General features: G+C 43.2%; 1 protein-coding gene across 1 annotated transcript; it reads right to left on the bottom strand.

The window, feature by feature from the left end:
* Nucleotides 1–27,301: 27,301 nt before the first annotated feature.
* POMGNT2 (protein O-linked mannose N-acetylglucosaminyltransferase 2 (beta 1,4-)) lies at nt 27,302–58,137 on the bottom strand. The gene is made up of 3 exons (XM_060248848.1): nt 57,767–58,137; nt 35,530–35,627; nt 27,302–29,622 (listed from the first exon to the last, which is right to left on the bottom strand). Exon 3 carries the CDS (start codon nt 29,527–29,529, stop codon nt 27,793–27,795), a length of 1,737 nt encoding a protein of 578 aa, XP_060104831.1. The 5' UTR covers nt 29,530–29,622; nt 35,530–35,627; nt 57,767–58,137; the 3' UTR covers nt 27,302–27,792.
* Nucleotides 58,138–72,089: the final 13,952 nt, after the last annotated feature.

The raw sequence follows: 72,089 nt of genomic DNA, 5'->3' as shown, positions 1-72,089 counted from the left end.
ATCACATTTTTTTTTTAAAAAAAAAAATTAAAAATCAGTAAATTAAAAATGTGAAAAGTTTCAAGTCTGGCGCTCTTCATTTTCCCTACATTTTTAATAAGGGGGGGGCACTAGTGGGTGATTCGCCTACGGCGCCAGAAAGCCTAGCACCGGCCCTGCCTACAAGGCAGGCAGGCAGGGTGCTTCTCAGAGAGGGTCAGCTGCAATAGCCATATCTGAGCCTCTGCAAAACATGTAAGCACCTAAGTGGGGAACTGGGGAGGGGTGTGAGATTCTAACCCCACCCCCACCCCCAATCTATTTTTCATGTCACCAGTGTAGGCAAAGGCTTTGCCCCTGTCTAGCAGGCACATTCCCAAAGAAAGCAATAGCAAATGCAAACTCAGAAACCATTCTTATATATAACTAGAAAGACCTTCCAGAGCCACTGATAGCACATGGTTGGAAGAATATAGATGCGTTATTCTCAGAAATACCAATCAGGATATTACTATTTGGGCATAGGAGCAGCTAACTATTCTGATTGGATGATGATTCTTAGAGAGGCATAATTTCTGGAATTTTCCAGAAGTGACATCACGCCATGCCTGATTGTTGCATCTCCAAGTCTCCTCCCCCTCTGGTCTCGTGCTAGTTGCCAGACCAGGCTTGGCAACCCTAGTTTGGTTCAAAGTTCAGACTGTACAGCCATATTGCTTATCTGGCTACTAATTTCATCTCTAGTTTTATGCCTTTGATAGTAACCTGAAATTAAGCAGATGAAACTTTTTGAAGGCATGAAGGTAAATGGTGGGGAAACCTTCAACTGCTGAATTCCTCTATAGCAGGCTGCCATTAGTGGCACAAAAGTAAAGCCAGTAAAAAAGTGTACTTGATGCTTATACACATTATTAATAGAGTTTGCCAATGTTGATAAGAAAGGAAAACCAATTGTTCTAATAAAGGGACATCAGAGTTCCTTGAGAAACCAATAAACTGTAATGTTTTCTGTGTGGCCTATCCAAGCAAGGTAGATGTGACCGTCAAAGCAGACACAAAAAGGCAATTGGTCCCTTGGGTTGCTGTAGTGTAAGGTATTTTCTTTGAATGTGTCTCATTCAGCATCCAAAGCTCAGTTCATAGTTTACCACCACTATGAACTGAAGTATACAAAATGTGTTTGTAGGCACAAATCAGAGATAGTAGACAGGCAACTAGCCTGTCTATAGAAGCTTGAAATTCAAAGCTATTTTTCAACTGCAGCAGTCCTTTTCCTTCCATCACATGGTCTACAAGATAATATTGCTTCACTACTGGCAGTGAATCTTATTTTGCTGTTCCAACAGTTGATTATATTTTTGCTGTTGTTGATGATGCTATTGATGATGATAACGTTATATATATTATAATGATGATAACGTTATAATAATATGAAGCCTGTTTATAACGCAGCATACAATATGTGTGTGTGTGGAGTGCCATCAAGTCACAACCAACTTATGGCAGCCCAAAAAGGGACTATCAAGACAAATAAGAACCAGAAGTGGTTTGCCATTGCATTCCTCTGTAGAGTCTTCCTTGGTTGGTCTACCTTCCAAATATCAACCCCGCTTAACTTCCACATTATAATATACAGCTCCTAAAAATGCAATCCAAAATAAAGTCAGACCCATCTGACTCCAATGAAATTTTAGAAGACTATGATTCTGTTCAGGATTGCCTTATGCATTCTTGCTAGATGATCACACCCAAGAAATTATACCACCATCACAAACATTTGGAGTGAGGAAAAAATATTTCCCCTTTTATTAAGGAATAAATCACATAGCCCAGTCCTATGCATTTTTCATTTAGAATCCCACTCTCAGTACCAAAAGAAAATGTATATGCGGGAAAAGATGCTTATGATTGCGGCTTTACTATCCCAAGTAAATGTTAAATTGGAGGTGCACAAAGGATGTCTCATTACAGCTTCTTAGAAGGGCAAATGTTGCATTTCGACCGTCTTTTCCTTGGCTTAGAAAAGGATGGGGTGGGGAAGAGATCATCATTAATTTTGCATGAAATCTCTATTCCCACACCTCAGCAATGCAGTAACAACTGTAGCCTGGCCAGATTTTAATTAACTACATGGGTAGAGAGCACAAAGGGAATGTGGTTGGAAACAGAGCTCATTTTAGTAACCTCCCCTGCAGTCCCTCCCCAAAGTTTTCACACTTCTGCTCCCAATTATTCATATCCGCAGAAGAAAAAAGGTGCTGCTGAAGGACAGAATTGTCAAGTTAAGTTTGAGATAAAACTCAGTGAGAGCTTTAAAAAAAAAAGCTGAAAGACTAATAAAGGCTTTGATGCAGAAATCTTGGGCATGTATCAAAGGGCATATATCTGAAGCGAAAATGTACTATATCAAACAGTCTCAGGCTCGACAGAAGCCAGAGAAAGAACACCCTTTTTTGCCCCCCAAGTCGGAATGAAGAGTTGGACACAAGGTATTGGTATAACTAAGGGCCACTTTATTAGGTATAACAATAAAACGGCAAGGGCAACTGCAGCCTGGTCAGGGCCAGGGGTCTCAACAGACAGCTCCCCTGCCATTAGCGGGCGAGACACCCAGCTCCCAGCTGGAGCTGTGTGGCACAGCTCCCACCAGGCCGGCCCAGCAAGGAGGCATGCCCCAGAGGGCCCAACCACCAGACATACATCTCAATGGAAGGCACCCTCTAGTCGAGCCTCCAGGACGGTCTGCATTCTCCTACCCTGGGTCATCAAAACCCAAAGGTTGATCCTGCCAGACCCCTAAATCCCTAAAAGGGGGATGCTTTCCGATCCTCCTCTAGCTGCAAAGTACCATAAACCCAGTAAAAACCTGCCAAACTAAAGTGACCAACCTATTTAACAGCACCTCCCTATAGCCAAATCCACAATCCTCTGACCTGCTATGTAGGGTAAATAGCCCCTACTTTAGAACTGGAAAAGAAAAAAGCATCCTTTCACAGGATTCAATAACTCAATATCCTTGATTCATTATATTAATATCATTTCTGTCTGTGGACCCAACTTTTGTGTTACATTAATTGTATCACTGAATGGCTGGCGAATGCTCTGCCCTAAAAAGGACTTCTCTGGGTAAGGAAAACCAGTAGACAGAAAGAAGAATTCTAGTCCAGTCTTCTGTGGGATACACTTTTTGGTGTGTAGAGATGTTTCTTTCTTACTTTAATTATTATGGAAGAGCATTCAACCAATGGAGGCCTGCAGTTGAAGTGTTACAATCCATACACATGGGTAGAGTTGTCTACCTTTAAGCGGTGGCTGGTGATTTCCTTGGATTTCAGCTGTTGTCCAGGCAACAAGAGATCACTCTTGAAGAAAATAGCTGCTCTGGAAAGTGAACTGTATGATATTATACCCCAAGTCCCTTCTTTCCACAAACCTCTCCTTCCTCTGATTTCAAACTCCCCTCCCCGCTTAAGAAAATCTCCAGGTTTTTTTTCCAACCAGGAGCTGGCAACCTAGGATTGCCAAGTCCAATTCAAGAAATATCTGGGGACTTTGGGAGTGGAGCCAGCGGCAAGGGTCTGACAAGCATAATTGAACTCCAAAGGGAATTTTGGCCATCTCATTTAAAGGGACTGCACGCCTTTTAAAATGCCTTCCTTCCATATGAAATAATGAAGGATAGGGGCACCTTTTTGGGGGCTCACAGAATTGGAATCCCTGGTCCAATCTTTTTGAAACTTGGGGAGTATTGTGGTGAGAGGCACTGGATGCTATATTGAAAATGTGGTGCCTCTACCTAAAAAAAAACAGCCCACCCCCAGAGCCCAAGATACCCGCAGATCAATTCTCCATTATTTTCAATGGGAATAAATCTCCATAGAAAATAATAGAGTTCCCACAGACATCCCCCCCCTTTCTGATGACCCCGAAGCGCGGGGAGGACCTCCAAACCAGGGGATCCCATGCCCCCACCTGGGGATTGGCAACCCTAAGGATCAGCTGGCAAAAACTAGTCCTAAGACAAAAAGTCTCTGTCATTAGAAACAGGACATTATCTGTGGTAACACCTACAGGGTGCAACTGTTCCCTAATGCCCATTTCCTGAGCCCACTTGTGGGAAGGGCAGGACATAAGTAGGAAGGAAGGTAAGAAGGTAGGTAGCTCAGTCACCAGGCTTACTACATCAAATCTGATTACTAAAAGCTCCTATGATTTGTCTTTCGAGTTACTCAGTTGACACTGCATGTCCCAATGTTGTTTTTTAAGGGGGGGAAACCCATCTTGACAGAGAACCCAAAAGCACCAGATTGATAGTATCTTTGCCCTTTCCTCATCTGTCTCTTCTCTACCCCAAACTCATCTTACTCATTATGAGGTTCCAAGCACATGTTTGTCCTCATATTAGCTCATGTGAAACTATTGCTGGGTTGTTGTTGTTTTTTTTTGGGGGGGGGGAGGTGCTGTGGAGGGGAGAAGCTGCAAGTTGGGAAAGGATTATATGTCATCTCCATTCTGCTACTTCTCTGCTGATAATTGTCCCTTTCTATAGCTTCTGATTTCTAAAGAAACTGACTACTATGTTATATCGATTCACTTTGGTCTTCTGTTTTGGGGAGCAGAACTTCCTAAGAGCTGGAAATGCAGCGGGGATTGTGGCTAAGTTTTAAAACATTAAGTGAATGATTGTTACCTTTTACATTTTATTGTAAGCCAATGTGAAAACCCTGTGATGGAAAAACAAGTTGTACATTTAAATACAAATCAATATAAACAAATCCTATCCGCATGTGTACAGCCAGTTCTTTTCAGTAACCGGGAGCCATCCAGGGGTTTAACTGGACCGCTGCTTCCTATGTCGTTCATTTTGCCCTAGCTCTGCATTCTTCCTTCAGTCTACTAGCCACAACCACCCCTTTGCTAAATGAGTTAGGATATTGCTTACATAAGCAATCTTTACTTAAGAGCACATCCATCCAGAATGAAACTGCTTCAAGAAGGTCAATAATCTAGGACAGACTGACTTAATTTTCTGCACAGAGCAATCTCTGCTTTGTGACTTAAACAACGGACCCCTCCTATACCCTCTTCTCTGTGTAGTGAAGCTGCATCAACAACACCTTTTTAAAATTTATGAGCTAATACTGGTTTGTGACTCTGCAAGAACAGATTTCTTCAGCAGTATTTCAATATCCTTAAGTTATGTAGATTTGGTTGCCCTTCTCCTTCACGCTCAAACTGTAGCTGTACGAAAACTAAATAATTAAATTCTGTTAATAAACAAATTTGATCGTCCCTGGAGATAAAAATTACCACCACTCTGACTGAATGTGAGAAATGTAGAAACATGAAGCAGGAGGTTTGACAGGTGGGAAAATATTTCTGGCATCTATTTTCCTGCCTGGCTGAAGTGGAGATGAATTGCCAAGCGGCAGTCCTCAGTGTGCCAATGAAATTGAATAAAAAAATCAATCAGGCAGAAGGAAAGAAGAGGAGGGCTTTTAAGAAATGCCTCTTTGGGGCCTTCTCCTTAATTCCCAATTATTTCTACCCGCTCAAGTTTTCTCCTCTGAACAGCACAGATGCTTTTTCATACTTGTGTATAAGTCTACTAAATATGCATAGAGAATATTCCTTTCATGTAATAGATTCAAATCAATGGTAAAATCTATCTATATTTGTTCATTAAATAAACCAGAGCCACAAGAGAAGACCTCAGATCATTGTTTCTGGTGAGCGTTAGATTGCCACATGGGCTCAATGATGTCACTTCTAGGTTTGGCCTACAAGTGACATCACAACCTACTAGGGTTGCCAAGTCCAATTTAAGAAATACCTGGGGAATTTGGGGGTGGAGCCAGGAGATTTTGGGGGTGAAGCCAGGAGACATTAGGGGTGGAGCCAGGAACAAGGGAGTTCTGGCCCTCACATTTAAAGGAACGGCACACCTTTTAAAATGCCTTCCTTCCATAGGAAATAATGGATAGGGGTACCTTTTTGGGGGGCTCATAGAATTGGACCTCCTGGTCCAATCGTTTTGAAATTTGGAGGGTATTTTGGGGAGAGGTACTAGATGCTGTACTGAAAATTTGGTGCCTCTACTTAAAAAAAACAGCCTTCCCCCGCCAGCCCCAGATACTTTCCGATCAATTCTCCATTCCCTATGGGAATTGGTCACCATAGGGAATAATGGAGTTCCCAGCAGACATTTCCCTCCCCCCGCTTTCTGACAACCCTGAAGCGGGGGGAGGGCCTCCAAACCGGGGGATCCCCTGCCCCACCTGGGGATTGGCAACCCTACAATCTACAGAGCAGCAGCAGGGGCTGCTGACAGGTGATCTGCTATGGGGAAAGATATGGCAGCTCTATGTAATAGGGTTGCCAAGTCCAATTCAAGAAATATCTGGGGACTTTGGGGGTGGAGTCAGGAGGCATTGGGGGCGGAGCCAGGAGCAAGGGTGTGACAAGCATAATTGAACTCCAAGGGAGTTCTGGCCATCACATTTAAAGGGACAGCACACCTTTTAGAATGCCTTCCTTCCATAGAAAATAATGAGGGATAGGGGCACCTTCTTTTGGGGCTCATAGAATTGGAACCCCTGGTCCAATCCTTTTGAAACTTGGGAGGTATTTTGGGGAGAGGCACTAGATGCTATACGGAAAATTTGGCATCTCTACCTCAAAACACAGTCCCCCCAGAGCCCCTGACACCCGCAGATCAATTCTCCATCATTCCCTATGGGAATCGTTCCTGGAGGTGCATAATGGCTGTGGGGGTGGAGCTTCCCCCACTGGCCAGCTGGCTGGGGGAGGGGGGAAGCCTGTAAAACCAGGGGATCCCCTGCTGGGACCTGGGGATTGGGAAGCCTACTATGTAATGATCCCCACCTTTGACTTTTGTCCAGGGCCCCACTGTAACTAAGACTGTCTCAGGCCAGACCCTCAAACAATGGGAACAGGAAGCAAATCTAAGTAGTTGGGAACAAAGAGCACAAATGACAACAGTAGTTCTGTAGGAAACTGGCTACAACAAACAATGACCCTGAAGTGCCTCTGGAGGTCCTAGGTATAGTTGGAAGGCTCGTTTCTGCAACCTTGGAGAAGCTAAGCAGATCTGGATCTAGTCAGTGCCTGGACAGCAGACCTGTTTAGGCTACCTTAAGTTCCATGTTGGAAGAAAGGTGAACTACAAATGTAATAAGCAGGGCTTTTTTGTAGAAAAAGCCCAGCAGGAACTCACTTGCATATTAGGCCACACCCCCTGACACCAAGTCAGCCGGAGCTGCGTTCCTGTGCATTTCTGCTAAAAGAAAATACCTGGTAATAAGTATTTATTCAAGGGAAAATTGGACCTGTATCTTTTACATTAATTTTGTGCATGGTATATTCAGTTGTGTGGGCATGCAATAGAAAACTGAAATCGTTTCTTCTACTTACATGACTTGGGGTTTTTTTATTCCCCTCCCTCTGGGGAATTGCCATTTAGTGCAGTTTTTACAGTGCCTAACTCTGTGCTCTATGCACATAAGAATCTATACTGCAACTTTTAAAATGCAGACATGTTTCCCTCATCTAGACAATTCAAGAATAAATTGGGGGAGGGGGCAGCACAACAGGAAGAACCTGTCCTTCCCAACAGATAGATGAAGAAACTGCCGAGCCCAACTGGAGGGCAAAAAATGAAGATTTCTATCTATGGGGAAATACACCGTTCCTATTCAGTAACAGTGAAATGAACAGCAGTCTGGGGAGGGGAGAGAGTGTGTGGTTTTGCTGTCATTTTTCAAACAATTATGTAGTAGCCTGGTGCACTGGTGTGGATCAGAAATCAAATATCCATTTCTGACAGTTGCATCTGCTCTGGTGTCATTAAAAGTAGTTGATTTTTAAAGTTGATGCCTCAACTGTTAATGGGCCTTTATATGAGCCATGAATGCAAAAGGCACCAGTACCTTCAAAACAAAAGAGTTTTGGGGAAAGGGAGTTGCCCTAAACTCGGGACATTACCAAGTATCACATTTATTAAAGAAAAAAATATAATCATAGCAAAATTTTTGAAGAGTCTCTCTCTCTCTGGCAATTTAGTCTCCAAGGAAGGCTTTGGGATTTTGCTGAATCCCCCAAGCACTTTTGGAAGCACAATTTCAGTGTCAGATATGTCAAGGGTGTCTGCAGGGGAAGTCAAGAAAGAGCATTTGACCTCCTCAGAATGCGAAATTTACTAGAATGTTTTTACTTGATGTATTAGGCACCCATTGTGCCATAATAAAAATTGGAAACTATTCAATTCCTAAAATCTCCATTTCGGAAGATCATGTTGCTTGTTTTGTTCCACTACTTCTTCTCATTGACCGTAGCCAGTTTCTCAATAACTCACTGGATTATCTGGTCACACCATTGATCCATATATGTCCAAAGATACTGAGAACTTCAATGCAAATGAGATCATTGGTCAAACTGATTATCATATACATGTGAGTCGAATCCCCTCACTGGATGGTCTGGTACTGGTGTCTGAACTTGAACAGTGTCAGCATGCCAAGCAACTTTGCACTTTCACAGTGGTTGCTTGTACTATGGGGCCATGGATGGGTTATGCTTCAGTAAATAAGTTACCACTAGGCTTTTTTTAAGCAGGAACAAACAGGAAAGCAGTTCTGGCTGGCTTGGTGTCAGGGGGTATGGCCTAATATGCAAATAGTTCCCGCTGAGCTTTTTCTACAAAAATGCCATGTGTGAAACAATGGTGATGTCAGGGGGTGTGGCCTAATATGCAAATAAGTTCCTGCTGGGTTTTGGCTATAAAAAAACCCCCTGTAAGTTAGGTTTGTAAATTATGTGCTGTGGCTCTCAGCTATTTTTCCACCTGTACTGCACAGTCAGCAAATTAAATCTTTGTGCAGAGAAGAAAGCACATATCCGTCCCCCCCCTTCATGATCAGGTCATTGAAGTGACCTACCTGTCATGCTCAGAATCATTCGCAGTTCACTGCCTGTGCAAGCAGATGCATCATTCAGCGGACCTAAAGCACACACATCAATAGCCAGAATTTGCACATATGAATTTATCCTGATCAGGACTTTGCCGGTCTTTTCTCTCTTTCCCCCTCAATATATGTGTTGTGGGCCAGCAATAACATGCCGGGAAAAAGCCCTGAAACACTTTTTAAAAAAAATTAGCCAGAAGCCTGAAAAACAAGATTTTTGCAGACACATAGTGGTGGGAGGAAATTGCCATTTTCTTGAGAGACAGCATGGGAAAGTGCGTGTATGAATTTATTTGGATCGGGACTATTAATTAGTCTATTAACTATTAATTAACTATTAATTAACATAGACTGAAGCTGCCATAAAGGACACACATCACCCTACTCTCTGCCACGAGAGCTTTGCTCATTGGAACAGGGTCTTCTGCAGGTGCCAACTTGCAAATATGCAAAAATCAACAAGTGCCCATACACATGCCTTCTCTGCTGTGGCCCCTACCATATGGAACACCCTGCTTGAGGTCAGGAAAGCTCCCACTTTCCTGGCTTTCTCCAAACTATGCAAAACTGCATTACTCGAGGGCTTTTCTATGCAAGCAATAGAGTTGCACTGTACTATACTAAATGATTCACAAAGTTACTTGGAAAATTATTAGGGGCTGTGATCTATACTGCTGTGTATGGCTTGCTGAAAATAGGCTCCTACTATGGAATTTTGCATCATTTAATGTGTTACGTTAATACTTATGCTATGTTTTTAGACTTCTAGTTGGGTCTACAATCTTAATTCCTATTGCATTGTTCACTGAATGTCCCATCCTGTCAATTGTATTGACTCACTCTGTGTAAGAAAGTCAGACTACTAATAATGTAAATAAAGAAATAAACCAGTAAATTAAGGCTGGTCTCAAATAACAATTTATTTATTTTTGCTTTCACCAATGGTGTCAGTGGACACAGTAACTGGGGAAGGAAGGAAATATATTTAATAAAACAGAATACGTAATAAACAGTCTTTTTAAATATGTGCGCATGTTTGTGTGTATGTGTATGTAACCAATTTCAGACACTGATGAATGAAATGCCAAGTCCAGCTCCAGTAGCTGCAACTCCTAGCAGGTATTCAACCATCCCGCCTTGGTATGTGTTGTGGGCAAGAAAGCACAGCACAAAAGCACGTTGTGTAACATATGCACGTTGTGTAACATATGCAACAACTGGTTGATTGGGCCAGTGCATTTCCTACCTGCTGCCCAGTCCATTGCAACAGGAGCTGGGATGGGAGATCCCTTGTCAGATCTCTGTAGTTAAGCAGGGCTGGCCCTGGGAAGCCCTTGGATAGGATATCACCCAAGAAGTCCAGGATCTCTGTGCAGGGGCAGGCAATGGCAAACCACCTCTGAATATCACCATATTAAGTCTCCACAGCTGCGTCTTCAATAGCAGTGCCTCGATGCTGGTAACGAGAGAGAGAGAGAAGTCTCCACAAGTCAGCTGAGACTTGATGGCATTTTCCACCACCACCACTATACATGTACAGTCCAGACATCTGTAGCCCTATGTATGTTGATGAGCAAGTATATTGCTTTCTTTCCCTACAGTATCGTAGAGTGATGCAGGGATTTAAAAACAGAGGTAGAAACACTGCAGAGAGAGACTACAATTAGAGCTAATACAACTAGCCTTTTTCAACAAAGACTCTTCCAGGACACAAATTATTCCTTTTTTGATGGAGGGGCTGTATTTTTTATATGTATGTGTGTTTGTCTGCACCTGGAAGCCATGGTGACTTCTGATGACTGACCCCTACTGGAGGCCCGGAGGATATTCAGAGAGGTGGTTGAATAAAGCCTGTTCCTGTCCACCCAGCTTCTGTTATTTCAAGGAGGTCTCCCATTCAAGTATTTGCCATAGTCAACCCTGCTTAACTTCTGAGATCTTATGAGATCGGGCTAACCAGGTCAGGGCCAGGATGCAAATTCCAAACAGGTCTGGACTTCCCACTTCTTTGTCTGGAAAAGAAGCCTTGATTTCCTCATTTCTGACAGACATCCCAAATCAACAAGCCAGTGAAAGCTGGTGTAAGACAGAATGTGAGTTTCTAAAACAGAGTTGTATTAAAAGTGACATTCATAATTGAGGCTTAGCTTCAGCTGGAACTCTAAATTGGATTGCCTCAAAGTTAAATCAAGCTTAAAGTAATTGGTGGTCCAAGATGGAGGCACGCTGGGGACTGAACAAAGCAGTACAAAGGAACTTGACAAAAAATCTCTCTTTAGCCCTCCTTCTGCTTTCCGTGTATCCCCATATCTCTAACTGGGCCAGAAACCATAAACAGCATTGGGCTACGATGTAATGCTAGAGATCAAGAATATGAGGTGAAAAGGAATAATTTAGGATAGAATGACAGTTTTTTCAGATGATTAAAAATAATCCTTGAGTACACATTTACATTGTCCCCAGTGTTAATTAAAATATTTCTGAATTAGATCTGCAGTGGATCCTTGTTTGGAGCCAGTTTGGTGTAGTAGTTAAGTGCGTGGACTCTTATCTGGGAGAACCGGGTTTGATTCCCCACTCCTCCACATACACCTGCTAATGTGACTTTGGGTCAGCCACAAGTTCTCTCAAGGCTGTTCTGCTCAAGAGCAGTTCTGGGAGAGCTCTCTCAGCCCCACCTACCTCACAGGCAATGTTCCCTCTAAAATGCAGGGTCTTGTGAGCAAAAATTCTACTTTGTGAGCTACTGGCATTAAAATTGTGAGCTGCTGCATAAATTAGTGTGCTCTAGAGTCATCCTTTCTGAGCTAAGACAAAAATGTGTGAGCTGAAGGCTAAAAATCTGTGAGCTAGCTCACGCTAACTCGGCTTAGAGGGAACACTGCTCACGGGGTGTCTGTTGTGGGGAGGAGGGAGAAAGGAGATTTGTAAGTGGCAAGTGAAGGACAGGGTATAAATCCAATCTCTTCTCTCTTCTTTTTCTTCTCGTTGAGTCCCCACAATGGGGAGGTATCAGAACAGCAGTGCTCTTCAGATCAGCCCCCACCCCCATCCTCTCCCCCAGTTCTCCAATATCTTATCAGTGAAAAATCCCATCTAAACATAGTCATTTCATTAAGCTCCTTCTGGAAGGCCGCCAGCCTCCAAATCCTACAAGGCTCTTTGAACGCCAGTCTCTCCTTTCCAGTCAGGATTTACCACAGATTTGTCACTAATAAGACATGCAAAGTACTGTGATATTCTTCAAGGAACTTGGGATGTAATCATAAAATTGTTCAAAACCTGCCTTAAAAAAAAAAAAAAGTTAATATTAAAGAGCTTTATTGAGCAAGGAGTGATAAAGACCGTAATTAGAAGACGATGTAAGAGCACCCTCAGAATAAACCACTGGCACCAATTTACTCAGCATAGTCGACTGCTTCTTACAAAATCTGACATGCTTCATTAAGGGGATAAGAAGCCAATGTGTTGTTTGCAGTGATAAACTGGTCAGAAATAGCAGGAGATTTCTGCCATTAAGAAAAACATCAATTGTGCAGTCGGGTTGCCTGCTCTGGGTTGGGAAGTACCTAGAGATTTGGGGTGTGGGGCCTGGAAAGGGCGGGGTTTGGGAAGGGGAGGGACCTCAGTCAGGTATAATGCCAAAGAATCCACCTCCTAAATATCCACTTTCTCCATGGGAACTGATCTCTGTCATCTGGAGATCAATTGTAATTCTGGGAGATCTCCAGCCAGCACCTGGAAATTGGCAGCCCTAAAATAAGAGCAACCATGCTGGATGAGAACAATAGCCAATCTGGTCCAGCATCTTGTTTCTGACACTGTCCAGGCAGGTGCCAGAGGGAAGCCCACAGGCAAGGCCTGCTAGCTACAGGCTTCATCTGATGACTATTCCTCTGCAGCTGCCAATCAGGGGCATTCTGCTTCTGAACCCAGAAGTCCCATTCAGCCACTGACAGACTCCTCTAGACTCCTTCACATATTTGCCCAGTCCTCTCCATCTTTAATTCTACCTACACCAGTGGCTGCCACGTCTCAGAGCCATGAATTCCACAAGCTGTTTGCAACAGGGCTTCCTTAGGCCCCTCTTTACTCTACTGCCAGTTACAGGGTTATAGCATTAGGGTTCCCAACCTCCGGGCGTGGGCTGGAGATCCCCTAGAATAACAACTTGTAGCCAGATGACATGTGTAGTTTATTTATTATTTATTTAAAACATTTATTCCACTTCTGGAGAAAATGGCTGCTTTGGAAGGTGGCCTATATGGCACTACACCAGGGGTGGAGAACATTTTTTCTGCCAAGGGCCATATGGATATTTATAACATCATTCGCAGGCCATAAAAAATTATCAACTTAAAAAACAGTGCTCCACCAAGGGAGAATGATTCAGGCCAGCAAAATTAATGCAAATAATTGTTTTTTCTATTTGAAGTCATGTGGAGAGAGCCTAATCTGGCACACACACACCCAGCCTGCTGCCCTAGGCAAATGCATACGTCCAGGACTTTTTTGTTGAAAAAACCCAGCAGGAACTCAGTAGCATATTAGACCACATCTCCTAATATTAGCATATTAGGCCACATGATCTAGGATAATCAAGTGCAAACTGAAATGTGACAGTAACTTTTCCAGGCCCCGTAGCAATTCTGGCTGGCCAGCAAGGCCCCAGGGAGGCTGCTGCACAATACATCTGGGCCCTGTGATCCCTGCCTGGCCTTGGGGAGGCTGCTGCATAGTGCGGCTGGGCCCCACAATCCTCGCTGGCCAGCCAGGCCCCAGGGAGGCTGCCTTGGTTCGGCCCAGCAATCCCCAAGGGCCACACCAAGTGACCTCGAGGGCCGTATATGGCCCTCGGGATGGAGGTTCCCCACCCCTGCACTACACCCTACTGAGGACCCTCCCCTCCCTAAATCTCACCTTCCCAGGTTCCACTCTCAAATTTCCAGGTACTTCTGAAGCCAGAGTTGGTATCCCTATGGGAAAGGAAGCAAAGATTCTTTCTGCCCCATCTCCCCACCACCACCCACCACATAGTAATTGGGCTTATAAAACCATGTTTTCCATGGTTTTCATAGTAATTAGGCTTATAAAACTATGTGGTGAATTTTTTTTTATGGTAACCTGCCATCTAAAAGTTTTTGTGCAGATGTGACTCCCAGATGTCTTGGGAGCTTTCTGCTATCACATATTTGCCAGTCCTTGACCACTTAACTCTTCTCTATTTTATCTGTAAATCACAAAAAGCAGCTGCCCATGTGTGATTGCAAAGCATGATTTACCAAGAAGAACAGATAATACTTTTCCTCATCTGGAAGCTGTGCAGTGTTACTCAAGGCTTTCATGTGAATCCTTGGCACAAAGCTTAAAAGCAACAATTCAACAAAGAGGACAGGAGGCTCCTAATTTGGAAGAAGCCTACCATCTTCTCCCAAATTCATATTCACTGAAGTATCCTATGCAAATGACCTGGAAAAATAACCGATTCCTCACTAGCAGTTGCTCCCCCCACCCCCGAGCTTCTGCTTTCCTCAGAACCACTGATTGGTCCAAGGACACCTGGGGGAGCAACTTGGAAGAGAGGGATTTGAATCCAGGTCTTCCTGGGCCTACGTCACATAATAGGCAGTCATTGCCTTTAAACTAAATGAGCAAAATTCAGGTTGTACAGACGGTAGTTAGAGAGCTTAGTTAAATTAGATCTAAGCAAATAACAGATATTTATATTTAACACTCCAAACTTACCTGACAACCATCTGACAGTTGCAAATTCTTGTTAATGAATCAAGGACATACAGCTCCCTATTGGTTAAAAAGTGCTTAGGGAACTTACAAGTAAATATCAAACAAGATGACTCGGGACGATTAAAAGATCGAAGGGCCATGTGGAATGGCTTCCCTTGTCGACAAGCATGGGCTTTTGATCATTTGCAATTAAAACAGTGCAGTTGAAAAGCCATTCTACAATCCTTTGAAGTATCCTTTTATCATTCAATATACCTTCACAGAGTTGATGGATTCTGGATTTTCTTCATGGTTACTTGTTTGTGAAAGCAGAACTGGAATGGTGTCCCCGCTCCAATACTGCAGAGAACAAATGAAAGACCTGTTGTTTCCCAAAGGACCACTCCTCACTTGGACCATGAGCTAATGCTGAATTTGTCAGTGATTTTTGTATCATGCTATGGTGCCCAAGGCTTTTTTTGTAGCAAGAACTCCTTTGCATATTAGGCCACATACTCCTGATGTAGCCAATCTTCCAAGAGCTTACAGGACTCTTAGTACAGGGCCTACCGTAAGCTCCAGGAGGACTGACTAAATCAGGGGTGTGTGGCCTAATATGCAAAGGAGTTCCTGCTACAAAAAAAGCTCTGTTGGTGCCTAGCAATACATCACAAGCATTGGTAATATTATAAACCAAGGCACTGGCCAAAAGAGGGCAGGGGAAACCCTGGGTTTCAGTCCAAAGAGAAATCAGTTTGAAAAGAAGTCTGTATGAAGAAATGCAATGCACATTTGCATCTTTCATTTTGAGGAGCAAAACATTTATATATTTGCAGTTGTGCATAAGTATCTCAAACATAGCAGCAGATTTCAGAATAATTACCAAAAATCCCAAGGGGGGGGGGAAGTTGTTGATTCAGTACACTAGATACTGTACCAGCAGCTCAGTTACACAAAATCAGGAAGGATGCAAACTATCCCATGCTCAATTAAGAGGCTGACAACAAGCAATCTGAATGCATATGTCAATGACAAACAACTCAGTGCCGAGCACAATAGGAGGCTGGTCAGCCCATTCACATTAGGTAGGAGCCATAACATGCCTCCTTAGTCTTTATCAATGGAGGCCCAGATCACGAATGTCACCAGACTGGCATTTCTCTAACTACTCCAGGTAGGCTTGCCAGTCCCCAGGTCTGGGCGGGGGATCCCTTGGTTTTGCAGGGTCCTCCCCAGTGATAGTCATTTGGCCAGCGGGGGGGGGGGGTGAGAATGTCATTATAATCAAAGCCAAGCAGTTTCTATGCACATGCTGGGAGAAGTGAAAGTAATAGAACTGCCAGGTAGATCATCTAAGTGACAGAAGGTGGCTGGTTGCCAGATTGCATCAGCCTGGACAATGTCAGCATGACTCAGCAGCAAGCTGATTGGTTACCTGGGTGGATGGTGTGTATAAATGTACAAAGACACTTTACTGTGTGTGGGATATGTATGGTGGCGTTGCAGCGGAGCATTCTGTTGGTTTGAAGAGTGGAGGTGTAAATAAATTGTATATAGTGGTTTTATCACTGCTGTGTGCAAGCCTTCATTCTTTGCATCACTAAAGACCACCCTCACTAAGCACAGGCGCATCAACAGGGTTATGGGCCCAGCATGCTTCCGCTGCGCCTGTAAGCTCTGAGAGAGGTGGTGAAGAAGGACGCTGAGGTGCTCCAGAAGCTGTCTTGGAGGAGAAGACCAGCAGTGGCTGAACGTCGGATGCTGAGCAGGATGGCTACAGAAGCAGCTACTGTGCTGGTGGATAAACTGACTACCACCAACTATAATACCTGATCGTTGAGGCTCGAGCATTTCCTGAAGCAAGAGGGGCTATGGGACTGTGTGTCTGCTCCTCCCGAGGATCCCACGCCGGCAGAGACCGTTCAGGACCAGAAGGCTCTTGCCACAATCATCTTGAGTGTGTCTGACGACCAGCTGGTGCATGTTCGAGGGCACCAGAAAGCGAAGGAGGCTTGGGAAGCCCTAAAGGCCATGTATGTCCAGAAATCAGCAGGCTCGCTGATATCTCTGAAGCTGTACAGGAAACGAATGCTGGCCGGGGAGTCGATGAGGGACCACCTCAACGGTATGTCTGTGTGTTTCCAGGAGTTAGAGCAGCGGGGGAAAGCTGTGCCTGATGAAGACAAGGTCTACTTAATCCTCAGCTCTCTTCATGAGAAATTTGACATGCTTTTAATGGCGTTGGAGGGCCAGGATTCAGATAAGCTGACTTTGCCATACATAACGGGAAAGCTCCCGGCTGAAGACCAGAGGCAGCTGGAATGCAAAGAGCAGGCTGACCGCGACCACAGGGAGAAGCAGAAGCCTGGGGGAGTCGTTTCCAGCTGGCAGGCAGAGCTGGAGGAGAGAGCTTTACAAGTGAAAAAGAAAAATGTTATATCTGCAACCAAGCCAGGCACCTGTGGAGGAGTTGTCCCCAGCAGAGGAGAGGCCGTCTTCAAGGACACAGCAAGCAACTCTAGTGAGAACTGGCTCAGGGCTACAGAGTGTGCCATGGATTATAGACTCTGGAGCAACGCAGATGTTTTGCTGCAAGGAAGAGCTGTTGCAGGACACCAAGCCGGCCAGTCAAAAAACTGTAAGCCTAGCTGACGGCCGGGAGGCTGACGTGCTTTGCCAAGGCACTGTGCATTTTCCGGGACTAAACTATACCTTTGATAATGTACTTTGTGTGCCAGCTTTGGAGACGAGCCTGCTAAGCGTCTCAATATTAGCAACAGCTGGTTTCACGGTATCTTTTGATGTTAATGGCTGTAAGATACTGAAAAAAGGTAAACTGCTGGCAAAGGGTGTGTTAAAGGAAAATGTTTATGTGTTAGAACAGACGGTGGGAAAGGCACAGGCAGTGTGGAATAGGCAACCCCACAGTAGGTGCATTCATCTATTGCACAGACCTCTGGGACACGCAAGCTACAATACCATTAATAAAACACTGGCTATATTGCAAGGGAATAAGGTTGATAAATGTGATGTGTTCCTAGATTGCAATATATGCAAAGAGGCAAAGTCTAAAGCGTTTCCAGTAGCTAAAAAGAGTGACCGGGTGTCAGTAAGACCACTCCAATTAGTGCATGCAGATGTAGTGGGGCCATATGCACCCAGTGTATCAAAGAATAGATATGGTTTAATCATAGTAGATGACTACAGCTGCTTTGCATGGGTGTATGCAATTAAGCAAAAATGTGATGTATTTCCAACTTTTCAGTACTGGGCAAAAAGGGTTCAAAGGCAATTAAACTGCAAAATAGCAGCTCTTCAAAGAGGTATGGGAGGTGAATTTATAAGTAAGAACTTTGAGACCTATTTAAAGGAGGAAGGCATTAATGCACGTGTTGGAAGAAGTGAAAGTAACAGAACTGCCAGGTAGATCATCTAAGTGACAGAAGGTGGCTGGTTGCCAGACTGCATCAGCCTGGACAATGTCAGCATGACTCAGCAGCAAGCTGATTGGTTACCTGGGTGGATGGTGTGTATAAATGTACAAAGACACTTTACTGTGTGTGGGATATGTATGGTGAAGTTGCAGCAGAGCATTCTGTCGGTTTGGAGAGTGGAGGTGTAAATAAATTGTATATGGTGGTTTTATCACTGTGTGCAAGCCTTCATTCTTTGCGTCACTAAAGACCACCCTCACTAAGCACAGGCGCATCAACAGAGAAACCCCCACAACAGCCTCCATGTGTCTTTATCTTGGCAGCATTAGGAGATGCTTGCAACTCTTTGTGTTTCCAAATGTGTATGTGCCTTTAAATCAGCTGAGAAGAGTTGCAGGGGGGCAGGGTGAGCAGGCAGTCATGTGGCTGTGAATGAACGGCAGAGAAACCAGTGCACTGCAGTCCCTCTGTTTTGGATTTGCTTCAGAAGTCATTTCTACAGTAAAATGGATAATAAAGGTTTTATAAGTCTAGAGGTTGGCAACCCTCTTTTTTCTGTTAAGAGCAAATGATCCTTGGGGCAGAGTTTGAGGAGGGGAAGGAGCTCATCCAGCCCATCCTTGCAAGGTCCCCTTTCCAAAAACTTATTTTTAATGAAACAAGCCAATTACCAGCATTTCTAGCTGACCTTTTTTGTAACTTCTGGATCATGTCATTGAACAGGATAGGGGACAGGGTGAAAACAGATAGGGGAGGGCTACCTGCCTGTCACCATGTGGCAAGAGGAACACTCAACAGACAATGACTCTTTGATGTTACCCCCCCCTCCAATTGTCAACAAAGATTTTGATCAGAGGGAAGGATATACAATTAAACATATAGGACTCTGTAGACATCAAGCTGCAGTGAAAGTGTTTTGTGAATTGTTCCTCAGCTATGAAGAAGACTGCAAATTTATACCTCACCCTTCTCTCTGAATCAGAGACTCAGAGCAGCTTACAATCTCCTATATCTTCTCCCCCCACATCAGACACCCTGTGAGGTGGATGGGGCTGAGAGGGCTCTCACAGCAGCTGCCCTTTCAAGGAGAACTCCTGTGATAGCTATGGCTGACCCAAGGCCATTCCAGCAGCTGTAAGTGGAGGAGTGGGGAATCAAACCTGCTTCTCCCAGATAAGAGTCCACATACTTAACCACTACACCAAACTGGCTCAGATTGGGGGCCCTTGACATAAAAGTCTTGTGTGTCTTCAAATGCTGAGTTCTGCCTTTAGGCTCCTGGTAAATGAGTCAAAGACCCTGTATCAGTTTATTTTAGCTAAGGATCTAGTCCCAGGTCTGTTCCAGGATGTGTTTTGAAAATGGGACTTCTACAAAGCTGTTCAGGTTCAGTACACAGATGGGGCTGCCTTCCACACTTCCATAGCCGCAGATGGGTTTTCAGTCAAAATGTTGGATGTATTTCAAAACACACACTTCTAATCCAAATCCACTGGGGGGAAAATAATTCATGTTCTTTAACGCCTTAATCCTACCATCTTTTACAACACACAGGAACCAAAATATTTTAGAAATAAATCTGCTGCATTTATAGCGGCCAGCTACCATACTCTACCATCCATTTTAAAAGACCATTGTTGTTGTGGCTTATGCCAAGTAATTGTTTGGTCCTTGCATAAAACTGTAATGCCTAACAGTGTCTATCAAAAACTGAATTAGTATAATCGCCACATCACAGGGAGGAAAAAGAGGGAGATTGCTGAGGCATTAAGATGAGACAGGTATGAACCCTGACTTGGCATTCTCAACCTACCTGGCATAAATCTACATTTTTAAAAGGTTGAGATCTGGACTATGAGGGACTTTAGATCTTCTTCAGAAGTCTTGTGCTATATGTCTCCATCTTCAGAAACAAAATGGATGGCTTCCAACAACAGGGCCTTTTTATTTGTGGCACCTTGGTCGTGGAAGTCCTTTTCTCCTTCCATTTCTGAAAATGTTCTCTTCTGAATCAGATGCAGACATTTTAATTTCCCCAGGTCTTTTCTGTCACTTAGTTTTTTATGTCCTTCCTTTCTGCCATTGCTGCATTTATTGTGCTTACATTCCTAGGACTTTTTTTGGTACAGGTATTCAGTCTTCTCTGCTGCAATTTTATGCTGTGGGTTTGCACTTTAGTTATGTATTGTAAAACATTTGTATGGGGTCTACTGCATTGTTAATACTGTACCTCAAAAATGCAGGTTATGAGAGCAGGCTATAAATATTTAAAAGAAACACATAAACAGGCAAACTACTAGACTCATGGTGAAGCTGTGCAATCATTGCAGGCGAGAAAATATCATAAACACTGCAATCCTAAACAGAGTCATATTGTTCTAAATCAATAGATGTTGTATTGTGTAGTTCTGCTTAAGATAGCACTATGAAGTGACTTTTCATAGATGTACTAGCTTCCTGTGCAAACACCAGCATTCTGATGGAGGGTGGATCTATCAGTGGATATTAGCCATGGTGACTAAAGGGAACCTCCATATTCAGGCAGTAAGCCTCTGAACACCAGAGCCAAGAGGCAATATCAGAGGAAGGCCTTGGTCTCCATGTCCAGTTGTTGGCCTCCAGAGAAACTAGTTAGCTACTATGTGAGACAGGATGCTGGACCAGATGGGCCACGGGTCTGATCCAGCAGGGTTCTCCTTATGTTCTTTAAACGTAGGGAAGCATTCTTCCACTTGCAGCCATGCTATCTTCCACTTGCATTCTGAAATAGTACAGCCCTTCCTACATAGGTCTATTATAGCATTGGAAAAAGTCCAGAAAAGGGCAACTAGAATGATTAAAGGGTTGGAACACTTTCCCTATGAAGAAAGGTTGAAACGCTTGGGGCTCTTTAGCTTGGAGAAACGTCGACTGCGGGGTGACATGATAGAGGTTTACAAGATAATGCATGGGATGGAGAAAGTAGAGAAAGAAGTACTTTTCTCCCTTTCTCACAATACAAGAACTCGTGGGCATTCGATGAAATTGCTGAGCAGTCAGGTTAAAACGGATAAAAGGAAGTACTTCTTCACCCAAAGGGTGATTAACATGTGGAATTCACTGCCATAGGAGGTGGTGGCGGCTACAAGCATAGCCAGCTTTAAGAGGACTCACTACATCATCTTTTGGTTTTGTTGAACATGATGCCTGCAATTTTGTCTAGCAAAAGGCAACCTCAAGGCTTTAGCAAAGGGCTTTGACTTCATTTTACTCCCTGCCATGGCGTTAGCCATTTCAAGGTCCTGCTACTAACCAAAAGCGAGAGTTTTTCATCTTTTGAGTCACATTCCATTAAGTCATCCCAATAAGAGACTCTCTAGTATAGAAATGCTGGGCACAAGCCCTTCAAAAGACGTTAGTTCTTCCTCCTCTCTAGGTACAACTGAACTCAAATTCTTAGATCATGTAAAATGATGGGTATCCTGACTCTAAAGCATTTGAGCTGGTACAGCTGTCTGCAGCAATGCAAATTTGCAAGTATAGGCACTTTGGACCCTAGTTCTGGCATAGCTGGTGACACACCCATTCCATGACATCGCACCAGCTTTCCAGCTCAGGTTGTTGTCTTCAAATACTTCTGCAGACCACAGCTGTTTATGCCAGTCAAAGATCAGTTCTGTAACTACTTTTTAATGAAAAGGCACGTACAATGCATCTTTGTACAGTCATCCCATTAGCCCATCTGGCTCAATATTGCTTTCCCTGGCTATAAGAGACTGTCCAGGATCATAGGCAAAGAAGGCTCTTTCCCAAGACCTGCTGCTTCACACCCTTTAGCTTCCATGTCCTTCAGGCCATGGCTCAGAACCCTCAGGTGATATGCAAATGCTCACTGGCTTGGCCATGCCGTTTCTTTTGCTATGTTTCAGAAGGACCTATTGTACAGAGATCAAAGGCCATGCCTCCTGCTTCTCTTTATACATGCTCAGAGAACAGCAGAAGGATCACACAGTGCAGAAGAGGATTCCTCCCCAGCTCTGACCTCTGGCTTGTGGCATACCTCCAGTTGTATGGATTGCATTTCCAGCTCCCAGCTCTTTTCAGATGGTGCTCATGGTCCTGGCTATGAAACCAGGTCTTAACTGATGCTTCCTCCTCCTCTTCATGTCACATGACACTAATGGGTCTGGCTTCCTTTCATGTGAATGCAGATAACTGGGTTAGTTTCAGTAGGGCCTGGAAAGGTGTTGAAGGTCACAGCTTTAACTGGATCTACCACAGATACAAAAGACTGGGACAAAATTTAGAAACTCATTTTGATATCCTTCTGATATCATAGAGAAGACAGAAACCTCTTGATAGTCAATATACGTGTGGAAAAAAAAATCCCTGAAGTCATCATAAACTAAACCAAAGGTAAGTTATATCCTAATAGTAGTTTGGAATATGAATTACAAAAGTATTACCAAAGTTATTGAAATAAGTTTGTATTTGGGATCTCATCCTATTATCCTGTATATTTCATGTACATTTGATTTAAAAAATTTGGATCCATGTTTCTCTGCTGTAAAGAGATCTAGTAAAATTACACTTCAGTTTTGGTTCATACTTCAATATATCCTTCCATCTAGAATTATATATTCCAGATAATTTTCATTTGATAATCCCTACCTTTTGGACTTTCTGGATGGTCCTGGCTCTGTCCTCGTATTTTGCTTTCTAGATCTTTTCCTTCTCGGTTGTTCTTTACCAAAGATACAGTGTGGAACCATACAAAGCTTGGGGTCTACCACTGAACCACAGCCCGAGTGCTATACAACTGCATATCACTAGTAAATATCTGAAGAGGGACCCCTGAATAATTAATGAATACCCCTATAATAATGAATAAAAGCATGCTTCTGCCTTCAAAAAAGGGTGTCTGGTGCAATGTTCGTTAGAAGCACAGACAGCCTTCAGTGGGTGTGAATTCAAGGTTTTATATTAGATAAGAGACAGTGACCTCATTGAGACCTCTGGATGTGTATTAGATAACAAAGGGGCCTCAGAGAAGCTTCTTGCTGGAGCTGATAAAGCATGGAGACAGGAGGAACGGAAAAGTACTAGAAGGAGAGCAAGGGGGTGGGGAATGTTGAATCAGATAAGCCTAGGGGTCTGCCTGCTTGTTTTGGGTGTGAATAAAACTGGCTGTATGTAGAATGATTTTAACTTAGTCATTTTGGGGGCCCATGGCCGACTAAGTTCTGCTCTTGGTACCGAAAGTAAACCTCGTTTCATACCAGTAACGTGTGCGGACCTCATTATTTCTCTTCTTCATATACCTAGGGTGCAGTTTGAAATGCCTTAAGATACACACCTAGTTGATGATGATGCTATTGGATTTATACCCCACCATTCACCCTGAATCTCAGAGCGGCTTACAATCTCCTTTACCTTCCTCCCCCACAACCCCCTGTGAGGTAGGTTGGGCTAAGAGAGCTCTTACAGCAGCTGCCCTTTCAAGGACAACTCCTACAAAAGTGATGATTGACCCAAGGCTATTCCAGCAGCTGCAAGTGGAGGAGTGGGAAATCAAATAAGATTAAACTAGCCTTTTATACATGCAAGAAAATCTGTTGTATGGAGGAACAAATAATCCTGATCTCTCCCTTGCAGCACGAAGTGGTGCACCAGAGACACAGTCTTACCTCTGCAGGAAGCAGGAAACAATCTAGTGAGTTTTCCTCGTGAAACTGACAAGAGAAAGAAGAGACAGCCACAGGGGTCTCTTCTGATCTCATTAATCCTAATATAAATATAGAACTTGATAGAGTTGACAGATGCTAATGGATAAATGAAAGCCCAAAGGGCTTCAGCAAACTCTCTCTTCCCTCTTCTCAGTGCAGCACACTTGAGCAATGGCAATGGAAATCCACACCAGTTCTCTCGGCTATGCTCCAGAAGTTAAGCACCTACCCATTACAATGGTCAGGGGCAGGGATAAATTGCTCTACAAGCGTTCAGTATCACAAATGAAAAATAAGCAGTAACATTTGTACAATGCAACAATTGATACTATGTGAGCAGTCTTAAGAGGCCTTCAGTTTTTACCGGTAGAAAAGTTGGTTGGATTCAACCTGTAATTATAAATAAGGGTTTGAAGAAGATAAATAAAATTATTTGCCATGTGGATGGGCTTTGATTAATAGTCCTTTTCAAACTAATTTAGTGTACCTGCAGTTGCTGCTTTTGTCATCCTCATATGCATAATTTTATAATCCCTTTCTGTCCACTACCTTTAAAATCATGTTGCTACCAATTTGCCCAAATGCCTCATTTTGATATTAGTATGATTAAAGACTCAATCAAAAATCGTGCAAACCTGAAAGTGTTACTGTGAGAGGCAGGTTCAACCCCTCCACCTTTCATTATTTTCAATGGCTGGCTAGTGGAGGTTAACATACAACAAACGTGCGTTGGTCAATAAATTAAAATGCAGAGATTAAGAAGAAGGCTGCATAACTTGCTAAAGTTACTGCATGGACCAGTGGCAGCCCAGATTTCAAGGGATGTTTTATACTTCCCCCTCTCTTCTTTCTTGACGCACATACATCCCTTATATTAACAATACCATAATGGGTTTATTGTCTTTTCTGTATTAAATAGCTTATTTTAGTTAACAACTACAATGTTTTCACAATTAGACTGGGCCAAAGCTCAATAAAGGATCATTACAATGTCACACCTATGCCTAGGATTACTCGTCCTGATGACAAATATGGAATGATTTTTATCTCAGGCAGGCTCACTAAATATTGGGATCTCTGATCCTTTTAGTACATGCTAATAGACATACTTGAAAAAAGGACCTTATTCTTTTAATCTCTACACCAGTCTAGTCACTCCTTGACTCAAACCCTGAAGATAAGGTCAACGTGTCTCAGGATTTTCCCTTGATCCCTTCACTCACTCCTATCCTACTTCCCACTCATCACTAATCTACTGCCATTCTAAAGTAGACTAACACATGATACGCAATCCTAATCTTATCTGATCCCTACTTCTCTGTATGTCTGATGGAGTCCTAACCAACAACCTGATTTAGTTCTTTATCATCTGAACCCACACTCAACTTCAGAGGATCCATAGCCTCTCACTGGCTAGGAATTTACATATACTTCAGAGGGTCAGGAATAAGAACATAAACAAGTAATAGAAGCCATGTTGGATCAGGCCAATGACCCATCTGGTCCAACCCTCTGTGTCACACAGTGGCCAAAACCTAGGTGTCATCAGGAGGTCTATGACTTACAGTCACTGTTCTTAGTTATACTTTTATTGGATTGACATTCTTTTCATATATGTATACTGCAAAACTGTAATAGCATACGTTTTTCTTTCTTTTATCCCTTTACCCCTTTCCTCTATTTTCATTAAAAATAAAGTATCTAGAACACACAAAAAATGGAGGCCCACCAGCAGGGCCAGAATACCAGAAGCCCTCCCACTGATGCACCAAGATTATATAATATCATTGACCCAAGATATTGGCCCTTTTCACACTTACCAGTGGAAGCCGGAAGGGAGTCGGTATTGTGCCGCCTTGCAGTAATCCGAGACAGGGATGGGAATTTTCAGACACATGTTCTTTTTTCCGATAGGGTTCCGTGATTGAAGCGAGCCATTTCACACTGTTCCTCTCTTATCTCGCTTCCACCAGCGCCAGCCATTTTTGCTTGCCGGCTTGCGATCTCCAGCTTATTTTTTTTTTTTGGAACGTCGGGCAAAGATCGCTATAGCGCTATAGCGGCATATCACAACAGCAACACCATAGAGATGGCTAGGCTCTATTGAGATAAGTTACCAGGTTTCAGCAACGGCGATATCTGGCATCTTAATGGAGCCCAGGCATCCCTATGGTGATGCTGTTGTGATACGTCACTATAGCGCTATAGCGATCTTAGCCGGACGTTCCAAAAAAAAGCCGGAGATTGCGCACGCCGGCGGGCGAAAAAGGGCGCGAAAACTGCTCCCGGGTTAGATACTGGACATTTCACATAGCACCCCATAACGATTTCAACCTGGAAGAAGGGGTTGAAAAGTGGAAGAAGCTGCTCTTTGTTAGTAACGACTCAAGCATGCCTCACTACCGGGACAGCCGCGGGACTGTGTGAAAAGGTGAGAGTATTCCGGTAGCAGCCAGTTACTGAATCGGGTCTGTCTGAAATGCCAGCAAAAACCCGTTACTGTTCAGTAACTGACCAGCTGGCATACCGGAATACTTAGGCTATGTGAAAAAGATCATAGTGTTCCATCTATATCTTGTGGCTTATAGCCACTGATGGACCTCTGCTCCATTTGTTTATCCAATCACCTCTTGAAGATGCCTATGCTTGTAACCGCCACAACTTCTTACAGCAGTGAATTCCATTCCCTTTGGGTGAAGTACTTCCTTTTATCTGTTCTAAGCTTATTGCTCATTAATTTTATCAAGTGCCCATGAGTTCTAATGTGAGAAAGGGAGAAAAGTACTTATCTTCTTCATCGGCACATAATTTTGTAAACCTCTTATATCACCCCTCAGTTATCATTTCTCCAAGCTAAAGAGTGCTAATCTCTTTACCTTTCTTCATATGAAAGGTGCTCCATCCCCATAATAATTTTAGTTGCCCTTTTCTACACTTTTTCCAATCAATATTATCAGAGGCGAGGCTATGACATCTGGAGGGCAGAACAGGAAAACAACCATCAGAGCTACGCACTGTTGTTTCATAAAGATTAGCAATTATATTTCTCTTTTCCCCTGCTTTCATGATCAAAATCCTGCATAGCTTCCAGAAGTTCAGGCCTTTACTTTGTCTTTTTATCACCTGACCACAATCACAGATTGGGTAGGATCTGCTGGAAGAATTCACAGGAAGTGGCAAAGGAATCAAGCAAAATAATCTCTTTTCTCAGCAGCTCCACCTTCCCACAGCAGCCAAAAATACCCCTTTCCCAATCCTACCCTTGTGGGGAGCCATGAAAGCTTTGTGCCTACAGAAGCACTGTTGGGCCCAACACATTTACCTTGTGTTCATAGTTATTTCTGCAGTAGGTGTAAAACAAACCAATAATGCTAAAACGAAAATGTACAGATGCTTCACTGTTCACTGAGCTACAGCCACTCTTATTTTTAAAATACTCACTTTAGGCCTATTAAAGAAAAAGAGAGTGGCTAAATTGGTTTCCAACAATTTAATGAAGATTCAAGTACCAAATACTTTGTTCTGGGATACAGATAGAGTTTCTTTTTTTTTGGGGGGGGGGGGGGAGTTTGAGCGAAATTAAATACTGGACAACACACAGAAATTGCTCATCCAGTGACATAACCAAATTCTGGCTTAAAATTGGGCTTAAGATATTTTATCACGCAAATAAGAGGGATTCAAACTATTACCAAGGTACATCAACAATTACGTTCCATCCTGATTGCCAGTGTATAGATTCATGCCTGTAGGCTATTGTCAAAGACCAAAAAAAAGGTTACAGACAAACAGGAAATAATTCCATATGGGGAAGAGAAGACACATTGAATGCAATCAAATGGACACTTAGGCACTGACATGGTCTGTAGTCCCTTTCAGTTATCTACAGACTACAGAATGATTGGACCAGCTTGTTTCTCTTAAATCCACTTGCCAGGGCAGCATCTCCCAAATGGGGCGGCCATTTTACGTACTACATAACAGCACATCTGCAAAGGGTCCCAGGAGATTCTTGTTGAAAATGCAGCGAATCCACACCAGATAGTTCGTGAAGGGCTTGATGTTGTCTGAAAACGTATGATTCTGATGAGACAAGATGTAAGGCATGTATGTGTTCTCTCCTTGCTCCTGTATCCACACTTCATATTTCACCTCCCTGACTTTCAGGTATTTGAGGTTCCAAGGGATCTGCCAAGACACGGAGAGTTTCGCTTCAGCAGTTCCTTGGACAGAGGCCTGGCATCTGGCATCTCGGACTTTGCCTGGGTAGAGCCCGCTAGCCCACTTCTGCCTCCTGGGCCCAGGCTTGGATTTCACAGTTTGCCTGATCACTTGGATAAGGGAAGCAATGTTAACTTTTGTGTCCTGGTAGATCCTGAAAAGCCACTCTGGGTTTCGACAACAGAGATGACGGGGAACTTCTGTGCTTTTCATGATGCGCTCTTGTTCTGTTTTGTCTAAGTGAGCGATCCCACCTTGATCCCAGGGCCTGTCTGGGTAGGTCACAGTATTCTGCTTTTCAGTGTTCTGCCAAGCAATGTATTGGAGGTCCATGCCAGGAAGAGTAGACAGTGTTCTGTAAGGTGTATAATGTTCAGGGTTTATAGCATAAGGAAAGAGTTCTACAACAGTGGCTCCTCTTGGCAGGAAGAGAGACATAACTAGCTGGGCTCCATGCATGCTGACTAACATGGATGCATTGCTGATCAGGCGGACAATATCTGAAAAAGTATGATCTTCTAGGGAAACTGTAATGGTTTTCATCTGAAACTCTTGGGCAAGTGCCAAGATAAGTTCTGCCTCATTTAGAATTAGTCTGTTTATAGTTCGGCTGAACACGATAATATATTCCTCCTGGGGCGTTCCTTCCAAACTAACATTCAGCTTCTCCATCATGAACTTTGCAAACTGTCGGATCTCGTTGCCAGAGACCAGGATGTTGGCTTTTGGTCCCTGGGGCTGAACAAAGCCATACTGATACCATGTTGTGATTTTTGATAGTCCCACATATGACTTAGTAAAGCAAAGGAGCCGCCCAAGGGTTTTAAGCTGCTCTCTCAAGAGTGGCTGCTTGTTACTCAGCAGTTTGTACAGCTCAAAGTGCAGGCCTTCTCCCCACCCTTCCATGAAAAACAACCGTGACTCAAGATCCAAATCTGGAAACTGCTGCATGGTGTAGAAGATCGGGAGGAGATCATCGTGAAAGACATGCATCAGGTTGTCCGGATTGAACCTATTCACAATCAGTGCCACGTCGGGAACAAAAACCGGCTTTGGCATAAATTTCAGTGCTGCAGCTGGCAGTTCTACAAAGTTGAAATACTGCGTGTTGTGGTCCTCCACTGAGGACAGATCAAGGAGGGCAGGCTGGAACCTTCTGGAGCCCAAGTTGGGAAGCATGACTGAGTAGTTGCTGTGGAAGAAGACAAACTCCTCTGCCTCCGTGGAATAACACAGCGACTCAAAACGACATATTCGATCTGTGTGCATCCTGCCAGTGCACACCATTCGGGTGCCGTCTTCCACCAGGGCCTGGAGTGCGGCATGGTAGTCGATGCGGACCTGAGAGAGCTCCTGGGACTGGCGAGTGAGAACCAGCTCCTCTTCCAGCACAGAGACGTGGTCTCGCAGCTTGATGTATTTCCACAGCACCGCTGCAAGGACAGACACTAGCAAGGCATTGAACACTGCCGCTATGTTCATTCTTGACCCGAAGCCTTAGCAAGATGGCAAGTGGAGAACGCAAAAGAAGAGGGGGGCATCATGAGGCCTCTTTGTCATGATGGAAGCAAAAACCTTGGGGGGGAGGGAATACAAAAAAACAGTTAAAATACAACTTTTCATGCTGTAAATTATCAGGAGTTTTTACTGAGTTAATAAATTATTCAGTTTTCATGCAAAGAAAGAAAGCGTGCAGATAAAATTTAAAAATACCCTTGTGAACAGCTGCACAGAAACAGCACGGATTGCTCTCTAATTTTAGCAGTGCTACTTTCTAAGCAAAACAACAACAATAATAAAAAAAAGCCCCATGTCATACTGCAGATTGGTGTGCAGATGCCGTGGATTCTTTGTTAGCCAATCTATTCTGTTCTCAAGGCTCTCTTCCAATCTTCTATTCTCAACCTGGGAACGTTTCAAGGGAGGAAGATGCATTTACAGCCACGCTTCCATTTCTCTAGCAATACCAAACAGGAGCTCTTTACCCCCTTCTCCCCCCTGTGAAAACCAACAGTAAAATCCTGATTTTTCATTTATCAGTGAGGAGACCAAGTGATGTAGCACAATGATGGGAATCATTCATTAATCCCACTGTTTCAAACTGCACAAATGAACATTGGAAGGCAGGCGCTAAATTTTAATAACCACTTTCCAATTCACCAGAACTCAAGTAGCCTTTCCAGAATTTAAATACCATCAGTAGGACCACTAACAGATTACCAGAGGAACTGAGACATCAATATAATCTGATCCATCTATGTTAAAAAAAAATTCCATAGCACCAAATATCTAGTTTTTAAATTGTTTGTACATGTTTTTATCATTTTATAACTGTAATTCAAATTGTTTTTTACCATGACTGTTAGCCGTCCAGAGTCCGCTTGCAGAGTGGATGACATAAATCCAAAGTAAATAAATATAAATAAATAAAATCTGACTTGATGAAGAGTTTTGGTGAGCTCAAAAGCTTGCACAACTCATTGCATCAATTTGGTTGGTTCTAGTAAAAGGCATTACATGGATTTTGTTCTTGTTTTTGGATTTTCCATGGGCCAATATGGCTGAACCACTTTTGCTACTACATAGGAAAGCAGAGAAATCTACAGCCACAAAATCCTCGTTTTGGAGGGGGCCTCCCAGGCCATCTTTCCTGCTGTATGCAGGAAATCCAAGCTGGATCATCCCAGCATTCAACAGAAAAGCAGTTTAAGACTCAGTGAGCCACAGATAACAAGGGAGAGAAGAAAATGTAGGGGAGAAGACGAAGGCAACTGGCCAATCTATCTTCAAGGCAGAAGAGAAGCTTATTTTTTAAAAAGTCCTATAACACTGATGTTCCCCTGTGGTGCAAGAGAGTGTTCTTATAGCAGCAGAATGCTCCTCATGGAAATGGATACAGGGGATCCAGCACACTGGCAGCCATGGAAAAAAATAAGCTGAGCACAGATAAGGAAGAGCAAGGCATCTTCATTAGAAAGGAACAATGCCAGAGACTGAGAACATAAGAAAGCAATCCAAGCAAGTGAGGTATTCTGATATAGAGGGGAGAGGAAGAATAAACGGTCCATTCTCCCCAAAGTCTGGGGTGGAATATCTTCATGCTAGAGGTATACAGTGAAGGACTGCTGTCTTAATATTCTGCCTAGGAAATATAAACCAGCAGAAGCAGCATTAGGAAGCCTTGTTACAGACCCACTGTACGATTTCAGGTTGATATGGAAAACTTGGCTGTGACTTTTTAAAATTTCAACAAGCTTTTCATTATTTCACATGTCTAGCAGAGGGCTTACTTCATTTAGCCCTTTATATCTGAACCGGCAACAATTTCAGTTTCTCCTGGATTTTTATTCAGTAGGCTTTTGAGTTCTCAATGAGTACCAAGTAGTCTACTAACCAGCTGGCTCACATTTGCAACTAGGGTTACAGGGAAGTATGAGAAGGAAACATCGTGAGCCTCATTTCTGATACAGCAATTCTGAAGGAGAGAACAATTATAAACCAATTTTACTCGACACAGATATGGGGGAGGAATCATGTGCAATTTAAGTCCAAGAAATTTATATCGATCCCTTTGCATTTCAAACCACAACGTTACTGTGGCTCCAGTCACCAGGAGCCTTCTCTGCTGCTGAGACACAGAAAGAAGTGCAGAGCAAGAATATGGTTGAAAACATGGTGCTTTTTTTGAGCAGGAATGCACAGGAACGCAGTTTTGGCTGGCTTGGCAGCAGGGGTGTGTGGCCTAATATGCAAACGAGTTCCTGCTGGGCTTTTTCTAAAAAAAACACACCCTGGAAAACACACACTTGTAGTAAATGCTTTTAACTATATTTTTATCCCATGTTTTGATCAGTATTGGCTTCCAACATAGTTGTGAGGAATCAAAAAACAGAAGTCAACGTTCCCTTACAAAGGATTTTCTGAGCACAGCTGAACTCAGATGGGCTTGGCTGCTTCCTCTCTGAGGGTCTTGCTGATGACAGTTCATAGATAAATAAAAAAGTGTCCTCAGCTAGAACTAGCTCCAGGCACAATGGTGGGGTACCTGGTCACTTCCTGTCTCTAAGGGCCTCAAAAATGACAGTAATGTCTGTACAAGGTGTCCATATCCACTGTGGGTGTGTGAAGTGCTGTCTTCCAACTTATGGTCACCCTATGAATGAATGAACTCCAAAATGTCCTGTCGTTAATAGCCTTGCTCAGGTCTTACAGACTGGGGGGCCAAGACTTCCTTTATTGAATCAATCCATCTCAATTCACTGTATGCTAACATTAAATACAGTGGCTCCAGTGGTTTGAGAAGAGCGCAATTTCTTTCAAATGTCTCACTTGAATCATAAGAATTTTCAGAAAGTCTGTCACGATGCAGATAGATCTCAAGAATTAAGAATAAGGGTGAAAAACATCTTTGAATGCAGATCTGACGATGAGCTACATGCATAATAAGTTACTATCAAGTGATTGACTCAAACATACATGCAGAGCAATCCTAAGCAAAGTTAAACCTTCTAAATTCATTGAAGTCAGTGGGTTTAGAAGCATGTGGCTCTGCAAGGGACTGCAATGTTAATTTCCAATACTGATGTTTCCTGGAGCCAAAGTTAAGCTAATTTTAAAGGTGAAACCACACAACGGCCCTGTTCACACAGCGTGTTGAGTCCGTGTTAAACTGACCCAGTTCTGTTCTGAAAATTTTCGTTCCAGATATTATCGATCAGACTGCCATACTGCAATTCGAATCACTCCGCGGTGAAACCGTCTTCTGCCATCCACACGATGGCACCATGCAGTTATTTTTTCTTCACTTTTATGGGCATTATGCGCATGCACACATTATGCGCATAGGTTAAAACATCATGTGGTTATGCAGTTATGCTTATATCGCTAAGTAGTAAAAAAAAAATGGTGACCGTAAACTGGATGTCTGAGGCTCCTTTTGGTCCAGGACAGCCTTCAGACATCCGGAAGTTGGTCGAGAACTATCCAGACAGGGAAACTACGAGGTGAAACTGGAGAACTCAAAAAAACACCGCAAAGGAGCAGGTGAAGGATTGGGGGAGTGCTACTACGAGTTAATACCGGGAGGCAGATGTTGCTGCCTGATCAGCCACTTTTAATCCGATATGAAAAAAGCAGCAACAACTGATTATACTGTGTGTCTGAACAGCCCCATATAATGCAGGAGATCTATAAAAAGATCACCTTAAAAACTGTAACCCTCTCTAGTAATATAGTCTTAACAACTATAAACATGTTTTCAAAAAGCTGCTATGTGAGATCTGCTGACAGACAGTTTGGTGTAGTGGCTATGAGCGCAGGCTCTCTGAGAGAACTGGGTTTGATTCCTCACTCCTTCACATACAGCTCTCTCAGCGCTGTTTTCTCAACAGCTGTTCTCTGAGAGCTCTTTCTAGCCCCACCTACCTCACAGGCAATGTTCCCTCTAAGCTGAGCTAGTGTGAGCTAGCTCACAGATTTTTAGCCTCTGGCTCACACATTTTTGTCTTAGCTCAGGAAAAATGGTCCCAGAGCAAACTAATTTATGCAGTAACTCACAACTTTAATGCCAGTAGCTCACAAAGTAGAATTTTTGCTCACAAGACTCCACAGCTTAGAGGGAGGAGCAAGACTGTGTCTTTTGGTGAACAGTAACGCAACAGGAGTCCAAATCCTCCAATTTACTGGTTTGAAGAGGACAAGAAATGTTCTCTTTATCCCCCCTCCCCCAGTTGCCTTTCTCAAAACCAACACCTGAACGCAGTTCTAAAAATTAACTTGGTAATCTAATACTGGTAATTTTACCATGGATGTCTGGAATCTATGCTAGAAATTCTCATGAAAGCCTCAAAACTCTGGCTGCTTAGCCCACATGAAAGGTTAAAAAATCTCCCCATGATCACATAAACATGTGGAACCATGGGGGAGGGGGTGGAATTCCCAAAAGCCCACAAAGAGAACCCAATTTTAATCCCCCATCACTGGAACCCTGGCCTTTATAGTCCTTTCCTCCACCACCAAGGCGGAAGATGTTGCAGAAAAGCCAGGCCATTCAATCACATGCAATACAGTCCTCATTTGCACATAAATCAATCTGAATGGCAGTCTGATACACACAATAAAAAAAACAAACAGCACCTGGGAGCGCCAGCAGACAAATCCAGCAGAACTGGAGTTTTCAGGTTTGAACAGCCCAGTTAAGAGAGCACAATTGCATTTAACACTCACCAAGGAAATGTGTTAATTAGCAACAGCTACTGCTTCTATTTTACTCCATGGATGGAAGGACCCAAATTGGTGGGTTAGGGTTTCAACATATGCATGAAGGCGCACCTGATGTTGCTGCAGCAAAAGAAACGTGAGACCCCCAGGAGACAGGAGAATCACAACAGGCTTTCTTGCAAGGCAATGTTCTCTGTCCTTCCACTCACCCCAGCCCAAGAGAGAGCTGTCACAGCAGGAGTTTGTGTGTCATCTAGAAAACTAAAACTACTCCCTTTCCCCAGCCCCCTCCGCTGTCTGAGCATGCTCCATCTGTTAGTGGTGTCCAATTGCTCCAGCAGGCTCACCTCAATTTGTTAGCCTCCCAGAGGTCAGCCTTGCAGGCAGGATGATGGCTGCTGAAATTTCCAAAAGCCCCCAAAGGGCAGGCTGGCTGAAACAAATAGCCTGATGCCCTTTTCCCAAAGCTCAAGAATGTCTTGGAGACAAACCTGGTATGCATTTGAAGCAATTAAAAAGGAGAGACACCCACACATAAGAAAGAGCAAGAGTAGGAGAGGGATGGAAACATAATTTCAATCAAAAGTGGCAAAACACACACACAAAGGAACAAAGGTAGTGGCTGCAAATGCTTCTCTTTTCTAGAATTTTCCAGGTTCTTCCCAAGAACAAGCTTTGTGCAGATTTCTCACGGAAATGGCTTTTTTTTGCTTAGCGCAAAAATTGCTTCTTCCCAGGCTTTCAGCTTTTCATGTTTGCTCCTGAACTCCACACAAGAGTATCCATATATGCACAACAAATCAAAACAGTTCAAAAAACAACACTCCTGGAATTATAATTCCAACTACATGGGAGGAAAGATGACATATCTAAAGATCCCTCTAGACAAAATTCCCTGCCTGTTGAAAGCTAGCACGTCAGGGGAGAAGAACTAGATTTGCATCTGTTGTGACACACTAGATTTCCACATGCAGAGGTTGGGTTTTTCTTTGCCATGGGTTACCTAACATGCAACCCCCTCTCCCTGCATCTAAATTACAAAGGCCCCAGCACCTTTCAAGATAAATCTCTCATCACTCTCCTGTTTCTGACCCCAGGAGGACCGTATTGTATAATTTTCCTAACATCCTAGTTGCTTCCAAACAGAGGTTTGTTCCCTGGTGAGGCTGCAATGTGAAGGCCACAGCTTCCTGCTGTCATAAACAACAGCTTGCACAAGCTGTCATGCAAAGAAAGGACATACACCAAAAGACTTATACATACCTGCCAATGTTTTAAGATTCAAAACAAGCTGATTTCAATTCGTCTTCAGGATCTGTACCCCCGGCCTAGCATCACACCCCTTTCATTACTGGCAAATGCTGAAAGTAAAGTCAATAAAGATAAATTAGGTACAGGGAAGAGTTGTGCTTCTTCCAATCATGTCACTGAAATTTGCATATTAAAAGCAACCACTAGTTGAGACACATGGACGCATGGAGATGCCCTGTGCCGAGTCAGACTCTTGGTCTCTTGAGGTCAGTATTGCCTTCTCTGACCAGTGACAACATTCCAGAGTCTTTCACATCCCCTTCTATGTGATCATTTTAACTGGAGCTACCAAGGATTGAACCTGGGACCTCAGATGCTTTGCCACGGAGCCACATCTCCTTCATGTCATCACATTTTAGTAACACAACACTTCTTCAAGTGATGCTTTTCCTGTTTGTACCCTTGCAACATCTTGACCTTTTGCAATGTTTAAGTACAAAGGCACTGAACTCTCCTAAGGCAGCTCACATCTAATGCAGTTCACACTTGCAAATGTGACAAATGTTGAATCTTCCTTGTACAATTCCAGCATTTAAAACAGCAGCACGACAACAAAAGAGGTATTATAACTACCCATGAAACAAGATACCTTGAGTGTGAAATACTTACCACACTTTCTGAATCATGAATGGCAAGGTGGACAAACCTATTTACTGAACCTCTGCCTCAAGCATTTAAAGTGCAGACAAGCTTTAATTCAAATACAAAGGAGAGGCAAAAGTCCTTTACTGAATTAGTTTTTGTTTGTCTTAATATATGCTAACCGCTGAGCACATACACTAACTGCTGAGCACATAGAAGTTTTCATTTGACAGAATGACAAAGTAGTTAGAATGTTCGCTATATATACTGTGTGAAATCATTTGCAAAAATAAATATTTCAGCTTTCTAAACTTACATAATTTAAGAGTCACTTGTGATAAGACCTAAATGCAACACACTGAGCAGTATCCAACCGTCTGTGTGTGGAAGTTTCCCAACATTCCCCTCCATTCTTACAGCCTTTTCTGAGGCCTGGAAGCAGAATTCTTGGATTCATGGGATTCATGACAAGGAGACACCATGAGAATTAGTGGGCTAGGGCAAGGAGAGCTAAGGGAATGAAACTGACCCCCATCCTAGTGGTACTTGTGGAAGAAAATGGAAAAACAATTCTATCCCTTAACTTTCCTTACCCCACCATTCTAACCCATACAGCTGGGTCCCACGACCCTGAGGAATGATCTTTCTGACAGCTGAAGGAACAAAGAAAAGCACAGGAAACCTGTGCACAGCTTAGCAGGATACTGTCCATTGTTCCAGATGAGGTGTCCTGTTATATAAGGTGGGCCATGGTGTTTTTCACATGGAAAACATAGCCAAGTGAGGTTTTAGGAGAGCTAGCATGGTGTAATGGTTAATAGCCGTGGACTGATCTAGTCCTTTGATTCCTCACTCCTCCACATGAAGACTGCTGGGTAACTTTGGGCCAGTCATGGTTTTCTCAGAATACTCTCAGCCAGGACCAGATCTACATGTTTTTTGAGAGGGGGCAAAATTAAAAAAAATGATGCCCCCTTTTGGGCCATTCTATCTGATAGGCCCTTAGAATACAGTGGACTCCATACCCAATTTGGCGCCTCCCCCTCCGTTGGCGCCCGGGGCAAGCACCCCCCTCTGTCCCCCCCTAGATCTGGCCCTGCTCTCAGCCCCTCCACAAGATGCCTGTTGTGGGGAGAAAAGAGAAAGTGATTGCAAACTGCTTTGAGACTCCATAGAGTAAAGCGGGCTATAAAAAACAAATCTTCTTCTGCTGTGGCTGTGTGAGATCAAGCAACCTGATCTCCCCTCATAGGTTAGCATGACTATTAGAAGTCCTAGTCCAGGTTGTAGATGTTCATGAACTTTGTGTGCCTGCAGTTAATTTATCTCTTTCAAGGTGGGACTCAAGAATGTGGTGACTGAGCCCTGTTCTGGATAGCCCAGGCAAGCCATATCTCATCAGATCTCAGAAGCTAAGAAGGGTCAACTCTGGCAAATACTTGGATGGGAGACCTCCTTGGAATACCAGAGATGAAGGCAGGAGCAGGCTTTATTTAATCACCTCTCTAAACATCCTCCAGGCCCTCCGTAGAGGTCAGTCACCAGATGTCACCATGACTTCCAAGTAGGGTTGCCATGTCTAATTCAAGAAATACCTGGGGACTTTGGGGGTGGAGCATAGAGACTTTCCCATTCCCTAAAAATAAAAATACAGCAGAGAAGTTCCCCTGGATATAGTCTTCATTTTCTCATCCTCTTTTTTTTTTTGCCTTCAAACGGTTCTCCAGCAGTTGTACTTCCACTAAATGAAAGTTTAATTTGCCATACCCCAAGTCCCTTATCAGGCTTTAGTAGCATTTCCAAGCATGGCTTTATTAAGGAACACACACACATACAGAACAGCCATAATAAACAACAAATCCTTTCCCAAACACAGTTTGCAAGCCCACACTTTTGTGATCTCACTGGGGCAATGGTATAAATCACTTTACTCACAGGAGTTGCTGAATGTAACATTCTGTTTCATTTCAACCAACTTCTTCAGACTAACACAGAAAAACAAAAGTTTTCCTCCATCCCATAATGAGCTTCTAGTTAACTCTTTACTATCCATTTTATTATACACATGATTTCTGAAACAAATGCAAAACCGAGGGACTGTACTCTCTTCCTCTCTCACACACTTCAAACACTCACTGGAAAGAGCCACATGGCTCATGCCTGCTCATTCCCCCAGCAGCTTTCATCCTTCTAAGATTTAAAGGCATATACGCATTCTCAAACACAAATAGTTTGCAAGCTTCTTCTAAAATGTCCTACTGAGATTTAAAGGCATATCACGGCTGTTGGAGCAGGGCTTCTCCTACTGGCCAGCTGGCCAGCAGCAAGGAGGAGCCTGCAAAATTGGGAGATCCCCTGCCCGGACCTGGGAGCTGGCAAGCCTACTTTCAGATGCACACACATATTCACATAGCACACACAGATGCACATAAAAATACAAAAAAAGAATGTGATAACTAGTTAATTGTGAGAACCTGTGCTCAGTTGTGTAACTAGATGGTAAGGATGGGATGGGAATTAGGAGCAGTTGCCAACATCCTCTGGAACGTTCCTCAGAAGATCCCTGATTGGACCAGAGTGATCACCTGATGCCACATGGTAGAAAGCTATAATAAAGAGTATAGGCCAGAGAGAGTCAAGCTAACATCATGCCAGTATACTTTGATATGTTATGCTTCATCAAGATGTTCGGATGTTACATGTGTTGTGCCTTTAATTGAATGAATGAATGGAATTCATCCTTCCATTAAATTTAGTTATCAGGCAGACCAACAAATGTTCCAGTTTCTAGACATGCTAGTGTATAAAACTACAAAAACGGTTGTCTATCAAACCCTACAAGAAACCCATAGATAAAAATCAGCCATTGTACTATAAGTCTTGTCGTCCATTGCATTTGTGGAGGTAAGGGCTAAACGTAATTCAACTAGGATAAGTGATTTTGAACAACAGAAACTGGAAATTAATGAGCAATTCAGAGGTCGTGGATACCCTGAGTCTGTAATAAGATCTGTAAATGACAGGATTGTAAGAACTACTAGATCCTCTCTTTTCTCAAAGGTGGCTACTAATGGCAATGAGGAAAAACGTTTGACCTGTGCATTTCAATATTCTAATCTCTCATATTCCATCCAAAATATATTGAAGAAATCCTGGTTTGTAGTCAGGGACATTCCAGGATGTAATGAATTTCCTAAGTTTGGATATAGACATACAGATAATATTCAGGACAAATTGGTGAGATCAGATTTGGTTAGGACTAGGACTGTAAAAGATGAGGGAGGAGGACACCATAAATGTGGGGCCGGTGCAGCATGTGAATTGGCTGTAGAATTGAGAGTATTTGTACATCCAACAACAGGTAGTAAAATTATTCTGCGTGACACGACTACTTGTGGCACCAAACAGTGTATTTATGCAATTCTGTGCCCCTGCCAGTTTATATATTTGGGAAGTAAGACACAATTCGTACACATGTCCTTGAACACAGGTCACGTATAAAAAACCATGTGATGGATGCTCCCTTAGTGGACCATTTTGTTAAGTTTAAGCATGATTCCAACAGTTTAAAAAATTTTGTTACTGAAAAATTTCCGGAGCATCTTCATGGGAGGATGGATGTGTCAAAATGGCTGCTTAGACAGGAAATTAGATGGATCTTTAAGATGCAGATTCTATCACCTAGGGGATTGAACAATGAGCCTAAGTATGATATTGGAACCTGGCACTCAGTAGTCCTTTGTATTCTTCTGTATTGGGAACTCTGTAGATGGATTGTATATTGCTTTAAGGAACTCTGCAATGAATTACACCTGGGTATATAGACATGTGATTGGGAATTAGCAGTAAAATAGCATTGAAGTAAGATGAAGCATGTCTTATGACTGCCTGTGTTTGAAGTATTGGTATTGGATTATACAAAGGTACGTTGTACACCTGTCTATATTGGCCAGTGTTATGATAACTTCAATTGTATTATTATAATGAGTATTTTAATATGCAGCTCATCAAAACTGGAGTGAAACAAGGATACAAGTACGGCCTCGTCGCTGGATATTATTGCCAACCTGCACGGAATTCAAGAAATTTGCAACTGGAGCACTGGACTCTTTTAGGAATACTTACTTGGAGAAGCTTCCTCCCAATCCTCTCACTTGGAGAAATTGCTATGGTGACATCATAAAAGACTGAGGAGTGTTGTGGGGGGAGCAGATGTTCTTGTTTGTATGCATCAATATTTATGTGCCAGATATGAGAATATTTATTATTGATGGATAAAGTATTTATTTTGTGAAATTATTTTGAGGCTGGTTAGCGTGGAGGCTTTTGCCTTTTGTTCTCTGCACCATTTATCCACGCTGCTCTTTTGGTTTACACTGTGTGGATTTTATGCAGCAAGAGATTGGCCATTTATTACTAAAGCACTCAATGGATTAGATAGAAAAGTTAGCTTCTTTGTTTTCTTGTTACCAAGCTGTAAAGACTGTATTGACTAGTTGATTGCTTTAATAATTTAATAAACCTTTGTATATTTTTAGACGGTATGTTTTACTTGTGTGCTTCCAACCTTGAGGACCCACAGGTCTGGGAAACAGTTCAAAGGTTCCATGAAAGGGACCAGGAGCAATAACCTGGTGGGGCGGGGGAAGGACCCAGGCTCAGGTCTCTGGCAGGCTGCTAATTCTGCACAGTGGCAACAGGGCTTCCACATAGCAGGTCACCCTGTATTTTCCTTGCCTCAGTCCCTCACTATCTCCTCATGCCACTAGAGGGTTTTTTAAAAGGCAACTGAGACATCATTTTAACAGTCTGTCTTTCAGGTTCTCTAAACTCTCAGCTTTCATTTTTTAAAATGCTGTGGAAGACTAGAGCTGGGAAAATGATGCCGAGGTAGGCAGGACTAGGAAAAGTCATTCACATGGGTGCCACTCTGACTTTGCTGTGACCTTTCCAAAAACATCACAGCAAAACAGGAAAGATGGCAAGACGTTCAGGGAAACCCAGGATGTTCTACAGAGAAGGAAAGAGCAGCCCACATGTATATAGAATTAGGAATCTTACTGTTTATTTCAATACTGCAATGTTATAAGTACTATTTAACAGAAGTCTGTGAGAGCCATGCAGCCACTTTCCGCAAAATTACTGTGCACAAAGCATCATATATACAAGTTTTGAGAAGATCTGTATCACCACCAGAACTGAGATGTCTCTGTCAAGGAAAAATAACTCTGAGGGAAAACATTTAAAGCCGACAAACCAACAACAGTGCATTTATTGTGGTAAAATATGCCTATCTTTAAAGCTTTCAGACTAACAAAAACAGCACTCCTCCATGGCACAGATGTAGAAGATTTTGTTAACATGAGAGCTACAAATATATAGTAGATATTAGACCCTCATATTCTCTGTACAATCTGAGCCAAGCACATTTCACAATATTCATAAAAATGCTATAAAACAGAAGGGGTAAAGGCCTTTTCACTATTGTGTGTACTTACAAATAACGACAGGCTGGATCACTGGCACCACTCTATTCAAAAGCCCTCAATGAAGGTGTTATTAAATAAATGAAAGGCAAGGAGACCCTAAAGACACAATCCACTGAGAATACTCCCACCTCCATGTCTACCTTTAATGAAGATATATCATCAGCCAACTGTACTTTAAAATGTCTGAAGAGTGACTTTTTTCTGGACTACAAGCTCACATGCTAATGTGTTGTGTGTACATTTCCCATTCGGCTAGCCCATAAAATACATACTCCAGTGACCAAGAAAGTTATACCACCTCAACGGACAGTAATTTCAAGCGCTAGAAAAGCAACAACCGGTCAGGCTGCTAAAATGAATGGGGGGCGGGGAGCGCAGTTGAACTGGAAAGACCATAAATTTCTCACTGCTTGCATTCACAGTCTGAGCAATAAAGCACCTTCCACCTCTAAGAGATGCAATCGCTCAACAATAAAGCAAGGGCGATTATTTATTTATTAGATGAGTCATTAAACGAGCTCTGCTCTCTCCTTCTGGGACATGATACTTTCCAAAGCAATATATCAAAAGGACCATCATCAATACTCATTTCCCCCCTGAAAACCTATTTGCAAGAGACACACTTGCACAGGGCTCCCTTCCTTCCTGTCAACAGGTGACTAGAAGACATTATAGGCCCTACCAGGGGTCCCCAACTTTGTTGAGCCCATAGACACTCATAGAATTCTGAGAAAGAATACAGGGTTCCAACCCAAAATGGCTGCCCCAGGAATGGAGTCAATGACAAAACATGAGGAGAGTTCTACAAAATATTGGGTAGTTCCAAGTCAAACATCCTCCAATGATGAAGGCAACTGCTTCTGAAATGTTATGGCTCCTAGGCTCTTTTGAAGTATCTCCAGCTATACTGAAAAGGCAGGAGAAAGCTAGGATCAGCTCTCTGCTTTGGGGAAGAGACATTATTTGGTTTTAGTTTACAAAGAAAGGGGAGGGTTTTTTCATGGCCAAACAAAAGGCGTATGACTGTGAAAGGCCCATCTGGGATGATCTCAGAGTTTTGCTAGTCAGTTCTCTAGTATGGACTAGGGTTGCCAGGTTTGACTCAGGAAATATCTGGGGCTTTGGGGGTGAACAACTGAACTCTGAACGCAATTCTGGCCTTCACATTTAAAGGGACCAAACTCATTTTAAATGCCTTCGCTTCACTGGAAATAATGGAGGATGGGGACACCTTCTTTGGGGGCTCAGAGCATTGAACCCCCTAGTGCAATCTTTTTTAAACTTGGAGGAGGGGGGGTTGAGGAGAGGCTCCAGATGCTATGCTGAAAATGTGGTGCATCTACGTCAAAAACACCCCCCAGAGCCCCAGATACCCATGGACTGATTCCCTATTATACCCTATGGGGACCAGTATCCAACCATCGGATATAATGGGGTGCCCAGCAGACATTCAACCTCTCCCCCCCCACACTTTCTGATAACCCTCAAGTGCGGGCACCTCCAAACCAGGGGATCACCTGCCCCCAACTGGCAGCCCTAGTAAAGACTGAGCCAATGTTCTCTGTTTTTAATTGTTCCATTCAAAAGTCCCTTGTTCCATTCACATCAGATTTAAAACCCAAGAAGCAAGCAAACCCCAGGAAACACAACGGTAGCACACTGCTGGTGTGGCTGAAGAACAAGGTATTTGGGAAGAAAAACTCCAAACAGGTAAGCTGCAGGTGAGACAATGGTCCCTGTATACCTTTTTGCCTGTAAAATGGGAACTCCATCTCCCTACTTTCCACATACCCAAGGAGTTCAACATTTAAACACATGGAACTGCTGCCCTGACATCTAGCTTTTCTGGAAGAAGAAGCAGTAATGTAGACCCAAAGCTAGCATGTAGACATGACAACACAGGGGACAGACTCAGGACTTTGCTTTAAATGCAGCTGTGACAACCAGACAAGTCTGCTGACAGGCGAGAGGTAGAAGGCTGTACAAAGTGTCGTTTCCCAGCTTTCATGTGAATCCTTGCACATAATGAAACAGCCGATACTCTTGGAGCATACTGCTCAAGTCTATTAGGTGCCATATGCAACAATTTACAGTTCCATAGCTAGCAAGGACCCTTTCACACCTTTTGACAGCCAGAAAATTGCAGGGTAGGGCTCCCGAAGGCATGTTTATTCATCGGGGCCGAAACCATAAAGCCAAGTATATTTGAAAGGTTTCCTGTTTTATTTGCTTAGCTTTATTCATCATTAAAGCCTCTGGGATGAAAGCAGAGATGAAACTGACAAAGTCAAGAGGGACATATTACCTTAAGCACTTTGGAGAACATAGCGAGACATCAATAATATAGCTGTAGGTGGTTTGTGCTAGGGAAGAGACTTCCCTCCTCCACTTCTCCAGATTTGATTTTCTAATGCAGTCACATCACTATCAAACCACCGGCCTTCTGTTCCAGGAAAAAGACCCTGTCATTAAATGCAAATTCAACACAGCTGTACTTTGCCTACTAAAATCATCCCTAAGACCTCTGGCCCATCCATAAAAAGCCAATTGAATGAACCATATGTAGTGCTATGGAGTTGTGTTTGCTGATTTTATACCACATAATATACAACTTAAAAAAAAATAAAAATACAAGCCCCCTTTTGGAAAAAAAAAGACAGATTATTAGGACTTTGGAGACCTTTTGTACTGTAAAACTCTCTCCCTCCAAGAGCTGAGATAATTGCCCATTTCAATCCACTACACTTGACCATATGCATGAGAGTATGTACTACATGCATTCCTCCAAACATGTACAACCACCATTTTGTCTAAAAGGGCTCCACACACACACACACACACACACACACAGCTTCACTGAAGTATAGCATGTTCTTCCCTTACATGGGGTAAAACATAGTGAGCTAATGTATAATAGAGATCAAGCCAACCGATGATGTTGACGATGATGATGGCTTTATATTCCACCTTTCACTCTGAATCTCAGAGTGACTTACAATCTCCTTTACCTTCCTCCCCTACAACAGACACCCTGTGAGGAGGGTGAGGCTGAGAGAATGCTCACAGAAGCTGCCCTTTCGAGGACAGCTCTGTGAGAGCTATGGCTGACCCAAGGCCTTTCCAGCAGCTGCAAGTGGAGGAGTGGGGAATCAAATCCAGTTCTCCCAGATAAGAGTCCGCACACCTAGCCACTACATCAAATTGGCTCACCAAACTGGACCCCTCCTTATAATGTATTCCACATTTTTTTTCTTTGACACACAATCATATGGCTCTTTAACTCAGTCCTACAGTGTAGAAAGCAACCTTCCTCCACCTTGAGTACTATTTTTGGAAGAAGGTGACTTGTAAGTGACATAAACATATGAACAAGAGACCAGAGCAGGAGCTGAAGTAGATAAGGTATATGTCTTATTTTGCAGGAGGCTGCTGCAAAATTGGGAGGTTTTTGCCCTGTATCCTGTTCACAATGTTTTTCTCGCCAAGCAAGAACTCTAGACTTTCATATCCGGGCAGGCATGAGGTCTAGTTGAATCACTTGGATACCAGAACATACAACCAATACTGCCTCTAAACTTTGGAGTCTTGTGAACAAAAATTCTACTTTGTGAGCTATGTGCATTAAAGTTTTGAGCTACTGAATAAATTAGTTGCTCTGGGGCCATTTTTCCTGAGCTAAGACAAAAAAGTGTGAGCCAGAGGCCAAAAAACTGTGAGCTAGTTCACACTAACTCAGCTTAGAGTGAACACTGTTTACAACCCACCCCAGACATCTTCATAGAGAAAAGGAAGTTAATATCTCTCTCCTTGCTATCCCTTCATCTCCTTTCGTCCTCTGCAATACTCCATTATCTGAGGGTTTGCATTGCACTAGTGTAGCATATGGAAACTGGGAGCGTAAACAGGTATTTATGGATTTCTTATAGTGCAATCCTAAACCAAATGACACCATTCTAAGGCCAATGAATCCTTAATACTGCTCTGCTAATATTTTATGGTAACAGATTTATTTTAATTATGCACTTGTACCCTGAGGCTCCTCAATAAACTTTTTCAAATATCCTGCATCCATTTTTGTTCCTTATCACATCTGCCTCAGAGCTTTATTCCTTTGTCTCTAAGGTCCTATAGAAATGGGTATCCACTCTTCCCTTATACTAAATTGTAGAATTTGCAACTTCTTTAGAACCAGGTGACAAAAGCTTCTTTCTTATACTTGGCTTCCTCTGAGTGAATTTGGATCCAGTGAAAAAGGCAGGCCTCATTCGCACAACTACATGTCTAGTGTACATTGTTCTTCTCAAACACAAATAGTAACATGTCCTTGGCTTGGGAAGGCTAAGGCTTGACAGCAGCATCTCCCATAACTGCAGCACCAAATGGGAAGGGCATGAATATTTGGAACATTCAAAGCTACATACATACACAGTTATTTATTTTTAAACCTTATCATCTAACCTGGTTACATTAGAATAGCCCAGGGAAGGATGCTGTACTCTGTTAGCATGCAGCACTGCCATACCACCCTCCTTGAACTACCCCTCACAACTGACTGTTGTAATGACAGCCAATGTAGGCCAAAGGTTAAAGCTGGGCTCTCCAACATGGTACTTGGTGGGTGCCCAGTACTTGCCTTGGCATCCATGGAGTTTTCCAGAAAGTGAGTGGGGCTACTGTAACATATGGCTCTATCACTGGTTGTCCTTACTAAAGTCAAAAAGCTTATCATGGCTGCAAGAACAGCCACTGGAGGATCAGGAGGATGGGTGAGAACTTAAGTCAGTATGTGGTTCCATTCACCCTTGAGGTTCTCTTTCTTCACAGGCGGTGCAAGAAAGCAGGCATTCCATTTGGTTCTGCTTCTTCCAGCAGCCATTTTGGGTCCGGCTCCATCTCCTGGGTGGTTTTCACCCTTCCCTCTCAAAATTTCAACAGTGGTTGGAGGCCCCTGGGTTAGAATGTCTGATCAGAACTGGGGAGGCCCTGGTTCAAATCCCCACTCAACTCTGAAGGTAACCACATGACTCTGGATCAACCAATTTCTCTCAGCCTGGTTGTTATGAGGATAAAGCAAGGAGGGAAGAACCATATCTGCTTCTTTGTGCGCTTTGGAGAATTAAAATGTATTTAATTCACCTATATCCTGCCTTTTTCCCCAATGGCAATCTAAAGCAGCTTAGATCATTCTCCTTTCCTCCATTCTATCTTCATAACAACCCTGTGATGTAGATCAGGCTAAGAGAGCGTGACTGCCCCAAGGTTATCCAGCGAGCTTCCATGGCCTGAGTGGGCAGCTAGGCTACAAAACCGGGCAGCCTATAAAAATACATCTCACAATTTTACATGGTGATAATTTGGTTAAACTGATCGGCTTGCACTGCTGTTGGCATCTATTTCAACACAGACTACTGTTCTTTATTACACAGCCCCACTCACCCTCCTGCTTCTGTGAAAGACAGTCAACACCAATTGGAAGCCCTGGTGCCCTGCTGTCTCACATATATGCAGTCGTGCCAGATTACTTTACAGATGAGAAGGAGAGAAACTGCAATCTTTGCCACCTATTAACTCCCTGCTCCCCGCAAGAACATGAGTAATAGCCTGAAGCACAAAAAGAACAAAGCCAATAATAAGCCATATTGAAAGTTAAGAGCCTTCAACCAAGTGAGGGGATAAAAGCAGACGAGACAACCAGCAAAACCTCTTTGCAGCTTCTCTGTATGAACTTCAGGCGCGCAGCAGGGCCATCGCTACTGAAAAAATGACTACAAAGCAGCTGATGAGTGACAGTGGCTAGAATGCTTCTAATAAAGGGCAAATCTGGAGGCAGCCTAGTGAAGGTAGACCCTGCTGGTTCCAGTGACCTATTTCAACCCAGGCAGCCTTTCTTCTCTGAAGGCGAGAAAATTCACCTTCCAGCCTTCCACTTTCCCTCTTCTTCTCACCTGTTCCTCAGACGGCAGGATGGGGAGGTGACTGGATGACAGAACCAGAGAGTGAGCAGGCAGGAGTAACTGCAGCGACTATCTGCCACGGCATGAGAAATTTAAAGGTCCTTTTTCACTGTCAGAAGACACTTCCTTTAATGCAAACCAAGAACCCTGCTGCACAGATTCCATGAGAGCCAGGGTGATGCTGGGATTAGAGCATTGGACAGCAACTGGAGAGACCCATTCTCCATTATGTCCTGAAGTTCACTGGATGCTCTTAAGCCTCCAAGTCTGACTTGCTGGCAGCGCTGGAAGAAAAGCAGGTCTGGAAAGGTTCGTAATAAAGAAATACCTTACACAATTCTTATGAAAATGGGAGAAAGAGTAACTACATATGTCATCATGAGCTCCTTTCACGAATAGAAGGGGAAAAAACATAAAGGTCTGAGCAGATCTTACCATTCCCCCTCTCTGCAGTGTGAAATGGAAAGGACCCGCAAGCAACCGGCATAGTCTGAAAGTAGCAATTTGTGTGGGTTACAGAAGTCAGATGTGTACCAGACGCATATCCGAAACTGCAGTATAAATGCATCTATAAACATGACCTTATTTCAGTGGTGTTCCTTTTGAGTATGGATATAACCTTGCCAAATCTGGGTTCTTTTTAAATCTCACTGTTCTTAATTGGAGAGTTTTCAGCAGTTACTAAACCCCACCCCGCACTGAAATCAGCAGGACTTAAAAGTGCTCAACATTTCTCTAGTAAGAACAGAGAGGGTGGGGGTGGGAAATATCCCCAAGGGATTAAAACAAATTTTTCCACATGGTCCAATATTTAACCTCCCTTTGTAATGGAAAGATAAAAAATTTCAGTATGGAAACATGTTACACTAACACACACCCTCTCACTATGAACTACCGGTATTAAAAGCTAAAAAAGCATTCAGTGTTTTTGCTTGGGTTAGGTAGAGTTCAGCTGTCAGAAATAATAAACTTTCCTGTTGAAATATTCCACACCTAAGAAGAGATATAGAGAGAGAGCAGAGGAAGATACCAGCAAGCATCTTTTGAAAAGGTGAGGCAAGGTATTTTTATAGCACAATGAGATGGGGTCTGCAGATTAACACATACTCAGAGAGACCCATGTACAAGTAAACAAGTAAAGATGTGCCCATCCAAATCCAGTGGTAGTTCAATGTTACTCAAAACAGCTTGGTGCTGCAGGCTCTTTCCTTTCTGGATATGAAGGGCAAGAGAAGAAGAATTTCAAAAGGCCCTCCTCCAACTGGTTACCAGAGAAGAGAACCTGCAAGCAGGTAGAGGCAGTTTCCCTCATTTATATTGGGTTAAATATAAAAAAAGAAATCATTTGCTCCAAGCAGTATCCCTGATCTGTCCGCCTCCTGGCCAAGGAAAAAATGCTGTTCAAACAAACCACAAAGAGAAGCTGACTCCAATGGCAGCAAGAGGAGCAAACTTTACTTACATCTTCCATGACGTGCCCAGTCTAACTTACCATGAACAGATCAACTTCAAAACGGTTAACTTGCTATAGCTCCAGGCCCAGGTTAGAGAGAAAAGAAGAAAGGACCTTATAAAACAGAAGACCAGCAATGGCTAAACATGGCTCAACATCTAATTGATCAGGGGGCAGAGCTAACTGCCAAGTGTACCTGAGTGAGAGAACTGTTTTAATCCTCCCAGATCCTCTTGTATGTAGTTACAATATCCAACTTCTTAATGCTGCATTCAAGAGTTCCCAAGTTTCAGCTTATCTTGTAGTTTTTCAAATCTTCTCTATTATGCCATTCTCAGTCAGGTCACGCAGTAAGTGAAACTTCATACCAAGATGCTTAGCATGTGCAGCCATTTTTTCTGATTGAGAAATCGTAATGCAGCTCTGGTTGCCTTCTTGAAGTTGAAGTGGCTTTTGCTCATCAGCTTCAAATTCCTTTTGTAATTGGCCTAGCCACAACAGTTCCCTGCATGCTTTAGCAGATGCTATATATTCAGACTCTGTGGAAGACAAACTTACTGTAGTTTGCTTTCCACAGGCCCAGGAGATTGGTCCATCTCCATAAAGGAACAAGTAGCCAGTTGTGAATTTATAGTCTAAACTGTCTCCTGTCCAATCTCCATCTGTGTAACAAACTAGTTTTGGATTACCAGTGGATGGCAACTTTAGTTTCATACCTAAAGTTCCTTTTAGATATCTAGCCACTCTTTTTACTACAACCTCCTCTTTCTTGTTAGATGCACTTGACTTTCTGCTTAAAGTCCCAACACTGGTTACAATATCAGGTCTGCTAGTGGTGCTTAGGTATCGAAGTTTTCGTATGGCATTTCTGTATTAATAAATTTTTGGTAAAAGCTCATGTTATCTCAAAGTCAGTTTCCACAGGTGTTGCTCCTCTGTTGGCATTTTCTAGACCCATGTCTGTAAGAGTTCAGTTATCTTCTGTCTCTGGTTTAGGATAAATGAACCATCTTCCTTCCTTTCAGTTTGTATGCACAGGTAGTAAGAAACACCTCCTAGCTTCTTAATTTCTACTTCTCTGTTTAGAAACTCTACTGCACTGTTATTATCCATTTGCTTGGATAATAACAGAATCATCAATGTGTGAGAATAAAAGTACAATGTCCATCTTTGTGTTTAGTGCACAGACATGAATCTACTTCTCCTTGCTTGAAGCCCTATGCTCTTTGTGTGTAATTTTTCATTCCGGGCACATGAACATAAGAACATAAGAGAAGCCATGTTGGATCAGGCCAACGGCCCATCAAGTCCAACACTCAAGTCCATGCTGCCTGTTTTAGTCCATACAGTCCCATCTGCAGTTTGCAGATTAAATTAGGTTGTTTGGGGTCTATAAAACCTTCTAGCTGCTCCATGTATAGATCTTCTTGGAGCTTCCTGTGAAGAAATGCTGTCTTTACATCTAGACGTTTGACCTGCATCTTCTTGGATGCTGCGACACTCAAAAGTCATCTGAATGTACCATGGTTCACCATTGGTTCAAAGGTTTCATAAAAATCCTGACCATATTTTTGTGAGACATCTATAGCAACTAATCTGGCTTTGTAGTGTTTCACATTTCTGTCCACATTTTGTTTGACCTTAAACACCCACTTACATCCAATAGGATTCTTTTCTGGTGGTAGTTTGTCAAGGTCCACATTTTATTTTTGTGTAAAGTATCAATCTTCTCTTGGGCTACCTTCTTCTACCTACTGGCTTCGGTTGTTGACATCTGTTCTACTTCCTTCCTGGTAGAAAGTTCTGCTGGTAACATAGACTTGTGAAGTAGGACAAGAATAAGGTCGGTATGCCTTTGGTCAGTTGCAATGATCATTGGAGGTATGATCCTAGATTTTCATCTGCTGTCACAGAGGTGTCCAGTCCAGACATCTTCTCATTCTCATTTGCTTTTTCTTCCTGTGTTGGACAGATCTGAATCTCTGGCTTAATTGCTTTGCAATCCACCCCCTCAGGTTGTGTGCCTTATTCTGATGTTTCATCATTGCACAGCCGAGTACGGGTCACCTGCCTTTTCTGAGTCACATGATGCAATTCCTTCTCTACTGGCTCTTGCATCAAAGTGAATCACATGCCTGACATAGACTTCATCTGTTTCTCAGTACAGGACTCTTATATTCTCAGTACAGGACCCTTACTTCCAGAATCATATCCCACAAAAAAAAACCCTTCTTTGGTTCTGGGATCTAGTTTTTGCCTCTTTTCCTTGGTAAAGTGTATGTTTGCTCCCTTTCTTAGGCAGTCTATTCTGGAGACAGTCTGCAATCAGGATTGCTTTGCCCCACCATTTAATGGGTAGGTCTGTATCCACGAGCATGCATTTGCTCCAGTAAAGATGTTTCCTTTCAGTAGTGCCATTCTGCTCAAGTGTAAAGTTCACTGACTTTCTGTACAGGATGCCTCTCCCCAGAAGGTTTGTGTGTGATGTTATATAAACTCACCACCGTCATTCATCTATTAGCATTTGAGGCTTTCTTCCAAATGTGTTAAAAACCATATTGATGTATCTCTTGAGGAACTTGTGAACCTCACTCTTTTGTCTCAGGAGATATGCAACTGAGTACCTTGAGAAATCATCCAGAAAGATTAAAAGATATCTTCATCCATCACTTGATGTTACATGTACTGATCCAAGGACATCACTATGAATTAATTTTAATGGCTTGCTAGTATGTTACTTGATTCAGGGTGGAAATGAGGGTCTAGCTCCTTTTGCTCGTATACAACAAGCACAATTGCTTATGTCATTGACATCACATTGCTTTACCTTAATACCTGAAGGTCTAGGATTATCTTTTGGTTATGAAATCCTAGGCATCTGTGCCACAGTTCCAGGCTCTCTTCATCTTTCTTTTCGTGTATCAGGTGTACCTGTTCACCTGCAAGACTCAATTCATAAACTTTCCTTTTTGGTTACTGTGCACATATACAATATTGTCTTTGCTAATAGTACATTTCTTATTTTCAAAACATATGTCAAAGCCTTTGTTGTCTAATGTAGACAAACGCAATAAATTGCAGCTTGACCTAGGCATGTACAGGACATCTCCAACTTCATTTATAAAATTTTTGTGAGATGTGCTAAAGCATAAAGTACCAGTACCTATGCCTTGAATCTGTATGCATTCACCAAAGAAATCTATTTGCCTGTCCCATTTTCACAGTGGGATAAATAGCTCTACTGTTCTGGATTTTATCCTCAGAACAACTCTGCGAGTTAGGCTAAAATGAGAGAGAGGGAGGGAGGTGGGAGAGATTGATTTACTTGACATCACTGAGATTTTTGGCTGAAGGGATTTGAACCTAAGTCTTCCTAGCAGGACTTCCTACAGTGTCTCTTAAAACTAAACTCTCCAGAGAAAATGAGTATTACTTAACCAGCCAGCCAGATCCATTCAATCTTTTCTCATTATGTTGGTTATCTACTTCTCAACCACACTCAGTCTACAAAAAGAATCAAACTCAAACACCTCCTTTGGAAAGTAAGATTTTTGATGTCATCCCTATAGAGAACAACTGTGTGCACAAGCATTTTGAATGTATGACATACAGTGCAAAGTCACAAGAGATTTCAAATAAAGAGAGAAAAGGTTTGTGCTAGAATTCTTAACCAGCTGCAGGCTATTGTCAAACACAAACTAAAATCCCAAACTTTCTGCTCTGCATCCAGCTTCCTCAGAAGAAATGCATAAGAGATAAGCTAGCCCTATGATCTGCAAAAGACCTCTATTTCCAAACTCTGAAGGGATTCAAGGCATGATCTTATGTATATCTGCCTGGAAGTAAATTATGTTACTTTCCACAGTACTAACTCTCAGGTAATGCAGAACAAAGTTTAAGTCCAGTGGCACCTTTAAGATCAACAAAGTATTATTCAAGGTATACACTTTTGTGTGCAAGCGCATTTTTTCAGATACAGTGAAACAGAGTTTCCTCAACCATTACATTTACATTTAGAAAGGAAAGTTAGTTGCTAGGAAGGACTTGTTAAAGTCAAGATGCATAAGTAACTGGGTGATTATAGCTGAGATTGGATTAAGGCAGTTGGTAAGATTTGTGAATGGCAGTAAATCAGCATACTATGAGAAGGAGATGGCACTGGCTGCCCTCACAGATGACCTTTGCAGACAGCTGGATCAAGACGGGTCGACACTGTGATATTACCTGATTTGTCAGTAGCACGTGAAATTGTCAATTACGATCTGTTGATTCACTGCCTTGCCAATGTGGGGATCCATGGGACAGCCTCAATGTGGTTTGTGTCATTTCTCCAAAATTGAGGGCAGAGGATAGTGCTAGTGGAGAAGTATGTGGTGTCCCCCAAGGGGCAATCCTCTCTCCAATGTTATTTAACATTTTTATGCACCCTCTCACCCAGCTGGGGCAGAGCTTTGGGCTAGGGTTTTACCAGTTGATAAGCGGCCAGTCAAATGCCACCCCAGATATTTCAGCCAAAGGATTGGAAACTGGTTGGTTGGCTAAAACAGAGCTGGCTGAAATTAAACCCATCCAAGATGGAGGTCCTGTGGCTGGGGAGATTCAGGGTTAGGGTGTCAACTCCCAGGTCTTGATAGTGTGCCTTTAACACCAGTGTTGACTGTCAGGAGACCAGGTGTGATTCTGGATGCCTCTCTTTCAATAGAGGCCCAGGTCACAAATGTAGCTAAACTGATGTTTTACCACCTGTGCCAGGTTAAGCAACTAGTCCCTTTCCTGTCTCCCCTCCTCCTGCATCCCTGGATTTAGCCGCAGTGATCCATGCAACAGTCACCTCCAGATTGGATTACTGTAACTCACTCGTGCAGGCCTATCCTTGAGACCGACCTGGAAACTACAGGTGGTCCAGAATGCAGCTGCACATGTTCTTACAGGAACTTCTTCTAAAACCCATATTGCACTGGTGCTCTGCCAGCTACACTGGCTCCAGATCAGGTTCATGTTTTTGGTGTTAATCTTTAAAGCCCTAAACAGTCTGGGACTCAATGTTCCCTCTAAGCTGTAGCGTCTTGTGAGCAAAAATTCTACTTTGTGAGCTACTGGCATTAAAGTTGTGAGTGAGCAATTTGGCTACTGCATAGTTTGCTCCGAGGCAATTTTTCCTAAGACAGAAATGTGTGAGCTGGAGGCTAAAAAATGGTGCGCTAGCTCACACTAACAGAGCTCAGAGGAAACACTGGAGCAGCATACCGCTGGCACCACCTCTCCTGGTACATTCCCCCCAAAAGTGCTATGCTCTAGTGATAACCTACTGATAATATCTGGCCCAAAAAGGATCCAGCTGTTCTCAACAGGGCTTTTTTGACCCTGGCTCTGATCTGGTGAACCTCTTTGCTGGTCACAATTAGGGCTCTGTGAGACTTAATGCAGTTCCATAGGACCTGAAAGACAGAATTGTGCTGCCAGGCCTATGGCTGACAAAGAAGCAAAATCGGGACTCTCGGTGTATGAACCTGACAAGACCGAAGAAAACGCCTCTGGCTGAGACAGCGACAGTCTTCCATCATAGATTGGCCTCTTTTCCTTACTCTTTCCTTCACATCAGACAGATTTAAAGATATTTATCTCCCTCCTAGGATATTTATATGCCAGCTATTAGCTATGATTTATTGTTGTTATTTAAGTGTATTACAGAATTGTTAAAATTTTAACTGAATAGAATTGTTTTATGAATGTTGTTACCTGCCCTGAGCCCTGTTATGCAGGGGAGGGTGGGCTATAGATCAAATGAATAATAAATAATAATACAAATACAAGAGTTAACAAACTGATGTGAGAACAAATAGTGCAGCTGTAATCTTGGATCTTACTATGGAAGATTTCTGCTCACAAAGATGATTGCCTCACTTTGCCTATAACAACTGTAGGTTGGATTTGACAATGTAACTGGTTTCTATGACTCAGCTAGTAAGATTCCTGTTCAGCCTTGTTAAAATCTCTTCTGAAGTACAGCTTTCATTTCTGGATACCACTGTCCAAGAAGGACCTTCAGCAACTGGAGAACAGAATGGTGGCAGTTCAACATTTTGCAACTCTCAAAACGCTCATGTCTGTATCAGTTCAGTACCTTTACAGGTCTGTATCTAACAAACTGCAAGGAGAATGAGAAATCTGGCCCTCCAGGCGCATCAGCAATCCTTTCAGGAAGGAATAATAAAACAGGAATTTATGTTTATTTCATTATGGCATAGCAATGTTATGAAAATTGATATTTTCACTGTCTCTGTTCCATTGTTTTGGTTTTCTGACCTTGCCTCCTGAAAAAAAAGATCAATACAATCAATTTAGCATCTATTGTTTTGGTTACTGCAAGAGCAGCAGGCAACTGGTAATACTTTTCCAAAGCCACCTTTGGGACTGGGTTCACCCTTCCCAGATGAGCACCTTCAATATGGATTTGTGGAAATAACAAAGCCTGGGGAAAAACTGCCCACTGACTGCCAGTCAGCTCATGAGCAGGCACATCACACATGAAGATACCTCACAAATCTAAGTGAGAACTGGGTTCATGGTCCAATGCTCAGTCCAGCCATAGAACAATCTGGTCACCATCCTTTTTTGCAGGAACACTGCACACCTTGAAAACTATGGCCACATTCAGGTCATGCAAAGGCAGGAATTAGAAGCCATAACAAACCCCTTTACTTGTTAGTGACAAGCATCAACAGAGGTTGTTTGCCATGCTCCTTCTCCCCCACCCCCACCCCCCAAAAAACACAACTGAAAACTTCCTAATCTGAGAAGCCTTCAATCAAGCTCCAATACGCCACAATGTCTGAACGCAGGTGCCTGGGCAAACGAGTTCGTTCCGCACACAGAAAGAGATTAATGTGTGTATGTGAGCAGAAACGAATTATATCCGGGTCCATCAGGAACACACAGTTATCCTAAGATACCTGAATGCAGCCTAAGGCTTCAAGTACAAAAGTCCTGAATAAGTATTTCAAGAATTTCACTTAACTCCCCCACCAATTCATTTTTTCAGTTAGGTCTGAGTAAACTCAGGCAAGCTGACTAGCAGTGCAATCCTAAAAACACTTTCCTGGGAGTAAACACCACTGAGTAGACCCAAGGAAGATTCTGAAGAGACCTCCTCAGGACTGCTGTCTGAATATCTACATTATGTGTTGTTCAACACAGAGACATGATTGTCAGCGGGTTCGCATTATGAAAAGTTGGACTATACAGCACCCAGGTTTGGCATTTGCCAGTTTGATTGGGGTTGAAGGATTAGGATAGAAAACAGTCACAAAAACGGTTTGCAAGGTTGACCTAGACTCAACTTAACTTCTACTTTAAAAACCACAAGCACGAGCATTGGGCCAAGTTTAAAAAATGGGATTCACATGATCAGCTCTGCCCCAAAGTACACACAGCCCAGAGCTCCTTCATATACCAATTTGGAGTCTTAATGCTATTAACCAAATCAAATCCAAAAAAGTACACTTATCTACATTCATAAGTCAAAATAAATTGAGATGCATGACTGACTGCAGTGAGTCTGTATCAGTATATAGGCCAAGCACATGCCAGGGGAAATTCTTGAAGATTTCTGCTAACTTAATGTTTCCAAGAACGTTCAGCACTCTGTAACATCAAGCGCTGGTTGCAAATATAAAAAGCCATAAAACATGGGAGACAGACAGACCGACCTTTCATACCACCTCACATCACCCCACCCATGAGACTTTCCAGTGGTGATGAGATACAATGGAGGGTTTAGGATGCAGAGCCTTCAGTGACAAGACAGCTGAAGAAACAGACCAGTCTACTCAACCTACATTGACTGCTGATTGAAGTCACAAATATGAGAAGCACTGTACAGATTAACAAATGCTAGAGGAAGGGACAGGTGGGTATGCTGGGTGGTTCAGGGAGCTTTATGGAACACTAGATTAAGAAGCTCCCAAATGGCAATTCTAGACTAAGGTCTTGGTTCTATTTCAGTCATTTTCTTCTCAAGCCTGTGATGCTTAGACTGTACTTTATCTCATTTAAGGCTGGGATTCAGGTAACAAAACAGCACTTGTTCTATGCTGGAGGAATAAAATATCAGCAAAGTAAGGGGGGGGGGGGTCCAAAGAAGTGTAAGATACTATCTTGGGAATTCCCCCCACCCACCCCTTTCAGAAGCAGGATTTGAAGGCTGACATCTTCCCCAGGGGTATAAAGCTCTCCCGCATGCCTTGTTTTCTTGCTTGCTTTTTGTTAAGCTACCAAGAAGTTCAAAAGGGAGGGGGGGAAACTACCATACATCAGGAAACCTCTCAAACTTATTCCAGCCACACATTTGATAGGATTATTCAACCCCCCGCCTCCCTTTTATTTTTCCCAACCAGAAGGCGCTCCACCGCTCTCCGAGACAGGTGGCTTCACCAGAAGCAGGAAGGCGCCACCAGCGCCAAAGCCCCTAAAGCGAAGGGAAAGCTCCCCGAACCCGGTTTCGCACTCCCCTCCTTCCCCCTGCTGCGCCAGAACGCCTTCCAAAAACACATCGGCTTCGCAAAGGCAGGCTTCTGTTTCTCTACACATCTGGGCTACGGACCAACAACCTGCTTAAGAGCCGCGGGTTTCATGCCAGCCGCGACCGACAGAGCTCCAAACCCCTGTCCCTGCAGCACCCTCTGCTGGCCAGACGGCCACGCGACTCTCACCTCGTCCTGCTGCTGCTGCTGCTGCTAGAGCCGCTGCTGAGGGGGCTGCCGGTTCTTCGGACACTGCAGCAATTCCTCCTGTCGCTGCTGCTCTTCCAGCCCCACGGGCTCCGCGTTGGGACTCCGCCCACCAGCGGCAACGCACAACTTTGTCTCGCCGCACAAAGACGCTCGCAGCAGCGCCAGCCGCAAAGTCCGCCTTCAGTTGCTCGGCGGGACTGCGCCTCCCGGCTGCGCTCCCCGACGAAGCAGCAACTGCGCCCCGGCTTTCTTGGTATGGCTCTCTGGTTTGCAAGCCAGGCTTTTCAGTCCAGCGCTACTCCCAAACAGGACACCGCTCTCGCTCATGCTCAGTCCCGGCATGGTCGGGCGATCTTTTTTGCCAACCGCCGAGGTGCGTGCTGGGAGTTGTAGTCCGTCTACCTTTGCCCCCCCCCCCCCCTTAGGATCTGGCTTTGTGAAATAAGGCGGGTTCTCCCAGGGTGTTACACGGTCTTCCGAGATGAATTTGAAACAAGGCGTCTGCCCTGGGAACTGTATTCAACAACCACCCTGCGCAATCCTGGACTTTTGTTATTGTTCAGTCGCACAGTCGCGTCCGACTCTTTGCGACCCCATGGACCAAGTCACGCCAGGCCCTCCTGCCTTCCACCATCCTCCGAAGTCTGCTCAAATTCGTGTTTGTTACATCAGTAGCATTGGTCTTGTCAGCCACCAGCCAGCCTGCAGCAGACGTGGACTACTGCACCTTTCTTAAATCTTCGTTCAAGTCAAGCAGAGAGAGAGAGAGAGAGACATCAGTAGCACTGTCCAGCCATCTCATCTTTTGCCGTCCCCTTCTTTTGCCTTCTGTCTTTCTCAGCATCAGGATCTTCTCCAGGGAGTGCTCCCTTCTTATTTGGTGGCCAAAGTATTTCAGCTTCAGCATCTGACCTTCCAGGGAACAGTCTGGGTTGATTTCCCTTAGGACTGACTGATTTGATCCTGCAGTCCAAGGGACTCTCAAGATTCTTCTCCAGCACCACATCTCAAAAATCCTGGAATACAGGATATGAAATAATGTTAAAGAAACAGATGTCACCCTAAACAGGCAAAAGTGCATTGCCTTTCTTGCTTGAGCCACAGAAGGTCAACTTAAAGAAGGGCCTTGCTCTTGAATCCACACACCCTTCCTCCCTCCCTTAGTACTGTCAGTAGATAATTTGGCACATTTAAGTACATGGAATAATGATGTAATATATTACTTAGTGGTTGGATTTGTGAGGAAACTTCATTAAAACAATGAATTCTAATTTGGTTGACAGGCAAAGACACAGCTTTGCAAACCTAAATAAACATCAAAGGTGAAATATTGAATGGGATTAATCATTTCCGTTTTACTCTTAGGAAATGCAAATGGAGACACTGGATGTCCCCAGGACAGTCCACCCTTATAATATAGTGAGTTCTATGCATGGCAGAGTCTCGGAATAAGTGATAACAAGCTCTTTAATAGGAATCGTAGTAAAAGGTCACATTACAAGACTGGCTTTGGTGCCTCGGGCTGAACTTATATACATCTCTGGGTTCCCACGCAAGCACATTATTGGGTCATTCAAACCGGTGGGGGCTTGTGATTGGTCCTGGGCTGTGGGGGTTTGAATCCTACAGCCCTTTTTTCCCAAGTCCCCAAGCTCAGTCTGTATGGCTCCAATGAGCCAGGTGGAAACACCAAAGTCTTCCCTTGAGTCCACATATATAACAACCCTCACCAGTACCAGAGGGCATGGCAGCTTTATTCAGCTGCACCATTTTGGGAGAGAGGGAGAGCCTGTCCGTGCCATCCTGAACAGAGTTACTCCCTTCTAGCCCGACACACTTCCTTGGAGTCAGAAGGGTGTGTCTCTGTTTAGGATTGCACTGTGAAAGACCTGCAGCAAGATCCCAAGGATATAGTCAGGTCAGGAATACTCAACTGGAAACAATGAAAGAAAATATATTTGCAGTTTTTGTTGTAGTTACTTTGTGGGTGAGGTGTACTTGTTAGAACAGAATAACAACTAGAACCAGGGCTTTTTTGGTAGGAAAATCTCAGCAGTCATTTGCATATTAGGCCACACCCCTGACATCACCATTGTTTTGCACAGGGCTTTTTTGTAGAAAATGCCCAGCAGGAATTCATTTGCATATTAGGCCACACACCTCTTATGCAAAGCTAGCCGGACCTGCGTTCCTGTGCATTCCTGCTCAAAAAAAAAAAAAAAAAAAAAAAACCCTGACTGGAACTATAGGCACTTCTGAGGAATAATCATGTATCACTTAAAATCCAGATGCCATAGCTGGCCTTCTTCCTAAATGGCACCCCAAGTGATCAAGTTTCTTTTTAGAAACTGGAGCTTGAAGGAGAGTCTGCTCCCAAATTGCCCAGCCGATCAGCAGAAATGCTTTTCTCAAGCCTTGCACAGATCTACAGAGGTAAAGCGGGTGGCAACCAGAGAAAAGACCTTGAGCACACTTTGAAATAAAATATTTTTGGGTTTGTTTTTCTTTGAAGGCTATCAGTGACACAGGGCAGGTTATTTCAATGCCAGAACGGTGTGGAAGGAAAGAGTTAACCACCCCCTCTTCCTCCTGCATGCCTCCCATAGCCTTTTTTATGAACATTTTCTAATCATAGATCTCTATACTTCTCATTTAACCCATTATCTGCTGTTAATCTGAGCACACAACCTCTTCTTCAGGCCTGTCCGGAGTTTCTCAGCAGTAACAGTCAAATTTTGCTGTCTCCTGGTGTATCTGACTGGTCAGTGCTGTCTTCACAGCAACATTGAGGAGGAATGTATGCCATCATTACATCAAAGAGGATTCAGTCTTTTTGCCCTGCCAAAGAATAACAATCAGTAGTTTGCTACTCTCTTGCACATTAGGTAGTGTTTGAATGCATAATAAGATATCCCCAGGGTGACGAGATTGTTAAACATCTTTCTACCAAATTAATGTAAGTCTTTAACTGTTGAAGTGGTTGGCCCTGATAAATTGATTTTCATCTGGGGAAGACTAGGTTTTTAATAGATGAACACTTCCTCCCCCCCCCCCCGGCTTGTGTGTTTTGAGACGTTGTGTGTAAATAATGATCTAGTGTCCTAATGGAGAAGACAGTTAAAAAGTAGGCTCTCGAAATAAACTGCACCCTATAATTTATTGCTGATGACAAATCTGATAACATGAAAAGTATTAGTCCTACTCGGTGTGGTGTAGGGGTGCCTGTCACCCTAGGCAAAGCCCCCCTGCCCCTGACTTCCTGCCCCACTGTTCATCCTTCCTCCCCCTCCCCACGCACAAACCCAGGCTCACTCACCCACTCACTCACCCTAGCATGCACCTGGGTGTGGGAGGTGGCGAGGGCAAGCACGGTAGTGGCAGGCCCTCAATTGGCTCGCTGGAGCACACCTACTGCTACATCATGCCACTCTGACCCCATCTGGAAGGGCTGGGTATAGGGTTGCCAAGTCCAAGAAATATCTGGGGACTTTGGGGGTGGAGCCAGGAGACATGGGGGGCAGAGCCAGGAACAAGGGTGTGACAAGCATAATTGAACTCCAAGGGAGTTCTGGCCGTAACATTTAAAGGGACAGCACACCTTTTAAAATGTCTACCTTCCATAGGAAATAATGAAGGATAGGGGCACCTTCTTTTGGGGCCCATAGAATTGGACCTCCTGGTCCAATCATTTTGAAACTTGGGGGGTACTTTGGGGAGAGGCACTAGATACTATACTGAAAATTTGGTGCCTCTACCTCAAAAAACAGCTCCCCCAGAGCCCCCGAAACCTCCAGATCAATTCCTCCAGGATCGATCTCCACATAGAGAATAATAAAGTGCTCAGCAGACATTTCCCGAGGAATTGGCCTCTCTACTCATGAGTTGCTGCCAACTTCTTCAAAGTAACACAGACACACCATCCCAAGAGGAAGCCTTTCAATCGGAGACTGGAGCCTCTGGAGGGGGAAAGTCACATGGTGGCTTTGGGGGCGGGACTTCCCCCCGCTGGACTGCTGACTGGGGGCCGGAAGGAGCCTGGGAAAGCAGAAGAAACCCTGCTGGGACCTGGGGATTGGCAAGCCTAGCTGGGTGGCTGCTACCTGCAGCTGTCTTCTTGCTGTCAGCCTCCCTTCCTCAGGGGCAGTGGCGAGAAGAAGCTCCTCCAACTGCAGAAGCCTTAGCCAAGGCATGAAGAGGTGGAGCGGTGGAGGGGAGGAGCCAAGAACAACAAGGCCAGGTGGGTGTGGTGCTTCCTTTCCACTACACTGCCTTTTGCCGCCAGCTGCATTTATTTGCAGCTGAGCTGGGGAAGCTGGACTGGAGGCTTGGCTTCCTAAAGGCTGCTTGGGCCACCTGCAGGGAGAGGGAGGAGGTGGCCGGCACCCCTGTAGGCCAGGTGATGTCTTAAGCAGCTCCCTACTTGGCCTACTTGGTAGCACCAGGCCTGGAAAAAACTGGGAAGCAATTATTGCTTCAGTTAGAGTTGGCAATTTGGGTTGGGAAATCCATGGAAATTTGGAGGTCGTGCTGGTGAGGATGGAGTTTGGAGAGAACAAGGAGCTTAATGGAGATATGATGCCCGAGTCTATCATGCAATGGTGTAATATCCTTCAGGGAGGAATCTCTGGAGTCTGGGGGAAATGGCAGCTTTGGAGGACAGACTGTATGGCATCACATTAGGGTTTAGGATTCCCAGGTTGTAAGGGATTCCTGATGAAGTGGGTGGGAGGGAGCTTTTGAGGAGGGGTGTATGACATGATGTCACATGGAAGTGATGTCATTATGCCAGGGATGTCTCTTGGTGATGTTCTGATATTTAGGGCAAAACTCATGGAGTTTTGCCCAAAATACCAGAGCATCACTGTGACATCACCCCTTGGGGACATCAGGCTGGGTTGTGGCTGTTGGGGATGGGGTTTTGCCCTGCTGGCCAGCTGACTGGCAGTGGGCAGGACCCTGCAAGATCCCCCACTCCCACCTGGGGTAGGATTGCCAGGTCTTACCTTGCTTCCAGAAGTGACATCATCATGTCAGGCACATCAAGCACAGACGCTCTAGCATTTTGACTGTAAAAACTCTCTGGTAACCATACAGTATTTGCCAAAATGCTAAAGCATCCATGTGTGACATGCCCTGAATGATGATGTCACTTCTGGGTGATGTTATCATACTGATGATGTCAACGCAGGAGGGGGCTGTTTGGAGTGCAGCTTCCCCCACTGGGCAACTGCTGGGTGGTGGATTGGAGCTCCCAAAATCAGGGGAAACTCCAACCAGATCAGGGGACTGGCAATCCTAACCTGGGGGCTGCCAGCCCTAATAGAACTGCCAACCTCTGGGCTGTGGCTGGAATTTTCTTGGGATTTCAGCTGATCTCCAGATGACAAAAATCAATTCACCTGGAGGAAATGATCACTTTGGAAGATGGACTCTGAGGCATTATACCCCATTGAAGTCCCTCCCTTCTCCAAGCCCCATCCTCCTCAAGCCAGTCCAAAATCTCCATGTGTTTCCCAACCCAGAGCGGGCAACCTTACATCACACCCCCTTCTCAAACTCCTCTACCCCCTGGCTTCTCCCCAAATCTCCATTAATTTACCATTACCCGCTGTAATACTATCATTACCACTGCCCTACAGAGGGAAAATGCTTCTGCCTTTATAAACATATCTCAACACCAGATGGATTCTGTAAAAATATGAAAGCTCAGCTCTTGGTTGAGTCTTTCATCTATACAGCCCTTACACCCTCCTCTCACTGCTTCAGCTATTCCCACATGATGGTTAACTCATCTTCCTTCTTGTTAAACAGAACCAAACTGTTACATTTGCTAAGTCTGGGGGTTTGTTTTAATCCAGTATTTAATGTGCCTTTTGAATACTACAGAAAACCAGGCTTTTCATAATGGTGGGCCAATTTTGTGACAATTTAAAGTTGCCTCGTGGTAGCAACTGAAGATCAAGGAGAGAACTTGCCTCTTTCACCAAATCAATTGTTGTTCTCATCTTGAAGAATTAAAAAAAAAACCCAACCCACTGCTGTAAGAATGCTATATCATCTAAATCACTTGATGACTTGAAATTCTGGGAATGATGATGAATGATCTCCTCAAGCTGACACTAATTTCTCTTACCCATGCCAGTAATGATTGATTTGAATATGCACATGGCAGTAATACTGCCTCATTGTCATGATTATCCTCCATCTCCTCCTTTACAGCTCAGGCGATAATTGACATGAATGCCTCTGATTATTTATGTAGCCACCAAATTTTCACACTTTCTTGGTTCTGCATGGTTGCTAATATTTCAAACGACATTCACTCCATCAAGGAAGCCTGCTTCGTTCATTTGTTACTGACAATCTATCATGGGATGTTCAGTCATCAAGGCGCAATCTGCTTATCAGCAAGCCTTTCTGTACAGTGATTATTACCTACAGCCTCCTCATTCTTGTGCGTTGCGGACTTCTTTTTTATATATGTCATTACATCTATATAAACCTGTGTACAGAATTAGAGATTGCTATTGACACTAGTTTGTGTGAGATAGAGAGAGAGATGATGGGAGTGGTTATTAATGTCCACGTTTGCATACGTACATGGTGCTAAATAAATGAAGCTAATTTATTAAGACACTTTACAAAGAAAATTATTCCAATGTAGCTGTGAGTTTACCAGGTGTCCTCCTTTCTAGCTAGGCTGTGGAAGTCTTGTATTCATTGATTTTGGAGGCATTTTCAAAGCTCCAGTGGTCTTACTATGTCTCTTGGTAGCAAGAAGTCATTGAACCATTTCTGTTCCCCCAGCAACAGCAGCTATCCAATAATATTTGGAAGAGTGTTTTCATAACTTGTTTATATCTGTCTGTCTACCATGTTTTCCTGACCTTAGTATACCTCACACCTCAGTACACACCATATGTAAGTATAGGCTAAATACATAGTATTGGGGGAAAAGTGGCACTAGTTTGCCTATGGGCATTCAGAACCATGTTGTCACAGAGGCTATGCATATGTGTATGTAGGCCACTTGACTGGGAAGCTTAGAAAAGCAGTATTCAGAATCATATGGATTCCTTGTATGCTAGAGGCTCTGTACTGATATGAGTCTGACTGCACACAGGAGGTCCCATAGATAGCATGTGTACAGGGCTCTTGTTTCATTGTCTCACTGGTTCCACTCAGCAAGGTGCAGCCTTTAGTGTGCTGTTCTATTTCACTCTAGAGATTTTCTTCAGAAAGATGCTTTTATAAGATAACCCGTCTGGTTTGATCCTTTTTGGCAAACAGGCTCTTGATGATAAACAATTATTTAGGTGTCATGTGCCATAATATAAATACACAAGTTGGTCATGATTCCATACCAATGCCATTTCTCACCAGGAAAATTTACGTGTGACTCATGTTGTAAAATCACTGTGTAAAACACATGGAAACATTTATGTGGCGTCCTTTCAGAGGTAGATGAAGATATTTTGTTTCACCAGGATTGTGAAGCTAGATTACGATGGATGCATTTTCTTGCTGTTCTTTTGGTTCAAATTTAACATTAAAGAATGAAATGTAGAAAAATAATGATACCTGTATTGATAGGTATCACATTTTTTCTCCATTTTCTTTTTCTTTCCAAAACTGTAACAAACAAAAACCCATGAAACAATTATTTATCAAAATACATTCATGTTTATATTGAATTGTTAGGCTTGATCAGCAGAGAGACGAAGCAGGTTTTGTGCCTCCTACAGGTGAAGTTTGTACAGTCAAGCCATTCCAATTTAGGCTAGAATTCCTTTTAGTGAAAGTTGGTCAAAATCACCTGTGCAAGCAAAGTTTCCATAAATACATTCTGGCTCCTCGCAATTCATCTCTGAGAAATTCAGCTGGGAAGTGGTTGCTTCAATGTAGGCAAGACAAAAATATTTGTATAATATGAAGCTGACAGAGAATCTGTGCTAAACTCCTGCTGTGTCTATGGATCTTACAAAGAAAATTCCACCTAAGCTCAGAGTCCTTTGACATAGAACAGAAAACAAAATGTTCTATATGATTTTAATAAGGAATTGAGGACTCTTCTTCAAAACTTTTTCTGAGTTCAGTGCTATAAATTCATTCCATTTTGTTAAAACACAATGCATTCTACTGGCATTGTACAATCTTAGAGAAATAAATGCTCACAGAGATACACATAATTTTTGTTGTTTTTCAATTTCTATTTTCATTATATTTTTATCAATCTGATTTGTTTTTGATATTCTCTTGTGCCTTTGTGACTGTTCTGCCTGCCACCTACTCAGTAGTAACCCCAGCAGTTTGCAGCATGTGACTCAAACTGGGAATGACTGAGAGGACCCTCCATTGTCTGAACAACTGGGCTGTAACAGGGGAAGGGGTGGGTTCATAATCCCACAATCACTGCTTGTGTATGATTAACTATATGGATTGCATCACTTTGCAGACTGCAACCCTGCAGGGTCCAACAGTTTTGTGTTGTACCTTCCTGTGTAGCAATCCCTCCACTGGGAGTGATCCTTCTGAGATGGAGAGTAAAGGGCTTCTAAGAACAGGGATGTCGAACTTACTTGTTATGTGGGTCAGATCTGACATAAATGTTGGGCTGAGCCATGTTGGGTCAGGCTGTGTGTGTACCTATTTAAGATTAGGTAGCAGAGATATAAAATGTATAAAGGACACAGACAAACACACAGATTTAAACAAAACAAAACATGCTTAAAACATTAGCACTCATTGGTCTTAAAGGTGCTTTCTTTGTATCTCTCCCATGGGATCCAGGGATCTGGGCAAAGGAAGCTCTGGATCTTTCTTTCCTTCCCCGGGAACCAGGAGGGGAGGAGCCTCAGTTAATAGAAGGAAGAGAAGCTTGACTCAGTAGCTCTGCTGTGCAACTGAGAGAGCCTGGCAAAGCAAGGTCTCCCTCCCCCCCTTCCTCCCCAAGGGAGGAGCCTCAGCCAATGGAGAAAAACAGAGGTTTTGCTCTGTAGTTTCTGTGTGACTGAGCAAGCCTGGCAAAGCAAGTTATTATGTAGAAGGAAGCAAGAGAGAGGGAGAAGGAAGCAGATGACAGCCTGTTGCTCAGGGGCCTGATAGGAGCCCTCCAAGGGCCTGATTTGGCCCCCGGGCTGCATGTTTGACATCCCTGTTCTAGAATGATTAGCAGCAGCTCGCAATGATTAGCCTCATGCATCTAGCAGCAGAAATCTGCTATGTTCCTAGGGGCTCCAGTTCAGTTATAGTCTCAAGACCTTGGGGTTGGGTTTTTGTGGCATTTATTTTCTCTCTGAAAAGATCACAAATGCTGGCATAGTAGCATCAGTGAAGTTAAAGCATTGTACAGTTTAGGACAGAGCAGAGCTTTGTTTTGGGAAAAACAGGACTTTTTTTGCAGAAAAAGCCCAGCAGGAACTAATTTACATCCCCTGATGTCAAGCCACCCGGAACTCAGTTCCTGTGCTTTCCTAATTTTGTTTCCATGAAGAGGTTCCATAACTCTGTTCTGCCACTACAGATAAAGCCTTGAGACCGAGCCACAATTGTAAGATTAACTGATAGTAGAAATAACATGATGACATATGGGCCAAAAAGGCAACGCAATAAACATACGTATTAACAAAATAACTGTCATTCTTTCCACACAGAGAATGACTGCTTCCCTCTAGAGACCAGAGGACTTGGGGATTTATTTTAGATTTCCAAATGAGGCTGTAGAAGACAAGGGCTATGCAGCTGCTATTTCCCTCCCCCCCACACCCCACAATGAGATTTATCCCTGGTAGTTGGCCACTTGAGTTCTGTGCAAGTCCTCCATTTTGCAGTGTATACCATTTCACCTTTGTTTTGTGTCATCACTTCCTCTTGTGTCTCCAGGGCTTTTTATGTAGCAGGAACTCCTTTGCATATTAGGCCACACACCCCTGATGCAGCCAATACTCCAAGAGCTTACAGGGTTCTTAGTACAGGACCTACTGTAAGCTCCAGAAGGATTGGCTGCATCAGGGGTGTGTGGCCTAATATGCAAAGGAGTTCTTTCTACAAAAAAAAAGCCCTTTACATTATAAAGCATAAAGTTCTCTTCTCCTTGCCTCGCATATGATTTCCCCTCAACCATAACTATACTGCTTAGTAAATCTGGATAAATGAATGTTTTCCTTCAAATATAGGAAGAATATTATATTCTTATAGTGTGAGAGACAGACAGCATGAAACACATAGTGCTTCAAGCACCAGCTGGGTCTTTGTATTTTTTCACAGATATCTACAGTGTCCCACTGTGTGTTATTAAAAAAAGATTCCATCAAAAGAACACCTGCAGATTGGTATAGAAGTTAGAGAACATACAAGAACCCAGTAGGAAAACAGAGGTGTCTGTGATTTCCACTTGCAAAATAAATAAATCAATTAAAAAGAATATATATCAAAATGAATCTTGCAAATTCTAAAAGGCATTTTAAAGTGCCATGGCATTCCAAATATGTTTCCAAAAGAGATGAAAGAAACTGGATTTTTAAAAAGAGTCTAGCAGCTAATTTCCCATTAATTAAATATACACAATTTGAAAAATAATTGTTTCTTTGAACATTGTGAATTCTGACATAACGATTTAGAAAATGCAAATGCGTGATCCGATAGATGAGTCTGAGGATGATTGACAAATGCATAAATATTAGTAGTAAATGTCATGTTTTATAAGAACATAAGATGAACCCTGCTGGAACAGGCCAGTGGTCTATTAAGTCCAGTATACCATTTAACACAGTAGCCAACCAGTTGCTCTAGGAGGGCCAATAGAGAGAGACCAAGGCCTATTCCTGATGCTGCCTCCCAGGACCAGTATTTAGAGGTTTGCTGCTTATGTATATGGAAGGTTCCCTTTATACACCATGGCAGTGGTCATTGAAGGTCATATCCTCTGTGAACAATATGTCTGACCCCTTTTTAAAGCCCTCTGTATGCATGGCCATCACTTCATCCACTAGTAGTGAATCCCACAATTACTAATTGAGTAAAGAATATTTCCTTTTGTCTGCCCTGAACCTTTTGTCCATCAACTTCATTAGGTGCTCCTGAATTCTTGTACTGTATGTGTGGGGGGGAACTTTCTATCAATTTTATCTGTTCCATGCATAATTTTACCAAAATCTATCATGCCCTTTTCCTATTCATCCTTTCTGTGAACAAAAAAGGCCCAGAATCTCCAGGCTTTCTTCATAGGAAAGGTGGTTCAACCAATTATTCATGTTTGTTGTTCTCTTCTGAACTTTTTCAAGTTCTGCTAAGACAGATGGGTTTAAAAGTAAGTATTGCCACCGGCATGTAATATGTTGAGAAAAAAAGGAGTTAAAAATTGTCAAGGCTTTATGGTTTATTGCCCTTGTTTTGATTCTTTTGTTACTATGATAATTAACAGTACCCTCAAGGCTCTGACAGTGTAAGACAATTATCTTGTGCCCTAACTCAGGAAATGATAAGGGTTCCATTTTTGAAATCCAGACTGTGCCTAGCGAAGCAAAGTCTAATCTGAAAATGTGGGCAAAAAAGCACTGGATAGGGACTGACCCTAATGGGTTGGCTATATTTCACAAATAGTGAAAATATAGCATTCATAATGTGACCCTTTTTAACACCAGACAGCAGGGTTTGGATAACCTGTAATGGATTTCAGCCAATCAGTTCCAAGGGGGGAAACAGCCAAATACCTCAGAAAACAAAATATTATTGCATGTACAATGGTTACAGGCCATGAAAAGATTGTACCAAAGATTCTGAAAGGGTGACTAGGGGTAGTATCTCAGCTGTGCAATGCCCTGCACTCCAGAAAAATTTGCATGGTAAGACATACTGTACATGAACATATTAGAACCCGGGGTTTTAATGTCTGATTAGTTGCCGCTGTCTCTGTAGTTCCATCCTGTACCTGCAGCTGCTATAAGTTTGTGTAGCGATGTTCGTGTTAGAAACAGATATTGATTTTATTCAACTTTTAAATTCAACTGTTGTTTACTTTTATGTTAGCTGCCTTGAAAGGAGGAGTAGGTCTTACATAAATAGCATATATTTCCTTTGGTTTATTTCTTTATAAATATTTTTTTTAAAACTTCCTGCTCCAAGATACCACATGTAGAAACAAATCCCATTGATCTCAATGGAATTTGCTTTCATGCAAAGGTTTCGACCTTGAACAGCATGCACAACAGGGATTTTCCTTGCCAGACATATGAGCTTGCAGCTTCCAGAATGTTTTCCGTAACAATTCAGTGCTTCACAGATGAAAACGGAAACAACTGTACAACTCTCCTATTCCTATGTTCAGGCAGTGGTCTTCAGTGTGATTCCATGGTGCCTCCCAATATAGTTCCTCCTTCCTAAATGCTTTCCCCCCAAGCAAATAGCCAGTCTTGGCTGTTCTTCACCTCAGTGGTCCATGAGGTAGTTCAGAAGAGCCCAGGAAGCATCATCTTTATGTCTGCCAGAATCACCCATTTGGAAATACTTGCCTCCATTATAAGAAATTTCAAGTCAAGCACCCTTCTAACATTTTTATGAACCTCCCAATGTCAGAGCCGGCCCTGCCATAGGCAAACTAGGCAACTGCCTAGGGCACTGGCCTTCTGGGGGCACTGAATTGGGTGCTCCCCTTGTGATTCGGTGACATTATTGGGGGCACAGAAGTTAGCCTTGCCTAGGGTGCCAGACAGTGTAGGGCCGGCTCTGCCCAAAGTTGGTTCCCCCCAGTAGCCGTTTTGTTGTGGTGCCCACTACCTGTCTGCAAAATTCTGAAAGTGTCCACAGGATCAAAAGGTTAGGGATCCCTAAGGGGTCACTGTGCAAGTCTTGCTGAAGGCTAAATTTTACCTACAGTATTTGTGTGCTTGCCACATCTTGCTTGGAATTAATTTAAAAATGAAGATGAGAAGATATTGGATTTATACCCTGTCCTTCACTCTGAATCTCAGAGTGGCTCACAATCTCCTTTACCTTCCTCCACCACAACAGACACCCTGTGAGGTGGGTGGGGCTGAAAGAGCTCTCACAGAAGCTGCCCTTTCAAGGACAGCTCCTACGAGAGTTATGGCTAACCCAAGGCCATTCCAGCAGCTACAAGTGGAGGAGTGGAGAACCAAACCCTGTTCTCCCAGATAAGAGTCTGCACACTTAACCACTACACCAGGCGTGGCCAAACTGTGGCTCAAGAGCCACATGTGGCTTTTTCACACATATTGTGTGGCTCTCAATGCCCCACTGGATGGCTTGGAGAAGGCATTTGTCTCTTTAAATCACTTCTCTAAGCCAAGCCAGCTGGCAGTTTAGAGAATGCATCTAAAGTTAAAGTTGCTTTCTTTCTACCTCTTCCTCCTTCCCCATTTATTTTCCCTCCCTCCTTCCTTCCTTCCTTCCTTCCTTCCTTCCTTCCTTCCTTCCTTCCTTCCTTCCTTCCTTCCTTCCTTCCTTCCTTCCTTCCTTCCTTCCTTCCTTCCTTCCTTCCTGTCTGCCTGCCTTGCGGCTCCCAGACATCAGATGTTTATTCGATGTGGCTCTTATGTTAAGCAAGTTTGGCCACCCCTGAACTACACCAAACTGGGTCTCAATATGATATGTATTCATTTTGTTAAGATAAATTAGAAAAAAATGCCTAACATAACAGTCTTCCAGTGCTGTCAGTAGCTGCAATGGACACAACGAAAGGCCCATTGTGCCATCCTAAATATAGTTACATCCTTCTAAGTCCATTGACTTCAGGGAATAGTTCTGCTTAGGACTGCACTGTTAGTATTCATGTGCATATATCTGAACATGTGTGCACTAGAGAGCCAATCTGGTGTAGCGGTTAGTGTGTTGGACTGTGATTTGAGCTCAAACCACACTCAGCCATGTGTCTTACTGAGTGACCTTGGACCAGCCACACTCTTTCAGCCTAAATGACCTCACAGAGTTGCTGTGAGGATAAGACAGAGGAGGAGAGACCCACGCAAGTGGCCCTGTGCTTCTTGGAAGATGGGTGACATAAAAACGTGAGTTAAGATCAGTGTTCCCTCTAAGCTGAGTTAGCGTCAGCTAGCTCACAGATTTTTAATCTCCAGCTCACATATTTTTGTCTTAGCTCCTGAAGGATGGCCCCAGAGCACACTAATTTATGCAGTAGCTCACAACTGTAATGCCAGGAGCTCACAACTTTAATGCCAGTAGCTCACAAAGTAGAATTTTTCCTTATAAGCCTCTGTGAATTAAAGAGAACATTGGTCAAGATCTCCATTCCCCAAAAACTGGTGACAAGGGAGAGAGTTTCCCT

Source organism: Heteronotia binoei, chromosome 10, assembly GCF_032191835.1.
Source record: "Heteronotia binoei isolate CCM8104 ecotype False Entrance Well chromosome 10, APGP_CSIRO_Hbin_v1, whole genome shotgun sequence".
Classification (NCBI taxonomy): Eukaryota; Metazoa; Chordata; class Lepidosauria; order Squamata; family Gekkonidae; genus Heteronotia; species Heteronotia binoei.
This window is presented reverse-complemented; position numbering and strand designations above follow the sequence as displayed.

What these genes read in the sequence shown, in the direction of transcription:
- POMGNT2 (XM_060248848.1), bottom strand. Translation starts at nt 29,529, where the DNA reads ATGAACATAGCGGCAGTGTTCAATGCCTTGCTAGTGTCTGTCCTTGCA.